The following is a 60,948-nucleotide window of genomic DNA, read 5'->3' as shown; positions in this document are numbered from 1 at the left end:
TATATGACATGATGCCACGGAGCGGAAAGCCTTTAGATCTCTGCAGTGATTCCCTGATAAAAGTATTTCTTAAATTGTGTGGCTTCTAGATTTCCAGCGATATCACCCTCAAACACAAAGGAAATACTGGTTGGGTAAACCTCGGCTGAAAGCATTCCTAAGAATATGTATATAGCACCATCTGTTGACATTATGAGTCTTTGCAGGGGGATGTTTTTAAAAAAATCTGAAGACCTCTGGGTTACAACAGTGCATTTTCCCTAACTGGCACAGGATCGGTCCCTCTTTCTACTTATGGCTCTGTAAACTCAGAATTATGATGATCCTTGCCTCAAGAGTTTAGCAGCTAAAAATGAGGCAAAATAAAACATGGTAGCTGAAAAGAAAAAATGAGGAAAAAATGAGACCAAAAAATGAGTTGCTGGGTGAGTCAGAGCATGTCCTGGAGCAAAAGTGAGGTGGTGTTGATAAAGAGAATAATTTCTCAGGATATCATTTGAGACCCTCAAGAATTCCCCCTCTTCTGGCTTCAAACTCCTGTGTCCATGCAACTCACCTATCAAAACAGTTCTCCCTTCCTTTATCCCATGTAATTTTTCTGCCGTTGAGACAGGTTGACTGGAGTCAGGGCCTGCTGAAGACCAAAGTAGGTATAAAGCAGACAACCAGGTGTGTGGAGGAGGGGAGGAATGTGATGGTACCAGAGGGCTGTCAGTTTGCCTCAGTTACAATGTGTAATTTCATTCTTGCTGGGTTATATTTAGGTCATTGACCTGGTTTATTATTGTTAGTGTAGACATAGAGGAGACTGTGCAAACAGCCAGGATGGAAACTCCTTAGGTGTGGTGAGCTCAGCTGTTGAAGGAAACCGAATGTGATCCTGCAGCCTCAGAGCAGGCTTATTAAACTGAGCCTTGACAGAGGAGCACTAAGAGGCTCTCAGTCCTTTTCTCCCACCTACTAGCTAGGACGTCCCCGTGGCATACATGATCTGTCTCTCAGCTGCTGAAGCAGAAAAAGGGTGCAGCAAGCATTGCTCTGCCAGCGGGGAGGAGCATGGGGACAAAAGTAGGGCAAAACATGGAGCTGGGGGAAGTTGATCAAGGCAGGACGAAAACTTAATGTCATGAATAGCATTGCTGCTTAGCCGTTTTGTTATAATTTGGTACAGAGCACCTTTAGAGTCACAGTACTGCTGCAGTTTTGGAATATGTCCCTCAAAAGCCTCTGTGCCATCCAAAACATGACTGAACGGCTCCCAGAGCCACACTGGAAAGCCAAAGAACCTATTTTTTTTTTTTTGTAGATGCACCTGAGATGGTCATCCTGCCAGATTCATGCCAGTCAGCTGCACTACTTAGCTGTCCTGGAAGAGGGAATAGTCTCTTAATTACTTGTGAAGCCTTTTCTCAACTCTTTAACATGGGTTCTTTGGTCCTTCAAAAATCTATTAATTAACAATAATAATAAAAAAAGCCCTAATTCTGTCACTGATTTTAGTTTTTCCAGAAAAATAGAAGTTTTCTAGGTGGAGTGGTAGAATAGTGCTGAGTCCTGACCGTGCACAGAACAGGATGCTAATGTGTGCAGGTGAACACCCAGAATTCAGTTTCCTGTGACCTTGTCTCTACCCCTTCAGCATGACAAGATTGGTGTTTAAACTGAGGTCACATACTCTTTCTCAGAATCTTGTAAAATATTTTTACTTCTCTTGACCCAAGTAGTAAGACAGTACTTTGGACAATGTTGCATGTGTCTGTAACAAGACAGAAACAGACTGTGTACATGAAAACTGATCAAAGAACAGCTTTTTAAACCATTTACAAAGTACCTATTCAAAAGCCTCTTTCCGTAGCCATACTAAAAACAATTTCCAAGAGACAATTTCCATTTCCAAATTTCAAAGCACACTTTTCAGCAGTACAGAACTCAGAAGGCTTTCTCTTCACTTATCTTGAGGCTGGATGAGTGGCATTTCTCAAGGTGTAGTTTCCTGATCGGCTTAGTCCCATCTAAATCCATGGTGCTACTGTGGCAAGCAGTGGTCCTGTCCTGCTAGTGCTTGTGTAACTGTGGGCTTGGCTGGATTATGGAGCCGACTCAGATAGAAACTAATTGTCGCAGGATTAATTTGCAGCTGGATCAATGCCCTCATCCGCCTGACCGTACGCCCGGGGGGAGCGCTAATGTCCACACGTGCCGCCATTTCTCAGCAACAGCACAGACTTAGGTCGGTTTATGCTGATCATAAAACCCCACCCCGAGGCTGTTTCTTGGCTGTTCTACCTCTGATTCACAGCAAATGCACTCTCAGGCATGGACTCCCTACCCTCCACGCTTATATTCGGTTTAGTCTGTGGATGTTGATGTTTTCCACTGTCATTAGACAAAGGGACATTTAATGGCTCCATTTCTTAGTCTGAATGAAAGGCAGTCATCAATCTTAGTCACGTAACTGCCCATAAATCAAAGACATATTACAAACCACTTAATTTCTAGCACTGTATAATTGCATAGTCTGTTTCACACACATATGCTTGTAAAAACGCATGTGGCAAGGGGCTGGCGCTGTGCAGTCCATCTCTCATGACGGAAGGAGAAGCAGGACAGCCTGCACGCAATTGGTTATGGACGAAGGTCAGGGATGGCAGCAGAGTTCTGCCCGTTTCGCACATTTCCAGAGGTCTTGCACGCTCACTCTCAGTGCGCCACGCGTTTCAGTTCTGTCCGCGTGAACACCGCCGCTCTCCCCTCAGCAAACCGGCCACGGGAAACGTTCGCCACCGAGGCGCGGGTAGACTTTGAGCACCGGTGTCTCGCAGCCCGTCAGTAAGCCCCGGGGTTGCGGGGGTGGGCGGGGAGGCGAAGCTCCCGCTTGCCCTGTCAGGCCTCCCGCGCTCCCGCCCTCCCCTCAACGGCCGCCGAGCGCGCGCTGCGCCCTCCGCTCCCTCGCGAGAGGCGCCGCCGCCGCCCCGCCCCGCCCCGCCCCCGCGCGCCGCAGCCCCGCCCCGCCCCGCCGCTGTGCTCCGGGCGGGCCGGCGGGCGCCGAGCGCTGCCAGCAGCCATGATGGTGGGTGTCGGGGCGGCCGCGGTGTCGGGGCGGGGCGGGCGGTGCGCGGTCGGGTCACTAACCTCTGCGCTTTGTCTTCCCCCCACCCGCCCTGCTGCCGGCTGTGCCCCTCCGCGCCCCCCCGGCTCCCGCCGCCTCCTCCCCTTCGCCCCCAGCAGGAAGGCTCGGACGACGGCCCAGATTTCCTCTCGGAGGAGGACCGAGGGGTGAGTGTAGCGGGGAGGCGTGGGGGCCCCGGGGCATGGGTGGGGGCCGGCCCCTTCCCCCGGCGGCCTCCAGCTGCCGCCTGCCCCGGGCCCCGCCGCGGTGCCGGGAGGGACGCGGGGCGCTGGGGGGCGGCGGGCAGGTGGGGTCCGGGGGCTGTGTTCTGCTGGGGTGGAAATAGTACGGCCTCCCTCAGGAATCAGTCCCTGCGTGCGCGTGTTGTGCCGTGGATTTTTCGTTGTTCTGGCACCCAAGTTTTGGAAGGGCAGGTCTTCCGTGGCTCTGGGAGCGGCTCGCGGGGCGCTGTCTGTGTTGCTGGAGACTCATGTTCTCTCCCTCTGCGCCCTTCCCCGGCGGGTACGTGCCCCTTCCCCTCGCACAGGCCCAGCTGGGGCCGCGGACCTGACCGGGCTGACCGGCCTGTGGGGAGCCCCAGGTTCCATCTTTAATCGCGAGCCGGGGCCTAGGTGAAATAGTCGTGCCCTCTCGCCTCTCTTTAGGCCCCGAAGGTTCTCCCATAGACAACAATGGGACGCTTACATTGCGGGCGCGTGCTGCATAATGAACTCTTTATTGAAAAGAAGTTCTGCTCATGGCTCAGGATGCTGTGAGGACGTTTCTTAGCGAGAAAACCTTTTCCTCTGCCCTGCTGTTTCTGGCCTTCGTTGCTCTTCTAACCGCTGCATTCGTCTTTCTCTAATTTGCCTGCCTCACTTAAGCAACAAATCACCTAACGTAGTGTAACGTCTTCAGACTGATTGCCCCTCTTGGTTAGTATCTTGAGAAAGACTGACTCTAAGCAAGGTAGGAGAGCAGCTTCTGGGTTGCTTAGGTTGCCTTGGCCATTGCTGGTTATCAAAGTGGCTACACCTAGTATATTACTAAAAATACAAAATCTGGAAAACACTGTGTTGGTATACCCTTTTATCATACATGCCGTACTGAAGTGTCAAATGCAATGTTAAGTCCTAAGCAATCTTTGACTGTGCATATTGTAGGAATCCAGTGCATTTTATGTTCTAGTTTATGACCAGAAATTTAAAAAGGAATTCTAGTATTGTATTAGGTGATTCTGGCCATGGTGGAGCTTTTGCCTTTAATTATACAGCTACTTTAATAAGAATACTGGATAAAAGAGAGAAGGTGGAAATTGTTGTCCTTTGAGTGTCTTCGGAACAAGGACTGAAGAACTTGTTAATTATAGAGTTGTATTTTACATAAGTTGTCCCTGGTATTTAGGAACAGACATTAAAGTGCACAGCTAAGTTGTCTTTATCTGAAGGCACAGCTAGAACATAACAATGCAGATCTGATGCAAAACTCATTTGGTTTTTTGTTTGGTTATTAGTTTTCCCTCTAAGGCTACAGGTAGTCCGGAGTTCACAAGGTAATTTCAAAGCCTTAAGAGATCTCTTAGCAGGCTTGTTTGTGCTGTTGGACAACTTACATCATCTCAGTTGGCCAAGTGCAGTCTCTTTCTTTTTTTTTTTTCTCCCCCGCCTTCCCCATCTAGCACTGAGGAATTAAACCAGAACAATGTCCTTCGCCTTTCCCTAATTTTTTTAGGTTTCTTATTTTCAATCACTCTAGGTTTTTAACTTTTCCACTGCTGTGTAAATCCTTGGGGTTAAAACATGATTTTGATTGTAATAAAGAAAATCTAATCAAAAGCAATACTGGCAGTCTGTGCTTTAATCTTCAAAACTGTAACTTTTTTATTATTAGTAGTAGTAGTAAAAATAAACAGCTTTTCATAAAGTGTTTCCCTGGTTCTGATTTGTTGCCTTCCTCTGTCTGCGATTAAAAAATGGGTAGGTCAAGCCTTTATTTGAAAGCATGGACAGCAACTTCTGAGATTTTTAGTTTTGAAAACCAGTACACTTTCTGCTCTAGAATTCAGATATTGCTATGCCAGCTGTACTAATAACTCTTCAGAATCATGTTTGTCAGCTACAGTTGTATTAAGTTTAACATGGGGACGATGGGGTGAAAAGAGGGCTGGAAATGATGCTGCGCATAAACCAGTAATCTTTCAAACAACTGTGTTATACCATATAGAGCCTTTTCCGGAAAATTGTAAAACAAAGCACTAAGAATCATCTTTGAGGAAGTAGCAGTGGGTGGTCTGTAGAAGGAACTTCTTATAAATGGTCTGCGTAAAATGAACTTGTGGCAATTGCTTTTCTAAATCTCACTTAAGGGGATACTATTGAGTTCGCTTGGAGTAACTTGGTTCCTGTTGGAGTTCTTTGTGGTCTCTCTAACATAAACAATACATACTTTGAAAGGTGGCATAGTATTGCTCTACTAGTACTGTCTTGTGTGTTTTATATCTATACAAACTTTAGCCGACTTGGCTTATGGTCTTGTGTATTTATTTAGGGGAAATGAGCTATCCCTTAGAACAGGTCTGCTAGAAACTTAATGCTGTGATGACACTTTGTAATCTTTTGTTGTAAAAGTATTGTTTGTTTCCCTTGCTCTGTGTATTTATCTGCTTGTAAAGAACCTGCTGAAGAGTCCTTTTTCCCTGGTGTTTTTGAAAGAGCATAGAGTATAGAAGTTACTGTTGTTAAAGGATGACATTACCTAGGAAGGTAAGGTTTGGTTGTTTCCCTTGTCTCTACCAGCTTCCTTCCATTGTCGTTTGAAGTATAATTGATCCTTGAGCAAGGGCTTAGGTGCTAAATCTCCTTGCGTTATGTTCTCTTTTAGTACTGTAACATCGTTTAGCCCTCCCTTTGGCTTCTGGTATTTTCTAGACCCTTGGAATAAAACGGGCTTTCTCAGTATAGGATAGGAAACTGTAAAGCAGCTAAATTAAGTTAGCTTTTGTTTTGCAAGTTGTTCACCGTGGGTGTAGAGCATGTATCTAAAGCATAAAGTTATCTAAGCATAAAGATTGAGGGGAGCGGGGCAAGATACAAAAGGACTGTATCCCACCTGCACTTTTTCTGGAATTTAAGGTACTTACAATTCAGTTTTCATCCAAATCAGGTTTAGTTTTAAATTTTCTACTCCCTTTATGACTAGAAAGCCATCTGTTGGTGGTAGTTTTCTTTTGGAAGTAGCGATGAATAGATTGCTTAAGTTTGTTGTGTGATGATGTTGTTTGTGAATTTAATTCCCAGTAATGCAACATGAACCATTGTGCCACATGAATACGTTTAGTCCTTCAACTTTCTGATTGTCTTTGACACCTTTCATAAATGCTTCATTACCGTTGCAGATGAAAATGTTCCGTGTTGGCAGACAGGCTCCTAAGCATAATTTAACATATTATTAAACTCCTCAAAACCGTTACAACCTTAACTCAGTATAAATCAAACAAATAGTCCTTTGCAGTTGTATGTCATGAGTGAAGTTGTGTTTAGGTAGTTCTTAATTTTTTCAGCACAGATAAGCATTTTGTTTCAAAAATTGTGAATAGTGCTTATGGCTGGGGTGTGCTGCACAGTGACAAACTCAAACAGCTGTTATACTGAGTCTTAGAACTTTGTATTGTACCACTTTTATAAAAAGGAGGAGGAAAAGCATTTTAGTAGAAATTTTTGTGACCCCTGAAAGACTACAAAATAGCATTTGGATAATCCAGATTATTTGCCGAGATTACTCTGTTTGTTAATGTATTCTGGGGGACAGTAGGAAAACAAATAGTACCCCAGACAGTGTAAGCACTAGAAACTTTTTTACAGTCTGAAAAATGTGGTGTCATGAAATAAAGCAGACATTGGTATGTCAGATTATATTTTTCTTTCCTAAATTAGATGTTAAACACATTAGAAACTCAGTAGGAGCTAGTTGATTCTGCCTCTGAGAAGTGATCTGCAGTGGATTGTGGCGTGATGATAGGCCTTTGTGTGAGGCAGTGACCCCCTAAACCTTGGGAAAACAAAACAAAAAGCGATGCCCGAATCACGTGTGTGAATGTGTTACCATGCAGTGGTTTTAATGATTTGCAACTGTGCTGTAAGGAAAAGCTAGTACTATTTGTGTTAGAGCTATTGAAGTGTTTTATTTTGCTAGCCTAGCAGAATACAGTAGACTGTGATTTTGGTTTACTTTAATACACTAAGTCTATTAGTCTGGTTGATGCTACATAAGCAGCAGAGTTGTCCATGCATTGAGGTTAGTGAGAAAGCTAGAGTGGGAGCTGACCACTATAATTAAAGAGAAGGATTAAGATAACTGGTGGAAAACAAGATGTGGCAGTTGATGTTTCCTAGTGCTGTTCCAGTGCCTTGCAGCATTGGCTTCAAAATATGCTCATGTAAAACCTTTGTACTGTGTGTTGCTGATACTGAAAGCATTTTTTTTTTCTTGAGTATGGACTTCAAAATTTTTGCAGGAAAAAGTATAACTTTGTATGGCAAAGCATTTTTATACCGTAGAATGTGATATTTCTAAGAAAAAAGCAGCATCAAAGAAAACAGTGTCTCACTAAAAAGTAAGCCTCATGAGCATGACATTGAAATATTTTTTTGACAATGTGATTGGAGGAGGTTTCAGAATTAGTCTTGGTACTTCAAAAATAATCTGCATATCTGTTGATCATGATAATTAAATTGTCATGGGACCAAGTGTGCTAGAACAACAAGGGTGCAAGGCTGAGGAGACTCAGATTTCCAGTTGGGGCCTAAATGAGGTTTTAGTTTCACCACATACTGTTGAAGCCTTTGGACCAGTTACTGCCAAACATTGCAGTGTGCAGATGATATTCAAATTTTTCTATATTTGATCATTATCTCGTTTTCTTTTTGATGTGACTTTGGAATTATTTTGTGAAAGAGTTCAGGTTTCATGTCTTGTGGAAAAAATATGCGCACTTGTGCCATTTCTCATGCTGATTTTTAAGAGATGGAAATCTTGGGTTTGAGTGGGTTTTGTTTGTTTGTGTCCATCGTGTTCCGTCCCATCCTGTGTCGTGTCGTTCCCCCCCCCAATATTCCCAAGGAGACTTAGCTCTGTGAAGTTCAGGATGTTACTTTTTTTAAGCTTTTTCAGTATACCATGGGAAATGTTAAATGAAAGATTAGTGTAAGGCAATGTGAGTAAGCCAGGTCTTTAATAGCTCTTGCTTCTTTGAAATATAGGACCACTTTTCTCCTTAAAAGTACATTTCCAACTGTTAGTACCTTTATAATTACTTTTACAAGTACATTTACTTACAGCAGGTTGTCAATTCAGGGGAGCGGGGGAATAAAGAGAAGAATGAAGAGAAAAACCTACCAAACTTGCCAACTGTAAATGCACTTTGTCTTGACCATCTCAATTACTAGCAGGTTAACAATACAAGAAATGACAATAGTGCGCTAACAAGGAGTATGGTAAAGGAAATAATTTTGTATGGTCATGTGTGCCATAAGGAGTACTACTGGAATTTCTTTTTCCACTGTATATAGTCCTTTAATGTTGGGGTTTTTTGTAATCTGTTTTCAGTGTTTTAAGAGTGTTCAGCATTGCAAGATCAGGGTTCTTCTCAAGGGAACAATAAAGGAAATATAATTAACTTTTTTAAATTTAAGCTAAATAGATTTTTCTTTGTTTAGCTTAGAGCCATAAATGTAGATCTCCAGACTGATGCTGCTCTGCAAGTGGATATCTCAGATGCACTCAGTGAGAGGGACAAAGTGAAATTCACTGTCCATACAAAGGTAAAAGCCTGGGTTTGTGCACAGAACATTTTCTTAATTATAGAGAGAAGAAAGTTTGCTTAAACTGTTTATTGAAACAAGTGTAGTACAATCCAAAGGAAATGAGAAATTAGCATTATCTCATGTTTAGGAGTCTGTGTAGCTGCAGTGCTTAAGAAAAAGGTGGCTAAAAAGTTAAGAAGTTAAAAACTGTTTAGAAAAAAGTGGCATTCAGTTTTTTATACTGATGTTTTGTCATGCCATTCCCATACTTATTAATTGGCCTATGAGCAGGTAGAATCTTTAATATACCTCAGTATTCTTCAGTCTAGTTTTTTATTAGATTAGCCATGGTTTCAGATTCTAAAAATATATTTCATAATGGAATTACATTCAAGAATCAGTTCTAGCTACTGCTTGTTTATGACTTTTTTTTTTTTAATTTGAATCACAGCATCACAGAATAATTGAGGTTGAATAAAATTTCTGGGGATCATTTAGTCTCATCTCTTCCCTCACTCCCACCATTAAATCAGGATGAACCAGAGCACATTGCTCAGGACTTGTCCATTTGGGTTTTGAATATCTCCGAGGGTGGAGACTCCACAACCTCTTTGGGCAACCCATTCCGATTGATTGCTGCACTAATTAAGATGGGTGTGATTATTGCTGTATGAACTTTTTTTGGCCAAATTCTTACTTGGATTATTGGGTGACCTTACACTGATATTTTTTTATTTGTTGTTCCTTGGAGGTGTTTTTCATATAGTAATGAGAAACATTTTTTGGTGGATTTTTTTTCTAGTGTGTGGGTTTGGATTTTTGCTGTGTGGTTTTTCTTTTTTTCCCCATAACTCTTCCTCCTTTTCCCCTTCTAGAGTTCCTTACCAAATTTCAAGCAAAATGAATTTTCTGTTGTCCGGCAACATGAAGAGTTTATTTGGCTTCATGATTCCTTTGTTGAGAATGAGGACTATGCTGGCTATATTGTAAGTATTATGGTTCTTTTGGTTTGTGCGCGCTGTTTTCTGTGGACAGTATCAAAAGTACTTGTGACTGCTTTTAAATGCAGTGGAAACTGCAGATGTTCGTTCCTTCTAAAATCAGATCAGATGCTCTAGTACTTCATTTTATGCAATTAGACAAAGTTAATGGTTGAAGCAAGCTAGGAGGAAAGTTACTGTAGTTGTCATACTGTCTTGCCTTTCACTCCTAAGGAGTGAGTAGTTTAATCTCTTATCCAAGTGTGTTTTTAGTCCACCGTGTTGAAAGTGTGGGAGATCAGTGAACAGTATAACTTGGTGGTATTGTTTTTGCAAGCTAATGTTTAACTTGGTTACAAGTTTCATGTTGCCTTTGTTTTAGCTGGAATGGCCGAGTGCAGTAACTGAGCTCTAGTTATTAGACTTTTCCAGTTTTCATTATGAAAATCAGAATCGTTTTACCATAAATCAGTTGGAGGGGTAAAAACCAATGCAAATAGCATCTAGAACTACAGAGAACCTTAATAAACAACAACTTATGGTTTGAAGTTTATTTCAGGCCTCCAGGGAGCAGGGGTCCCAAAATAGTCACCTTGCGATACTGCCTATTAAAAATGGGTGCTACTGTTCATACTTTAGTGACAAATAGGAACAAATAGGAATATTTGTCATCCTGGTGTGAAAGTTAGGTATTATTTTTTTTGGGGGGGGGGGGGGGGGCTATCTAATGATTCAGAAGGTAAACATGTATTTCTAATTAACTAGTGGGTACATTATGATTAATACAATCTGTGATGTGTCATACCATTCTTGAGCTAGTCTTTTTTTAGTTAGAAAAGCTATCTGAAGCGACTAGGCCTTCAGTGTGGTGGTAATGAGTTTCAGACAATTGACTGCATAGATGCTGATTTTTCTTTTTTGTAATGCATTAATGTGATGGACAATTATCAGTGAACTAAAATTTAAGCATAGTTTAGCTTTGTTCTCTGTCCCTTTACTGGTAGCAATTCAGGATTAGTTTGACAGTAGTGTTTCCTCTTTCAACGTTAATATACTGCATTACAAGATTAACCTAGAGACTTGTTTACTGTGTGCTTTGTTATTTCAACAGATGTATCTTTAATGCTAACAGTGCTGCAAGAAAGAACTAGTGCCTGCAAACAATATGGAATTGGCTTTTTTGTTTAAATTTTGGGGAGTTATAAATGGATGGCATGAAAACAATTGTGGATTTTTTTTTTCTTTGACCAAGTAACAGTCCTTACCAAATAAGCTAAAAGAAAACTAATTATAAAATAATTATTTCAAGTTTAAATTCATTGTATTGGGAAAGCTAGGTATTATTTGGTTTATGTTGTAATTAAACTACTGAAGCCATTAGTTAATTCTTTACTAATTTTCAAGGAGACTTGGTCAAACTTGGGATAGTAATGCAGCATGTCTAACTCATGAATGAGAGAATTTATTCATAAATGCTGTAATGAGCGATGAAAGAGAGAGCCATGTATTAAAAAGCTGCAGGTGGTTTACAGTTCCTGTACTGAATGGATGTTGTCTGAGAAGATATGCAATTAAAAAAAAATTGGATTCAATTTCAGATTCCACCAGCACCACCCAGGCCTGACTTTGATGCCTCAAGGGAGAAACTGCAGAAACTTGGCGAAGGGGAAGGATCAATGACTAAAGAAGAATTCACCAAGATGAAACAAGAACTGGAGGCGTATGTAGACTTGATTACTATTTTTTTTTTATCCCTCAACTTGTAATGCTGTTTGCTGTCCCATGTTACTGACTTCACTGTAATGGGTCTCTGTAAGATACAGGCTTGAGAATCCAGTGCTACATAACCAGGGTTACCTTAGTGATCATGATCAGAGCCATTAGGAAAATTGTAGAAATAATTTCATGGAAGATCTTCTGAAACAGGAAAAAAAAAATCTTGTTTTTGAGGATTCTTTTATAAGGAAAAAACTAGTTAGATCCTTTTCTTCACAGAACACCTGCAAAGGGAGGAGGTAATATCTGTCTTAATGTTAGTTCTGGTGTTCCACATTTTATAAGTGTAATGAAACTTTAAGGTTTATACATGTAGGGTTTGAACTAGGGATTTTTGCATGTGGTTGGTACTGTAAACATAGATGCCAACATTCTGTTCCCCAAGAAATATGGAGATTACTAGGAAATACTTTTTTTTGACACTCCCCTTTTTTTTATGCGCAAGGAGAATATACTTCCTGAAAATAGTACTTTCCCTTACTGTAAATTTAATGTGTATTGAAATATCTGCCCTAAGGCTTTTGGTTCTATCTTGAGTTACACAGTGAAGTTTCTCCTTGCTTCATCCACTTTCCTTATCATGCATTCACTTCTTTGATCTTTTTCCTGTCATTGGTTTCAGTTTTCAAGTGTATATTTACGCTGCTTCTAGACTGCTTCTATCAAGAGCTCTGAATTGGCAAGAAAAGTACATAGAACTCTTAGAACTGCTGCTTTCTCTCCGAACTTCAGCTGCTGTGAGCAAATGTCTTAAAAAGCTCTGTATTAGTGTTACGTGCAACATAATTTATAGCAGAATAGATATACACTTCATATGCAGAAAACTGGAAATTAGCAAAACACTATAGATTTTAAAGAATCTGTGGTTTTCCAGCGGCCCTGATCATGATTCTCTTGTGGTCTGGTTAGGGGTTGGATAACACAGAAAACTTTGGGTTTCTTCTACTGCCACCTCCATCCTCTGCATCCTCCTTTTTTGTCTTCACTGAATGACTACTACTCTCACTGAGATCAAACATCTCCCAACACTGGCCCTGCTGGTTTGCTGGTATGTAAATCTTAACCTCCTTGCACATAGTGGAAGCAAGAGTGTTGGTTATCATGTCACTGTTTGACCTCGGATTGGGGAAAAGAGCCCCTTCCGTATTTCTAGACAAGTTACATCTTATTAATTGAATTTGCAAAGCAAAATGGATTCTAGCAAACTTGTATTGATAAGAATGCCTTCCTCTTAATTAAATCACAAAGGAGTAATTGCTTTAAAGTTGAGTTGGCTGAACTGGGCAACTATGCGATTGCCATGGTTAAACTTGATTTTTTTTCATTGTACCTACCAAGTGCAGCACTTAATTTCACTTTTAGAACCACTATGAAGCAAGACATCCACGTAAGCTTCAGCCCCAAAAGGCTAGGTGCTTTAACATGGAATAAAAGACTGTTACCTAAAGAGCTAACAAAACTACATGAACATTTAAATAAGTAAGGAGGGTGCAAATAGGCAAGGGGATGGAGATGGGGAGGAAGGAATTTGCACATCAGCTACATAGTGCTTAGTGACTGTAGTCTTTGTCTCAATTTCTTGGTTTTTGGGGAGTTGGGGAGAGGACAATTACATGAGGTTACACTTTCAGCAAACCAGTCTGTGTTAGCTAGCCTTAAAAATTAGGATGTATTTGTTGAGTCTTCATTAAAAGTCTCTCTGTAATTTGTTAAGGCTTCAAATTTCCCCCTAGTATTAACATTGTACTATTTATTTATGTATATATCAAAATTGGAGTGATAACCATTACTATATCAGCTTATAATTTTGTATCCTTATTGAGGATCTCTTAAAGCTGCTCATTAGGCTTATATCAAACTTATTTGCTTCATGTGAAATTCTTATATCTGTCTTTTTTCTTGTTTTCAGTGAATATTTGGCAATATTCAAGAAGACAGTTGCAATGCATGAAGTGTTTTTGTGTCGTGTGGCAGCACATCCTATTTTGAGAAAGGATTTAAATTTCCATGTATTCTTGGAATATAATCAGGATGTGAGTATTGAAAACTGAATTGCTGGCAAGAGAAATCAAGATGTACATCTGTGGTAGGATGGAAGGTTGATTAAGAGGGCTTTACCTCCTGGGGCAAATTGCATGAATTCCTTCATACCAGACGTATTTGTGTTGTAAAAGTTAGAAATTCATTTAGTCTGTAGGAGTTAATTTTGCTGCTACCTGGGGAACAAAATGCACTATGTGCTTTAGCCTCAGCATCAAAAATATTAATTGGAATCCAGTATGTTTTGGATTAAAAAGATTAGCTTTTGGTGGTGATTTCATATGACGTTATCCTTGTCCACTCTTTAACTGAATATTTTTTTTTTATTGTGGGGAAGGGTGATGCAACAAAGACAGAATCCTAATTTTTAGGATTTGGAACCATGGTTTAAATTCTGTTGCTAATGAAAATAGAGAGGATTTCTAATGAAATGTTCTGATAAGTAAAACCTTTTCGTTACTAATTTAGGTGAAAATTTTGTTAATTTTTTTCTAGTTACTGGACTACTGTGGCTATCCACATGTTATGACTGAGTTGCTTTCTAATTTGGAGAGGACTTTCTGAATTCATAATAACTCTTTGGTGATAGAGTTAGTGGTTGCTCATATTCTGCAAACAGTTTTGACTTGCTTTTTAAAATTGTAGAAATCAGCATTGAATTTTGAAGAAATCATTACAAATGTTGGCTCAAATGAGTATGTGCTTAGCTTCAAAATATGTTACAGAGGATCCTCTTGCTGCATGACATAGAAACGCTTTCTGGTTCAGGAACTCAGTTTACTTAAATTAGGCAAACTTAGAGGGACAGGAAGAGTGTGAGGAGGCCAAAACAAACATTATCCTCAGTGCAGTGAGGTGTAAAGCTTTTATTGCCTCCAGAAAATGAACTAACTTGATAAATTAATTTGTTTTTCAGTTGAGTGTTCGTGGGAAAAATAAGAAAGAGAAACTTGAAGACTTCTTTAAAAATATGGTTAAATCAGCAGATGGTGTCATTGTTTCAGGAGTAAAGGTGATTACTGCTTAACATATTAAGATTTAAAATGTATTAACATTGTTGTCCCCTTTCTTAATGAAGCAGAGCATGGGAAGGAACCTGTGGCCCTGGATGCAGGATAACTGAGAGCTATCTGATTGCTTCTGTGAACAAGAGCTTTCAGCACTCTTTCCCTTGTCTTATGAAATTAAGCATTTTTAAAATCCATTGATATGTTTCTTTTCGGGCCTGTCATTTTCTCTAGTGGGAAGGTGCCCTAGCTTTGACAACTGCTGCAGCTCAGAACTTACTAACACAGTGTGAATTTTACCACCCTTTTAACATCCTTCTAGTGTTTCAAAGCTAAGAGCAGCAGCAGAGGTGATAGTGTTTTTCCCAGTAGATGCAAGAATGTAACTGAGACCCAAAAAAAAAGAATTTTAATTAAATTTCAATTTCATTTTGACTATTCCAAAACTTGAAAGATTGGTTTTATAAGAAGGACTAATTCTGCAGAAGATGATGTAATCTCCTTCCTTTTAAGTGGTAACTTTCCATTTGCAAGCAAATTAGAGGAGCTAAAGTTCCTAGTTGTAAAAGTCTGGAGTTTCAAAACTGCTGGAAAGTAGATATAACCATGGATTAATTATGACTTGGGGAAAAATATGAAGGCTAAATAACCAGCAGTTTTCATAAGCACGTTGTTCAAAGCCATGTTGTAGGCTACTCCATGGTCTTGAGCACAGTGCTATTTTAAGTTTTTTTAATTTAAATAAATATAAACCAAATCTCTCAAATTGTAATACAGAAGATACTAAATTTACCAACTTGAAAGAAATCTGTCGCCAAGATCAGTGTTTCTGAGCTAAGAGTTCATAATGTTTTTGCTATGACTGCAGCATTTGTGCAACTAGGTGTGTTTCTTTCCACCTCCCCTTTTTCTAGGTGGATATCCTTTTATTAAGTACTTGACATCTATTCTATTTTTCTGTCACCAAAGTGGTAGTTAGTAGTGAAATTATTTCCTTTACTTCAGGTTTATTTATCTAGACCTTTAAGATGGTTGTTACAAATTCTTAATAAAACTTCAGATCATGGTAAAATAAGTGAAGAAATCAGTTTACATAAATGGTGTTTTAGACAAAATAGATTGCATTTCATGTCACAGCAACATATGCAAATTTACTCGGCAGTTGCTCTCTACAGAGTGAGTGAAATCGTGTTTTTTAAATTGTTCCTGTGTTTTGCAGGATGTGGACGACTTCTTTGAACATGAAAGAACATTCCTTGTAGAGTATCACAACCGAGTCAAAGATGCCTCTGCCAAATCTGATAAAATGACAAGATCACATAAAAGTGAGTTCTTTTTCCACGGTGAAAATAGTACTAGTTACAGTGTACAGAAGGGGTTGATGAGGATCAGTAATTTTTAGTTTTCTTTTTGCATGCAAAAGATAAATTTCTCCCAGTGTAGTCTTTGGATAGTCTGAGGAAGTTTACTCTGACCTTCAAAGTTTAGCCTTTGCTGTAATAGACTAGATGGAGTAAGAACAGCCTGATGCGACACTGAAGATATCCTGATTCTTCATGCTGTCCCTTTGACATAATAATTTTTCAAAGTCTGATTCTTAGTCTTTAAAGTGTAAATGTGGGTAATATATCAGTATATGTGATTTTACTCCTAATTAAGTTGCTATTGATTGGATGAGCTTGCATTCACCAGAGTGCAATTTCTTGGCACACTAGGCATTGCATTACCTTGCTGAGCCACAAACTCCTATTTGGGCCATTAGTTCTAGACCGGGACGTCAGGTTTCCATTTTTCAGCCTTTTAGAATGGAAACTGGAATGTGTACGTTCAGTAGTTCGGTTTGTAAGTACCGCTTTTCTTACTGAGGTGAGATTTTTCCACTTAGCTATTGATTTCTCTTCATGAGCTGAGTGCTAGCTAATGTGATTTCTGGAAGCTCTGGATAGTCTTCTAAAGTGCATTTATTTGAGAAAATGGAAAATCTTTGGTTTTGGACTACTGTCTTTGGCTCAGGATTACTGTGTTTTGAGAAGCTCAGAAAAAAGTTGACCTTTATTGCCCTTGATTTTAATTTTTGTGCCTAGATAAATCAAAATTGAACTACTAGATTCTGTATACTTCTGGAAGTTTGTGTCTGATTCACAGATTCTGTCTTTGCTATCTACAGTAACATAGTTCACACAAAACCAGACCACAAACCTTTTATGAATCTCCATTGGTCAGGACTGTAAAGTGGATACTAAACAAGACATTAAGCCAAGAATTTACTGAGCTCTTCACATGCTTCTCTTGCCATTGTATGAAGACTGAGTCTTTTGTAGCTTTGCTATCTATGCTAGGAGATGGGGAGAGTCAGTTACAGCTTAATGAAGTGCTGAGGGCATCTTCATTCAGTTCCCACCTGAAGTGGTTTCTGGTGTTTTGTTTGCTTTCTTAAAACAAAAACTGGATTAGTGGTAGTTAGATGCCAAACTTTAGGTAGTGAGAAAGCTGTTTCATATGGGTTATATTGTTAGAAATGAGGCTGTAGGGTGTCTGATGGGAAAGGATTGATCAAACTTGTGACAAAGCTTCAGTGGTTTTCAGACTCAAATCCTTTAGGATGTTTATTGACACCTGTTATCAAACTGCAAATTGGGACAAATGGCACCATTTGAAATTCTGGATAGAGGTGTAGAGCAATAATCTGGGAAGCCTGGTTTGGAAATGGTCAATCTGCAATTTATGGATAACTTGTGACTGACAGAGAGCTGCAGGGTTTGCAAAGATAGAGACCTCCTATTTCCAGCAGAAAATCTATTTTTACGTTTAAATGGGAGGAATAGAAGGCGAGGTTAATGGCTTTCTAATAACATTCTTCACTGTAACCAACCGCACTGATTCCCTTGGGATGTGTGGAGTAATGAATTGGGTGGAAGGTGATCCGCTCAATCTGTTAAAACAAGATTGTGTTATTTAAAAAATAATAATTCTGCTTAAAGGTATATAAACTTCAAAAATAACAAGCAAATACATTTTCCTGTTAATTGCTTGGATCTGTTAGTGTTTTCATCATCATCCATTGAGTTTATACTAAAAGCTCTTTAAAAAAGCCACCTGTGCAAAGATTTGATTTTTATGATTATTATACAGCCATACCTCACTAGTCAAATCTCTTCTTAACAAGCCCTGCTTCTAATTTCATTGTTTAAAATGGTTTAACACTAAAGCTACTTCAGCCAGTGGTTACTCGTTGACAAGGTAAGGGTTGCCCAAAAATTAGGTGTGCACTAGAAAAGGTGTTGTGCCTATAGCACTGTATTTTGGTAGTTCAGAGTTTGTATTCAGCTTACTGCTCTCAAGCGCGCAGACTTATGCTTCGTTATTGTTAGACTGTGATTTTTTTTCAAATAGCTTTAGCCTTCAGGTTCAGATTTAAATTCAGACTTTAGCCACTGAGTTTGTACCTCTTCCACCAAAATAAAACCTAACAAAGTTGCAGAATAAACTTACCCAGCAGGTGCTAATTGTATTAAATATTCCTAGATAAATTACAGACTTCACAATTTGGTGAGAGCGCCATGGTTATTGTGTGAAGTTATCCTCCATAAGAAGTGACATGATTGAAATTTTATTTCTGCTGTTATATTAAGGCATGTTCCTTTTAGAAAAACACCTACTCTTGAAGAAAGAGAGGAACTTGAAAATTTTCAGAAAGAAGAGGAATGAAATAGTAAAACAAGTGCTTGTTTGTTTTTTCTAGATGTGGCAGACGACTATAATAGAATTGGTTCTTCGTTATATGCATTAGGAACGCAGGACTCCACAGATATATGCAAGTAAGATATTGTTAGTAACTTATGGGGGAATTTGCTAAGTAGCAGTCTTAACAGTGACCTGCTGAGATTGGTGGCTCTCTTGTTATGAGAAAACCAGAATTTATTATAGTTATATCACATTAAGAGATCATCTTCTCTAGTATTTAATTTCTGTAACAGGCTGCTTTAATATTTTTGGTTTAATGTTTGTCTGGGAAAAAATGATGGTTTTGGCAGTTTGTAGAATATTAAACAGATGAGGTGGAAAAGTCCTCACAGAATAAGAAAAAACCCCAACTCTTTCACCAGTTTTTTTTAAAGTGTTTTAAGTGCTTTGACATGTGTAGCGAGAACAGGTCTCAGTCTGAATATTCTGGTTTTTAGGGGTGTTCCCTGTACCATCATCTTGAAAAATAGCTTTGCTGTTCTGGTAATTTTACTGCCTTTAGGAAAACAAAGGAATCTACAGAGATCCCTAAAACTTTGAAAATAGAAGAGGGTCTCTATGTATGGATGTTTGTCCTTTAATTTTTCAGTGATTTGCTTGCATATGAAGTTTGGTGTATCTGAAAGTAAAACTGAGTTAACTAGCTTAAAGATGTTGATGCTTGTGAACGTGTACACTTATTAGTGTGATGACAGGTAGGAGATGGGTATGAAAGGTAACTTATTTTTATTAATTCACCTGAATTAGTGATATACTTCCAAATGCGGTGATAGCTTACATATTGATTACTTTGATTAGAGTATTGAGATTCGATGTAGTCTGTTAGGGTCTGTCAGGAATCATGCCTGTCTTCTGTCAAAATATTATGACTAACTCAGTCTGCTGTTACACTGAACCCTTGTATTGTCTCCTGTGGTAAAGATATGCCACACTGAATTCAGGGAGGCTGAGCAACAAAGTAGGGCATGTGTCATGTTTACTGTGTGAAGGAAAGTACATTCAAATTTAAGGGAGGATGCTTCGTAATAGTGTCGGACTGTTGACCAGGGTGATGGTGTTTGGGGTTTAATTCACAGAAGCATAAAGAATCTCTGAGGAGCTGTGCTATTATTCTTCAATAAAAAACATCTATCCATTATGCTTTATTTGTCCCTTACATTTTCTTAAGTTGTACAATTCCCAGATGTTCGAAGTGCTACATTTTGAAACTATTTGTGAATTAGTTCTAAGCACTGCCTGTACAGTCTTTATTGCCAGACACAGATTATATTTTGAGTTCTAGAAAGTAATTAGACTGTTCTAATTAGTGTTGTAATACAAGCTGTTTCCTTTGTGCAGGTTTTTTCTGAAAGTATCAGAGTTATTTGACAAAACAAGGGTATGTACTACGAAACCTTTTTAGATATATTCTTTGTGTACATCCTGGAGGTGTTGGGACATCTTGTGTCAACTAGACATTAATATGTGGATGTTTTATGGATGCTTCTATACAAAGCATTTAAGCAATGTGTGGTAGGGAATAAAAAAGCATAAGATTTCAGTAATCTATTTTGTAAAATGATTGATCCTTAGGAGTCCTCAGTCTACTAAACATTTCTAGGCAGTCTTCCTGTCTTCTGTGTAAATATACTAATAAAGCTGCTGTTCCTCTAAAATGATTAGAGGCCTTCAATACTTGTTACTGGGTAGTGTAGAACTTGTTATGGAAAAAAGAAATGAAGAAATGTAATCCTTAATCCAAAAAATGGCAGTCATGCTGCTTTTTTTTTTTTCTGGAGCCAAGATCTGTTTCTGCAATTATTTGCCTCAGAAATACTATTGCTGATGCTCCTAACCAGATTTCCAAATAGCTTGTCTCTTTTGCCTTATTTGTTTGACTTGGTGGAGCAGAAGATGCATACCATGTACCAGGAAAACTTTTGAATGAAAAATGTGTGCATTTCCTAAACACAGTTAGTTATATCTGCATAAATACATTCTTTAAAGAAAATTAAGTTAATGGAATTACTTGGTTTTCCTAAAATGTTGCCTTTTAGAACTTCTTTTAAAATCAAGATTTAAAAAAATGCATTTGCAGACTCTGTTTCTAAATTCACAGAAATGTCCGTTTCAAATACAAGCAAATAAGTTCATTGGGCTTTTGGACCATTTAATACATGGAGTTACACAACTAGTTTGCAAAGGTGCCTTAAAAATTTGTTTTCCTTTGATATCAGAAACACCACAAAACTTCTTGTGCAACTCTTTATACTAGAGAAGTTATTGTTTTGCTACTGTTTTCTTAGTGTATGATACATATAATTGAAATTGGGAAGAAAGCATTGTTTAAAATAGAAAGCTAGTTGTCAATTACTGCTCACACAGTAGGTTATTGCTCGCGTTTTAGTACATAATCCTAATACTGCTTCCTCATGATGCATCTTTAAGTATTCTGTCACAAATGCATGATCTTAGTTTTTGAACAAGACAATGTCATGTACGGTTGTATATTTTATGTTGTATTTGCATCATACAAGTGAATACTCCAAGTCTGGATGTTTCTAAATTGATGCTTTTACTTACTGTTTTTCCAGAAAATAGAGGCCCGGGTATCTGCTGATGAAGATCTTAAACTTTCTGATCTCCTGAAATATTACCTAAGGGAATCTCAAGCTGCTAAGGTGAATTTATGTTACTTTGTTCAGTGAAATAGTCTTTCTTAAAAAAAAAAAAAAAAAAAGAGGTAAGGGATCATCTTGAGAAATACACAGTAGGTAGGCTAGAGTATGTGGCAGCATTTTAACCTGCAGTTTGTCCCTCAGCTGTGAAAACCGGATCTCTGTTGTAGATAAGGAGTAACAAAGCAGTTGCTGATTGTGGGACTGACTGTTTGGAACTGTGTGATCACTTATACTGTACAATTTGGCCTCGATAATTAAAAACAGCGGAAGAGCTGTTGGTGAAATGTTCATGTGTTCGCAGCATGTTTGCTGCTTGTAGGCTGCAAGCAATTCTACTTAATAATCAAAATGGATACTCCAGGTGATCTGCAAGTGCTGATACAAAAGCATATGGGCCAAATTTCATGTTCTATTCCTATGGAAAATTTCATTCTTAGTGTTGTTTGATATGTAGGATGATTAAGTAACACGACAGAATGAGGAAGCATTTGACAGAAAACGGCTGTAATTAGAAGATCACAGAAAAATCTGTTGCACAAAAAATGCTACTGCTCTTTCTTGGGGCCTCTGTGTGTGTATTTCAAATACATGATCTAAATATAGTTTGTTTCTAATCTAAGAAGCTGTGAAATTTCTCATCATTGTCCCTGCTTAGGCTTTTTGGAGTATCATCTAAGCCATCTGTTGCTAGCCTCTGCCAGACAAGATGCAGACCAAACAATATTATATTGTGTGTCTGATCCAATATGGACATACCTGCGCCTTGCAGGATGAAGTAAAGTGAATGCAAATAATTTAGTAAGAACAGAAATACAGCAAGAAAGACTAAAATTAACCTGATTTTTTTTTTATTACTTAGTATATACTAAAATCCTTGGGTAGATTCCTGTAAACCCTATACATCCTTTATGTTTTTTTTGTTTTGTTTTTTTTTTTTTTTTAAAGGATCTCCTATATAGAAGATCTAGGTCACTAGTGGATTATGAAAATGCTAATAAGGCATTGGATAAAGCAAGAGCAAAAAATAAAGATGTGCTGCAAGCTGAAACTACTCAGCAAATATGCTGTCAGAAATTTGAGAAAATATCTGAATCGGCAAAACAAGGTATTTAGGTGGTCTTTGATCCTATGTTTCTGCTTGAAAATGAAGATATTTTAGGATATCATTAATGTGAAAAGATGTTTGTTCTGTTTCCTAAGCTGAACTGTTATCTTTTAATCAGTGTTTACTTATTTTAGAAAGTTCAAATTATGTTTTCCTTTGGCTTTTCATAGCTCCGTTAGGCAAAGTCTTAAGTGCTCATTATTTGTTAACCACTTTTTTACATGAATAGGATAGGATACAAAATGATAGTTGCTAGCAGTAAAGGTAAACCTAATCTTTTAAACTGTTGTTGAAATTCCCCTTTTGTTTTTATGTGTTCTACTGTGAAGGCAGCAGTCTGTTGCAGAGACAATACTACATTAGAAAAGGGAGAGATCATGAAATGAGATTTCACTGAAGTTGCAGTGTTACAGTAGCTCTAGAGAAAAGGAACCTTAATTACATGTTGCGTTTCTCCTGGAAACTTCTTTTTTTTAAAGCTAAGATTGTTGTGAGTTAGTAGTCATCTGACTCATTATTTGGGGCAGAATTGTTCAAGGTTTGAAGACCATGCTCTTCTGTTTTTATCACCTAAGAGTTGTTTGACCCTGTAAATCTGGCTAATGATTCTGTAAATGAGACAGTGGAGAATGAGCGATCCTATTAGCCACAAAGCTATATCCATAAAGCATACTTGCTTCCTCTGATCTTGATGCTGGTGCTGGTTTTAGCTTAGTATCTTCCCTAGACACTTTTATATATCAGCCTTGAAAGAACAGTGCACATGGAATAAGAGAATTAAATGTTTAAAAGCATCCACATTTCAGTCTTTTTTCGAAAGAGCTTTGTTCACAAAAAGTTAGCTAGAGATGAGGAACTGCAATGACGGTTTGCCTTCATCCAACAGTGTAGCAGTATCTTTGAGCCTGGAACGTGCTGAGATTAAACTTCAGTTCTTTTGTGTTGCCTTCTCTTACCCTTTACCTCTTCCATCTTGAAGGAAAATCTGTTGACAGTTGAGGGCACTAGCAATAATACTATTAAATGAATCTATTTTTATTTTCTATAGAACTGATAGATTTTAAGACACGAAGAGTTGCAGCATTCAGAAAAAATCTTGTGGAACTAGCAGAACTGGAATTAAAGCATGCTAAGGTAATTGTGATCCTTTTTTGCTTGTATTTCAACTGATTTTAAATATTACATGCTTGAATAGCCAAAATGGCTACACTTCTCGTGTGATACGCACTTCACATTCAGGAAGGGGAATTTGAAGGTAAGCATCATCCAGAAAGGTGAACTTTCTTGGATAATAAAGAGGAAAAAAAAGTACAGGCGAAATATCTCCAAGGGACTGGTATGCTTGAGGTGCCTTCTGAAAACTCATCTCCTTGAAGACAATTTGGCTTCAGTTTTATGTTTCTCTAACTGTTTGATATCTATAGCTGCAGAATTTGAATACCTGCCTATTTTTAAAACCTCATCTCACCATTTTACTGTGAGATAGGAAGTGGTTTCTCCTGTTATCCAGATGTCGGGGATTTGATGTATAGGATAGGCTAACTATTAGGCGTGAGATCACACAGGCCTGTCTGAAGTCAGAACAGTGTTACTTTGAGTATGCTTTTTGAACCTCTTTGCCTTTAAAGTGCTAACAAAAGAGGAATGTTGCAGATAGCCTTTTCAGTAAAAAAATTTTTTGCAGGGAAAAAAAAACTTTAAGGGGCCTTTAGTGTCCTTAAATTTCACAATGTATTTGATTCTTTTAATCTGTATGGAAATAATGTTGTTTATTCAATCAGGTTAGCTTCTCTGGTTTCATAGACAAGTGCAATATCCTCTAACAGTCCTATAGCAGGAGGTAGCTTTCTTTTAAAAGTCAGCTCTAGCATTTCTCATTCAACTCTGAAAGTGTGTCAACTACCAAGCTTTGAATTAACTCGGAATATATTTGTTGAAAGGGCTAGTTAAGACATGTAAGGTGTTGCTGAGTTAACTCGTTGCCGCTTTATGCTCTTTTTAGTAGCATTGATGGTGTCGTTCTTCATTCTGCCAAACCCACTGTTTGTAAAGCTAACTTACTGTAAAAAGGATTGTTTGGGGGACTCCTGGTTTTTTAATCTTTGTAGGTATAAGTTCAGCTTGATGGGATATTTAGCGGGTAAAGTAATCAGTAAGGTCCAGAATACCTGATTCCTTTTTCAGATGAACAGTGTTTGCTTTAATGTGCTATATCAGAAATGCAGCTGTATTTCCCCTGAAGTCTTAAAACTTCTCATAATACTTGGCACTGTTCAGCCTTCCTACTTCTCTGTGTGTAACAGCTGTCTATATCCAGCCCTGAGTCTCCCAGCAATCCCTGTGTTTGGTCATGAAGTACTGGTTATGGGTTTTAGTGAAATTAATAGTCCTAGCAGTCATACCTGCATCAGATTTTACTGATTTGCCATACCATGCTTTAATAAGGGAGTGCATTCACAGCGGTTGCGTCCTGCTTCAGTCATTGACTCTTCATCATCTCTTGTAACTGACTCTTGCTGAAGTCCCTGCATGCCTTGGAATGGAGTGCTTAACAAATTTCACTATCTTCTAAAGTATTCTTAAAGAATCACTGGTAGTAATATTCTCTTGAATTTTGACAGCTAATAACTGCAGAAGGCGGGGGGAGAATGCTTAATTTCTGTAGCTTTCACTTGATATGTGCTTCTTTTGATATGTGCTTCTTGGTGTCCTCAGTTTACCTGGAAGAGCTTGAACGTTTTTTAGCTGTTGTTCATTTGGCACCACAGCTTGTGTTTAAGATGTAGTTCTTCCAAAAGTCTGTCTCAGTCTGTGACTTACCTTGTCTGAGTAGATTTACTAACAGGGAGTATACAAGGCTGTTATAGAAGCTTTGAACTGTAGTCCTGTTTTGAAGGTGAACTTTTTTCTGCTGAGCCTTTTCACCTACTTTATCATGGAGCGCTGTAAGATTCACTAGACTGTTTTGAATATTTAAAGCTTTACAATATAAAAGGTCATTTTGACTAAGGGTGACAGTTCTTGAAATGTTAACAAATGTTGTGACTTGCTCATTGAAAGGGTATTTTCTTTCTCACCAGATTTGAAAGCTCTGTTTTTTTCAAAGCTCTGTTTTTTCAAAGTCTATGTTTTATATTTATTCAAAACAAGTTACTACAGAGGGATCAGTTTGGTTGCTGTGCTTTTATTTCTACAGATTCTGAGTTGGATTATTACAGAATTTACAAGTGCAATATGTCATATTTTTCAATTTTTTATAATGGGAAATTTTCTTATTAATGCTACAACGAGCGTATTTAAAGATAGTCTTATGGATAGGGTTTTATTAGTCTGTACAGAGTATTGAAGGATGAAATAGTTTGGATGCTTTCTGAGATAGTTCCATAAAAGGAAGAAAGAAGGTATGAAAAGGCTGTGGGAGGTGTGTTGAGATAGCATTGTGCCCTGATGTGTGAAGAGCAACGTTAGGGGAATATGAAGGTTTCTTCTTGGAAATGTCCTGGAGAGGACATTTTTATACTTGTTGCAATGCAAACCATGAACAAAGCTTCCATTTCAGGGAGGCTAAGCAGCCGTGGTTTTAGCTGGGCTAAACTGGGGTGTTCATAGGCACCTAATTCCTCTTGCAGTAGAGCAAAAAGAGGACTGGTAGAAGCAAAAAGAAAGCTACTTTTTCACGTAGGTAACAAATTAATGAAGTCAGATCAAAAGCCCCCTGCATTAAGGCTCTGGACAAAATACTTTGATGCTGCAGCAGTCCCAGTCTTTGTGCTTTTGCAGCTACTTCAGGCAGAAGAAGTTTTAGCAGCCACAAACTGGAAATTGCTTGGCTTGTCAACGGCACGTGGAGTACAGTGCTCCCAAGCTTTGCAACATGCCCCATTATTCAGGTCTAAGTGCTCTTTCCAGAAAAAAAGCTAACTGGGGAGTGGAGGCTTGGGGCAGCAGATAACGCTGCTGCAGGCTTTTGCAAGTCTTCTGTTGTGTTCTTTTTGCTGGAACGAGTACCTCCTGGCTAGGTGTCATGCAGGTGCATCTGTCTCTGAGCTGGTCTAGCCATGTGTCTTCTGTACTTGGAGTTGCCTGGCATAGGAAGCATAGGGGTGAAATCTGATGCAGCAATGGGTGCCGGAATTCACCTGAAAGGCTGTCTTTGGGAGGAATTCAGCAACAATGAAGGCTGCTACATGACTTACTGTTACAAGTTATTTGCTCGGGGGGGGGAGAGGAGGGGGGAAGAAAGAAGGCACAAATCCCAAAACAGAGAGATCACTGCACTGAAGAAGTCAGGATGACCAAAGTATCGAGAGAAGGTTCTGAGAGACAGCTCGCAGAACTGCCTGCTGAGCTATATCGGGCTGTGTGGCTCTAGAAGAGTGGAGGGTGATGGGGAAATGAAGCTTTTAGTGAACAAGGCCACTGTGTGTACAATAACTCTGCCCAGTTATGTTTGTTCTACTTCCTTATAAAATACTTGTGTTAATCTGCTAATATCTTCTTATCCTTTTCTGGTTGCAGCTCAAGACTTTTGAAAAAGCTAAAAATCAGACTGTGGGTTGAGATTGCTTTAAGTTGATGCAAGTGCAGAGTACTGCCAGGAAGGATGATGATGTGTGACTCTTCCTTTCCCCTATGTTGGCACTGATAGGTGTGCAGCTGCATAGTAAGATGGAGGTAGAAGTTGCCCTGGGTTTTACGTTCAGTCTTGTTTTCACAGCATCACTTGTGTCAAAACCCACAGTTTTGGCTGGGAGGGTCTGAGATTGAGAGAGCTGCCTTCTTATCAGCAGCATGTAGCCTAGATTTACTTAAAACAGCAGCCAAACTGCAGCTTTATATTCTGCTTGGTCTCTGACCTGTACTAAACAGATCAATGTTTCTTTGGCTTTCTATGGCTGTTCTGTCTGACTATCCCTCTAGGTAGTGTTTAGCTTCTGTTTTGCTAGCTCTGTGTCTCTTCATGGCTTTGTGCAGCTGTAGCTAATGTGAGATCTGATTAAGTGTTTGGGCATTAGTGCAAAAGCTGCATTTAAACCTATTCAGTATTTTAGGCAGTGGGGCTTTGAGGTGTTCCTGTGTTGGACTTCAAGAAGGGAGGTTTGATAGCTGGTGAAACTGCTATGGTTATAATCATATACTTAAAGCATTTATAGCCTTGGTTGTACTTTTAGTCTCTTTTGACTCTGAGTAACTGAGTAAGCCACTTCCTTCAAATAAAAAAATCTAAACATCTCTTTCCATACATACTAATATATATGCTTTTGCCCCTATGGGCTTTTGTGGAAAAAGAATTTGTTGCATTACTAGCAACAGATGTCTGTTTGGAACTGACAGAAGAAGGGAGCAAAATCCAATGCTAAGGGATTTGGTTAAATGCTTTGTCAGTAATTCTTTCTCTCCTGAAAAGGATATGTCTGTCACCATGGGTCTGCCAATAACTAATATCTAGAGCTTAGGAGCCTGAGTTGGCAAGAAACACTTCTCAGAATCTGAATTTATGGGACTTTATCGGGCTATGCTGATATAAGTCAATTATGTCAGATGTTGCGGCCAGAAAGAGTAATGGCTCACAGCCTCTTTTGTCCTTCATTTATTGTAATTTAAATAAGGTTGTTCTTGTGAACTTTGTAAATTTGATCTAATGAAAATGAACAATTTGCCTATTTGGAAGATTTCAGTAGACTGGCTGGCTGGATCTGGAAATGACTGATGTATAAAGGAGGTTTTGGTACTGTCGGTTTCTTTAGAGTGCTACATGGCAGCCTGTGAATTGCAAGCAAATACGTGCAGTCCACAATTTTACTTTAGACTGTATACCGTATTGCAGTATTCCGTTTGCAGACTGAAGACTTCAGGTTGAAATACTCCTTTTCATTCATTGCTTCATTACAGCCAATAATCAGCTGTTCAGTAACAGAGACCCTAAGGTCTTTTTTTTTTTTAATGAATCCTGAACACTGCAAAGGTGGGCCACCAAGTCCCTGCCCCGTGCATCTCATGTATATTGAACTTGTTAAAATCACAGAATTGCAAGCGTTTTAGATAGTGACTGTCCTCTGCAGGACAAAAAGCTGCTGAAGCTGTAACTGAAATTGCTGTCTTCTGGAGAAGACAGTAAACACAGTTCAGTAAACACGACTGGGAATATTCTACTTTGAAGCCTTGAATCTAGTTAATTGCTTAAGCAGGATTATAAGAACCCTAATGGGGGATAGAATTATGATTTCTTACCTTTTTGGCCTGAGGGGCAAGTGTCCTGCCTATCTACCACAGGTCCCTTGGAATGCTTTCAACTGAAAAAGTGAGAACTGCAAATTCTTCAGTACTTGTGTGGACTGGTTATCAAGGACATGCAAGTCACAGCTACTGATATTGTTTAATTACATACTTGTTTGACGTTTTCCTTACAGGTTCCTTTTTACATTCAAAATTTTTTTAGAAGGAAACAGTTTCTTCCATGTTTATAACTGGGCATTCAGACTGTTTCGTTCTTGCATTTTATCTGAACCTGATAGGAGTTACTCTTAACACTGTCAACAACCTAACATTGTTTCTTACACAGAGATTTCAGATTTGGGAACAAATCTCGTACAGCTATTTAATAGTGAATAGCCAGTAGTTTAAAGTGATCTAAGCATAAATGAACACACAAAGCAATGTGGATAACAGGTTGGGGTTGTTTTTTTCTGGAAAGTAAATCCTGGCTTACTTGTCGCTCACATTTGCTTAATTCACACGGGTATCTTTTTAAGTGTTGGTTCTGTAAATTCATTCAGAAATCGGAAAGTCAACCTGTAGGCTTTTATGGTAGAGTCAGGATGCTTTAAATGGGATTAAAAACTGACCTACAGGTGTTTGAAGAGAAGGGAAGAACTTGGCTTAGAGATAAAGCTTAGTTAATGTTCGGGATAATCACTTCTGTAGCTCTAATGGCTAAACTCAACTTTGATGGCTAAATCACCTGGCTAAGCATGTAAATCAGTCTCTTGTCTTTCAAACAAGGCCTGTCCTTGAACAGAGCTACTAGCTTAGATGGCTGCTATAGCGAGGAGATATTGAGTGCTGTGACTTGGTTAACTCTTCTTGCTGAATTCAGTATAGTATATGAATACTTCTGCTTTGGGAATAATATTCCAGTGACACAGTAGTGGCAAAACTATATAAGAAATGAAAAATTTGTAACTTTGAGCTTCATTGCTAAGAGAGTGCTTTGCAGTGAATAGTGTTTGTGGCCAGACTAGATCTTTAGTCAGAAACTTGTGAGGAAACATGGAAAGGGTAGTAACGCTAAGTTTTGAATCTCAAGTTGGCTCCATTTAGTTCCATGACGCAATGCTCCTACATTCAAAGGAGTCCTTAAGATAAAAGTTTCCTACAGAAATATTTCTACATCAGCTTAATACCTGTCTGTTCCCCTTCAGTGGTGTCATTGCTATTTGAAAACCACCTTTTTGCCACGAGTGTAAAAGAAAGTAGGGAAATCTGGTCATATTTTTCTTCATTTTTACAGGGTAACTTACAGCTGCTGCAGAGCTGCCTGGCAGTGTTAAACGGTGACACATAAGCTTCGCTCCGTCCTCCCACTAACAAGGGCTGCCCTCCTCTGGATTTTGTTTTCATGACTTTAAATAGGCATTTATGGTTCCCTGGAGAACACACTTGACAAAGTGCGCATAAGCAAGCTCCTTCTTTCAAAAGAATTAAACACCTGGAAGAGCTCCAGACTATATGAAACAACAGCATACTTGTTATACATACATATTCACGTTTATTTAATCATTATATGCTTTCATTGTTCAGAAACCAAATGCTCTGTTTTTGTGAAAATAGCCAATATAATTATGTTCATGTTATGAATACTATGATACGGCTGCCAATCTTATTTACCTTTGTAAGTAATTTCTGAAGTTCACCATTTGAAGCACACCATTCAAATGGCCTAAATATTACCATTAGATATTTGAATATTGTTACTATAATGGCATTGTATACACTTAGGTTTTTTTTTCCCATGTACTGATATCAAGAAACTTAATCTTTTTTTCACTTGTGAACATTTCTTAGAAATTTTGGAGAACTTTGTGTAACCTTTATAACTATGATTTAAAAAGAAAAGCAAATGCATCAGTATGTTTGCCTTAACTTGTAGACTAATCCAATTATTGTAAAATAAACCATGAAATTGATGATTTTTCTAAAATTATGCAGACATTGTATCATCTGTAAGCTTAATATTTTGTAGTAAATCAGATTAATTTAATCAGCTTTTTCTCTATTCATCCTGTCAAACCATTGGATTGGTCTGACACTAAATACCCAGTAATTTTTCACTTGCATTCTCAGGTTTAGCCGTCTGCCTGTCTGTTTGTCTGTGACTTTCCTATCCAGTGTGCTTAAATTGTTTTGAGCTTGGTGGCTGACTCTGCAATTTCTTTGGCAGAAATGCTTTTCAGAGAACTTGTTGGGTTTCTTTCCAGAAAGGGGAAATAAAGTAGCAGAAGGGAGTTCAGAAAGTGCATAAAATATCAATGAAAGGTAGTACTGCCCCACTTTGATGCAGATAAGAAGCTTTGCTTCAGAATATAAAGAGTACAGGTACACCCAATAAAGAAATGCCTGAAAAGGATCTCATTCTGCTAAGTGGACTTAAAACTTAGAGCTATGAATCTGGTTTTATTTGTTGTATTGCTTTGTCTCTCTTACTCGAACGATGAAACTTTTCCAAGAGGTGCTGTTCTTTTGCGTAATTTCAGGATGTCACAAAATTAGGCTTTACTTGATGAATTGCTCTTCACAGTGGGATTGCTGCTTTATATAGGTACGTAGAGCTTCAACGGAGCAGCAGAATTTTGGGTGAACGGGGTGTTTGGAGGTGCAGATCAATGTAAGTCAATGTCTCTGTGACTGCAGCTTCCCTGTGCAGCCGCACAGCTGTGTGCGGTTTGTTTGGGTGGTTGGGGTTTTTTTTAATTTTCTCAAATAGGGTGAATTGCACAGTGTAGTGTACTTATCCTGCTGCCTTGCACATCGGAACGTTTCAAAGGCAGAGAAGTTTTAGCTGAACATGCTGTGTGTGTCGAATTGCATACGCATAGCCTCAGACTTGGATGGCCAGTGCCCAATGGCTATTAGCAACTCCTCTAGTATATATAATATTTTCCAGCCATGGCTACTACAATAATACAGTGCTGTTCATCTTCCAGATATAACAGGTATAATTCCTAAGGAACCAATCTATAAATAGACTATACGGGACAAAGATTACACTGTATATACCGTTAACAAAATTGTAAATATTTTAAGTAGGATGTGGGAACAGTTTTTAGATTAGTCCTCGTTGTTCGGTGTTACTAGCTCATTAAATTTTTTCCAAGCCTCTTGGTACTGGGTGTGTCTCTCGAAGCTCTAACCCTGCCTCTCTAACCGTGGAGAAAAATACCCAAAAGCTGCCCCGAGGATTTGCAGCTCCAACGGGGGAGGGCAGGGCCGGGCGGTATCGGTACCAGCTCGGGAGGAGGCGGGGGCGGCGGGGCCGGGCTCCGGGACGGGGCGGCGGGGGCCTGGGGCGGGGCGGAGGGACCGGGCGGGGGCGGCGGCGGCAGCAGCCCAGGGCCCGGGGCGGGGCGGAGGGGCCGGGCCGGGCCGCCGGAAGGCGGCGGGGCGCCGGAAGCGGCGGGGCGGGTCCCGGGCTGGCGGCGGTGGGCGGGCAGCCGGGCGCCGCCATGAGCTGCCTGCGGGAGGAGGACGACCCGTACGTGGTGGAGGAGCCCAGCGACGAGGAGCGAGCGCTCAGCAGGTGCCGGGGAGCCCCCGCCGCGGGCGGGCCCAGGGCGGGCGGGACGGGGGTGCTTCGTCCGGCGGCAGCGGGCCCGCCGCTCCCCGCCGCTGTCGCCTGGCCCTCTCCTGGCCGGAGTCCGGGAAGGCTCCGCGGGGCCTGGCGGGAGGGAGCGCAGCCTCGGCTCCGGTGCTGGGCTCGCTCACGGCCCGGGCCTGGGCAGGGCGGCCGGGCCGCCAGGGGCGGTTGGAGGATCGCTTCCCCACAGCCGCCGCGATCTTCTTCCTTGAAACCGGAGCGTTCACATGTCTGACCGTACCAGTGCCCGTGTGCAAGCAGGCCCTGCGCCGAGCCCCGCTGACCGGAGCTGCGGGGGCGTCGCGGCCGGCCGCAGCCAGCCAGCTGAAGCTCCTTTGCAATAAAACCACAGTTTTAACAGCAGCAAGCTAATAAAACGTTTTAATAAATACATTTCCTGTAAACACACGAATAAGTGCTTCCCAGTGCACCCCCACAATTCACATGTTCATCCTCCGAATGACTTGGTCGATGTTTTAAGCTGGTTATCATAATTAGGCGTGTAACACGTAAACATTTGTAGCTCGGAAGATGAGGTGGACGTGCTCTTACACGGCACTCCTGACCAGAAGCGGAAGCTGATACGGGAGTGCCTGACCGGAGAGAGCGAGTCTTCCAGTGACGATGAGTTCCAAAAGGAGATGGAAGCGGAACTGAACACCACCATGAGGACTATGGAAGGCAAATGGAAATCACCAGAAATGGGTAAATCCCACTTAACATCTGCTTGCATATGAAATCGTGAGTTCAGTGGTGTCCAGTTAAGATGTGAAATTAATGTATTATTCTTGTGGCTAGAGGTGCGTGTGGTGACAGCCAAGTGCTTCTGGAAGCCTACAGAATATCTTAAAATGGCCAATTGCTTCTACAGAAATGGTCACCAGGCGGCACTTCAGTGAATGCCTCTGTTTCATTTTTATAAGACTTTGATTTTGGTGTTTCTGAACTTCTGATTTCCTGCTTTAATACGATTTCTCTTTGTTGGATCAGTGTGCTTTTTTCCCCAGTATCTCTATAACCTCTGTCTAAGTTGTTCTGTCACATGTATTTAGAATTCTCTTGAGCAGGTTGCGGTCTCTTACTTTGTCTGGTGCTCCAGATGCTATCAATATTTGGAGCCCTTTCTTGAAGAAAGGAGTAGCGTATGGTAGATTGAGATCCCAAGTCAGTTGGGGGAAAAAGTCAAGATATTAATCTCTTGCTCTGTTACTTGCTTATAATTACATGTTACATCAAGTAGTAAAACTGTACTAATGGTATATGTGTTGTGGTGTTTGTGTACTATGGGTGCAAGAGATGGATTGCTTTGGTATTTGAAGAGCATATGTTCTTTTTACCTATTACAAAACACCTAGTGAAGTGTTCTTAATTTCCTGGAGAATCAGCGTAGTATCTGTACACCTGTGTCTTTTGCATGACTGAAGATCTATGGAGGGTCTGAGATTGTGTAGATTATATAAGGCAGAGGCAAGCATATTTGATGTGGCGTCCTCTGTGCCTAAAGGCAGTGTACCTTGGGAGGAACCTTCCTTTGAACTGTTCCTGAGGTTAATCTCAGAGGGAGTGGGAAGCCTTGCTCTGAGAGAGCATCTGTAAATGAAATAACTCAAGCGACGTGGATGATCAGTATGTGGGAATAAACTGGGAGAGCTGTTACTTCACACACCCAGGTAAAGCAGGGCACTTCTGGATGGAGTAACTTGAAACCGAATGTTTGTTCTGGGCTGTATACTTGCTGTCCTTTTGGTGGGGTGTTCTTACCACTTCTCTCTCTTTAATTTCACATATAGGTACCTCCTCAAGTACTGGGCAGACTGGACCTGCCACCACTTCAAAATACTATGATGACATTTACTTTGATTCTGATTCAGAGGATGAAGATAAAATAGGTAAATGTCTGAGGAGAGAGGACATCTTTACAGTAGCACTCTCTCTCTTGGATCCTGTAGAATCCTGAGGGGGCGGGGGGCAGCAAGGGGCTGTTCCTGAGTGCAGCCTTCTGGGGGGAATTACCAGCCTGTATCACCTCAGTGTAGTTCCCGCAACTTTGTGATGCATCCCAACATATGCAAGGTGCGCTAATGCTTTGGGGTGGTGCATTTGGAGGAGAGATGAGCTAGATCTTTGTTCTAGTTTAGATTTATTGTGAGTATGGAAAATGAAAACTGAAAAACTGGTATTTTTATTATTTAAGCAGAGAATCATCATGTGTCTGATGGATGTAACGTGCTTGCACAAATCTTTCTAGTTACACAGGATGTCCGGGGAAACAGAAAACATCAGCAGCGTCGGATTCTTTCCAATGACGAACTGCTATATGACCCAGAAGAAGACAGTCGAGACCAAGAATGGGTAGACTCACAGAGGAGGGGGTAAGAGACCATAAATATTTGAATTGTAGGTTGCTTAACATAAAATGAAAAATTTAAATGAAAGTGGTGAATAGAGAGAAAAAGCATGTGCTGTCAAATCTATGTAATTAAATTTTTTTTTTTTTTTTTTAAGAATTTACAGCATAGAAATTTAAAAGCCTGTAAATTTTTTATGTGTACATAATGGACATTGAGTCTTCAAAATGACACAATTCTAAAACTTGCCATTTTTTAAAATCAAAACTTCCTAGTTCAGTATGCCAGTTTTGCCTGTAGATCTCATCTAAATGACCATATTGTGAATGAAAAGATTGTAAGATTTGCTAATTTAAATTTTTAATGCCCTATGATACTTCGATCACAAAATTAATATCCTTTCCTGCTAAATATTGTATTTATGGTTTTGGAAAACTTTAAATTCAGCAACCCACAAAATGTTCAGGTAAAATAGGAACAGCACAAAGCTGCTTTTCTGAGTTTTTTGATGGGTGAAGTAGAGGTTGCTGCAGAAGTAAAATTCTCCATGTAAATCTGTGGAAAAGGATAATGTTAATGTATGTTGGCTGCAGAGACTGCACTTGAGACAACTGCCTCGTCAGAGGAGAGGGTTATTAGGCACAGATTCTCACGCTATGTATATTTGTTTCACCAAATAAGAATCTTCTGTACAAAGTAAATGAAGATACTGGTATGCGTTTTTCCCCCAGTCAATTTATTTATGTGCTTTGAGTTAGTGAAAAAGCTGTCCAGAAGGAGCCAAATATTTATTGGTGTATTTTAATATTAAAAAGGTTTGGAGGTTGAATTGATATATCGACAACAAGGGCACGTAATTTCAGTCTCTCCTTCCTCCTTTCTTGAATTGGTAGGTACCGTAATCAAAGAAGAGTGCCGCTGCAGCAGCAGACAAAACCTTCAGCTGCACCGAACAGCGATGCTGTTTTGAATTGCCCAGCTTGCATGACAACGTTATGCCTGGACTGTCAGAGGTAACTGGCGACAAGAAAGGCGTCTTTTTGGAATGTCTTTTTTTTTTTTTTTTTGGTCAGTTGTATTTTTAGCATATTCAATTTGATCAGTTGATTTGATCAAGTTTGTCTTGCGAGGCGGAGCTAATAAAAGAGGAGGCAGGTGTATGTGAATCAGATTTTGGGGTGGATGCTCATTTGTAGGAAAGATGATCAGCTTAACCTGCAGCATGGAGGTGAGGAAGAACAGGGTAGACCTTTCGCACAGTGGAGAAGGTAAACTATAAACAAACATTTCATGGAGGCTAAACAAGAAGTTCACAGTGAGTTGTGGGTGGTGTGTTTTTGGGGTTTTTTTAATATGTTGCCTTGATGTTTAGAGGCATAGAATTATTCCAGGTTAACTACTATTTTTGTGTGAAAGTGCCTTGTTTGGGGGAGGATTAAGCAAAATCAAGATAGTGTATTCTTACTTGGTTTGAGTCTTAGTGATGGTGATTTTGAGTAATAGTTATATTAAAAAGGGCCTGGAAAGCATTTAGGTGAGAATCCGTAGTGTGTTTTGCAGGTCTCCAGTATCTGACTGCACTGCAAACCTAGTTAGTACTGCTGACCCCTGCTAAGGAGAGGACTCTTGAACTGGGAATAAAGGAGAAATAAAACTTGTGAATTGAGGAATAAACTACCTCTTGTTTATTGAGTACTTTTGATGCTTGCGGATGAAATTACACAGCAGCCTAAAATCATTGAAGTACTGGGTGCCGTTTCTCACTCTCTTCCCTTTGCTGGCTGTGGTATTGCTTGACCCTGTTCTATAGTAAAGTATTTCAGTTTGCTAAGCTGGTGGAAAACTGTCCATTTTTATTGTTGGACTGGTCTTTTGTGGTTTTAATAAACTGAAATAGCTCAGCACAGAATTATACAAGGAGTAAAGCCAGCAGAAGTTGAGACAGGACTTCTGCAGCCACCTGTTAGGTTGGCTGCAGCTGCTGTAAAACTGCAGCCTGAGGGACACTGTTGAATTGAACTGCAGCCTTGAATTTTGCTACGTACTCCAGCTACGCAGTTGTTACACTGAGGACAGCTGAAAATACATTTTATGTTTTATTATAGAAATGCTTTTTCAGGTGTAATGTGTCAATGTTTGTTATTTATAAGTAAGGCATTTCAGGCTTGCAAGACATTTTAGGATATAAATGCCAGTATTTTAGTCATTTGCACTTGCAACTTCATGAACTTTTGCCCGTCATCAGCTATACATTGTAATGCATAATTCTGTAGTACCAGTGCTATTGCAGCCTAGGGCATTTATTTCAGCAACAACCACCGTGTTTTTAAAAACACCTTAAGAACAAGACAGATGGTTACAGTTCCACTTTTTTATGATTTTTGTAGTTGTGACTTCTGTTTATAAAACTTCATATTTATTTGGCTTTCAGCCCTTTGGCATGGTACTTCCTGTCTTTAATCCCATTTCCAGTGATGATAAGCAATTTCTTGGAAGCAGAATTTTACCAATGGTATGACTTGCATTTTCTATCCTTCTCCATAGACATGAGTCCTACAAAACACAGTACAGAGCAATGTTTGTGATGAACTGTGTTGTTAACAAAGAGGAAATTCTGAAATACAGAAAAAAGCTAAAGAAAAGAAGTAAGAAAATGAAGCCCAGCAAAGAAACTACCTCTGTACAGTCAAATCAAGAAGAGGAGGAAGTGTATCATCCAGTATTATGTAACGAGTGCTCAACTGAAGTGGCAGTAATGGATAAAGATGAAGTTTTTCACTTCTTCAATGTTCTAGCCAGCCACTGCTAGTGTACGAACGCAGGGGAAAAAAATCCTGCACTGTTAAAGACTGTGTGAAGTATCAGAAGTGCAGGCATGTTCGCCTTTTTAAAATACGGTCTTTTAAATGTACATTTTCATCAGAGAACTTCATAATGGATGTGTTTTTGCAAAGTGTACGAAAGGCAGAGAGTTAACTGCATGTATTTGAGAGCAATATTCTTTCACACTGTCAGGTGGTTGCATTATGGAGGATTTAAAATTTTGTAAATATAATGTAAGATCTGTGTATTATGATCATTCCTTGTATATATACTATCCATTATCTCAATATGTATTACAACTGCTGCTTAGAATAAATACTTTATAGTAATTGGTTCTCCATAGCTGCATTGGTCATTTCTACGGCACATGGTAAACAACTGTCAGCTAGAGTGTTGGGCTTCTTCAGGCTGGTATTCTTGGAAGATTTGCACACAGGTAAGTTTGATAAAGAAGGAATTATCATTGTATTTGGATTTTTGGCCCATTAAGATCTCAAAAATGGCGATTTTTATTTATACAGAGTGGAGGATTGGCTTATATTGAGTTTGCTGGCATGGATCACTTAAATCAACATATCAACACTTAGTAATACAGCTAAGAGTTTTTAACGTATATATGAGGAAAATACTGGACTTGTTTTCTGTTGTCCTTTTTCCTCAACGATGACACATTTTAAGAAGAAATTTACAGTCAGATCTATGACCATAGAGCCAGTTGCTATGCTTTTTCTGTTTCTTTAGTAAGTCTACAGCTTCTTTATGGAAGCATAAGGAGCTGCTGCTACCTGATACTTAGACTTCTTGCTTAGTCTATGAAGCCACTGCAATGTTAACAGTGGATCCTTCCCTCTTCCTCCAGATGTGCTCCCAAGAGGTGAACTCTTGGGTTTTATTAGTAACGCCTCCTCTTTATAGCCTGATATTTTTTAATGCTTCACTTTGAACAAGGGTCTATCTGAGAAAAAATCTCCATGCTTTTTCTTTTAATTGTACTGGGAATAATTTGTTATGTGTGCTTTGAGGAACGGTCAGAAATATTTAAACTTGGCAGGTAAGAACTTGAAGAACATACTTCTTTTGTGCCTTAGATTATAATAAAATCTTGTGTCTCTTTGGTTACCTTTTGTAGTCCCTGGTGCTGTATTTTACTAATCTACCCACACTCATTCTATGCGGTGTTACGTGAAATTAGGAAGAAAATACATCAGTGGTTCTGTCAGGATTACGTGAGGAGAATACCAACTTCCTTTTCTTAAGTCAGCAGAAACCTGACCTCTGAAGTGGGGAACTGTTGAGGCAGCGGCTGAACGCTTGGTTGGCTAGTACGGCATATCTCTGCACGTGCAACCCAGCATCAAAATTAAGCCACACTCATTTTGAGGCTTGGGATCAGCCTGAGGTAAGACCTCAATCTCATCTTTGCTACCTGCAGTCAGACTGCCTGTGGAGTGTCTGGCTTGCACTTTGATAGCTATGGGATCACCTAAAGCGGGGTGAATTGTTACTGTGTGCTGCAGGCCAGGAGTGTATATGGAAAATTCTGAATGTATGAAGAACTTTCTTCTTAGTAGAAGTGTGCAGGAACAGGTGCAGTAGAGGATATAGTCTGTGCTGTAGGGCACGCTGGCCTCGATGTAGCTGTCTTCACATTCCAGGTGAAGCATGAAGGCTCTGTGTAGCTCCAGGTTAAGGTCTTTGCACTGAGCTGCTGGAAACATGAGCATGCGGGAATGCAGTTCAAGGGCTCAAGTGTCGATGATGCAGGTGGTGGCAGGAGGAGCAATAGGTGATGGAAGTCCCTAAGCAGGGGTCGAATGGAGCTGGTGAAGGAGGGAAACTACAGAGGAATATTGTCAATTTTCTTAAGGGACTAAATAGCTAAAAAACTGTCGCATGAGTATGCACTGTACTGAAAAAGGTGTAGGAGGCCCAGGCACCGCCTGGCGGATTAGGGCAGATGCAGCAGGAGATTTTGTAGCTGGCATGCCTCAACATTACCTTTCCTCTCATCTCAGGTACTTCCTTGCTGCTGCTTCCGGCTTGCCTTATTGCTAGAATTGCAGAGCTGCTTAAGAAGCATTGGAGCAGGCAGGACTGGGACTTGTTTGCCCCAGATTGGTAATGTTCTTGCAGCTTTGAATGGGAGTAATGCTTTAGTTGTGCTGAATACCCAACTTGTCCTGGAACTTTGTATGTGTTTATATAGAAAGGTAGCTTTCATGATTACCACCTCTTTTCAAGCAGCAACACCAATGCAAGAGTCCTCCAGCATCAATTGCAACAAGCAACGGTGGTCTTGGATAGGGACAACAGCTCCTGTAGCCAATTGTGTGGGGCTATTGATCATGTGAATGCTCCCATTTTCTCTTGTGCTGAAATAAATCTGCATAGACAAAGTGCGTCTAAATGTCTTCTGGTTGAATTAAATCCCTTTTCAGATTCTACCACACAAACCAGTACGGTATTTGGTGTTCTCTGCCAGCTGGTTTTCTTTTTCACAGTTATCTCCTGGTATTGTAGTTGTATTTTGCAGCCACGTAAATAACTCATATGTGCATCCTTTTCTATTTCCTTGTTTTTCTTTGTACTGATAGCACAGGTAAAGGTAGGGACGGGGTGGCTGCAAGAACAGAATCACACTGCTCAGTGGTGTAATTGCAAACTGATTTACTAAGCAGGGTGAGTGTAGCAGGTCGATAGCAGTTTCTGATCTGTGGCGTGCACACTTGGCACAAAAGGTCCTGGCTGGTGGCCTGGCCCTGGGGCCTAGAGGTTGCACCTCATGCTCTGCTTAGTCATGGTGCCTGATTACCACCTATGTCCCCTTCCAGCAGGCTTTTGACTAGTGCCTTCTGAACTAGACTGCCAGTATGAACTGCCAGTGCCCTTTTCTAATCACGCAGTCCCAGACCCATTTCTAGGAATTTCTCCGTATCTGAGGCCAGTCAGCACTCAGGGCAGGGGGTTCCCGCACCTTCGGGTTTCTGGCCCCAAGTGCCTCAGGGAAGTGTGAAGTTAGCAACAGTTAGAGTAAGCATTCATTCATAGAGGGTTCATCTATCCTGAGTTGGCTGATGTTAGGGTCTCATTTATCTGAGCCGTGACTCTGCGTGGGCTTTACCCACCGCCAACTGGACACTGAAGACTCCTGCGGAGGCTTTTCACCACCCCTCCCTCGCAGTCTTCGGGCCTCCACTAATTCCCAGAACGTCAATTTAGATTAAATAGGATGACAGCAAATAGGCCGCGGCACCGTCTCCTGGGTGTGACTCAGCCCGGCAGTTTGCCCCGAGTTCACGGTCAGCCGTGTAATGCGACGAGGCCGGCCGCGCACTGGCGCACGCTGGCGGGACTTCCACGTCCCGCAGGTACGGCGGCCCGGGAGCGCTGCTGCCGCCTCCAGCGTGCCCGGAGCTTCGCGGGCTCCGCGCCCGGCAGCCTCCCTCCCCGCCGCCATCTCGGGGGGCAGCGGCAGCAGGGCGGGGCCCGCGCCGGGCCCGGCGGCGGGAGGGCGGGCCCCGGGCTGCTACCGCCCCCCGGGCTGCCACCGCCCCCCGCCTCCGCTCGGCCTGGCCCGGGCGCAGGGCCGCTGGCGGGCGGGGAGCAGCGCGGGGCGCGCCATGGCGCTGGGCTCGGCCTGGAAGCAGATGTCGTGGCTGTACTACCAGTACCTGCTGGTCACCGCGCTCTACATGCTGGAGCCCTGGGAGCGCACCGTCTTCAGTATCCTTCTGCCGGCTGCAGCCGGCCCGCGGGGCCCGGCGGGGCGGGCCCCGGTGTGCGCGGCGCAGGGGGCCGGCGGCCGCCCTCCATCCGCCGCGTCGTGCCGGGCGGCGGCTGCGGGGCCGCCCCGAGGCCGCCGGGCGGGTGCGGCGCGGCCCCGCCGGCCCTGCCGCCGCCTCTCCGGCGGGTGTGGTGCCGGGCGGGGGGCCCGGTGCCCGTGAGACGCCTGGGCCGTGGCCGGGCTGCGGGCGGCTGGCGCCCGTGGGGCTTTCTGGGGGGCGAGGGGCGGCGGGTGGGGAGCCGGGCCGGGCGGCGGAGGAGAGCGGGGCGGCCGGGCGGCGGGGGGCCGCGCCGTGGTGGGGGCCGCCGGCCTGGGGCGCCCAGCTTGGCCGGTGGCCGCGGCGGGAGGGGCGGCAGCCCCCGCCCCGGGCCGGGGCTTGTCCCTTCCTGGCCGGCAGGGCTAGTGCCCACCGCCGCCAGCTGACGTGCCGCCCGCGCTGGGGGAGAATCCTCGCGCGGGGGTCGGCAGCCCGTCACTGGGCGCCTGGCAGTCTAGTCCCTTTCTCCTCGGGCATAAGTTTATATCTCGAAGTTATTTCTCTTCTAATTTTCCTTCCGTAGAGTTATGGTAGTTCTTACGTCTTTTGCACTGAAACCTCAAGGTTTGTGTTATGGACGGGTGTGTTTCAGGAATTCTTTTGCATTTTTCCCTGGTGGAAAGTAAACGCACACACTGCAAAACCTTGCAAGCTTACGTTTGCGTGGTGCTTTGTCACATGATTTTTTATTAGATGAGTATTTAAATCTCGAGCTCCTAAGTTTGCTTGGCTCTTTTGGACTGGAAGAACTCGATAGGTGCAAAGTGAAGGCATCTGTATAAAGACTATTTATAGGTTTGCTTCTTTACTCAGCCCTTTCATACGGGCAGTATGTTCTCTCAAGTGTTGTTATGGCATCACAAGTATTTTTCTCCTAAGTGTGGCTGTTTTTGTCTTGACTTAAAATGATGTCTCATCTGAATGTCCGTGAGCCATCTCAGTTAATGGTGAGAGACAGAGAGAGAAATTACCAAAACGTTAAAAAAGCGAAGGGTGTAAGTAGTACTGAGAAGCTGCTTTCTTGAGATACTGGTCAATTTTGTAAAGGAACTCACTTCTGTTATATAAAAGTCATTGCCCAAGTTACAGCTCTGCGATCTGACATTTTTTTTCTGTGTAAAGTCATTCAAAGCGGAGGTAACCTACTATTTCTCTTTTCTAGTATTTATAGACTGTGCAGAGTTGTTTAGGCAGGGATTCTTTAAAGATACTGTGTCCTTGCTAACGTACCACCTTCTTTTTATGACATGTCTGTGTCACTGAGGAAACTTCCTCTTTGCTTTTGTTGCAGTTATATTAGTCATGAGTATTTTTTTCTTTTGTGTTAACTTTGCAGCTTTTTAACTTGCACAAAGTATTTAAGGAAATTAAAGTGTGTATGTTCACATATAAAATATTTACATTGCAGCGAAGTAATTGCCACTGAACTTAAAAATGTAAGTGGCACAAGTATCGCTTGCTGTCGTGGGTCAGCAAAGCTGTTTTTTGTCCTCAAACTGGACGCCTTCGCTGTAGGTGGGCCAGACCTGCCGGGTGCTGGGCAGATGCAGCACAGACGCAGTGGCTTGGGAGTTAACGGTGTGTGGCTCTGCTGCGTGTCTCGCTGGTGCTCTAGAATCAGACAGGAGTGCTGATACAGAAATGTGGATTTATGAGTTGACCTTCATTTTAGGATCTCATACTGTATAATCTTCTGTGACTAAAAATACACCAAGAAGCTAGTATGCTCTAATAAGCACAGCTAATACCTCTGCTCTGCCACAGGGAAGTCTGTCATAGAGCACTTGTTAACACACAGGCTGTGGTGGATTTGATTTCTCCAAGGCACTGAGCCTGCGCAGCTCCTCTGGTTTCACCTGTGGAAACAGAGTCCAGTGTTATCATGCTTGTTAATCTCCAGTGCTTTTTATAGTGTTTCTGTCTTAGCTTACTGAATCTCTGCAGGTAGTTGTATGAAGTCAACTGGTTATTCATTTAGTGTACTTTTGAATTTCTGAAACGCTAAACTTTGAACGGCATGATCTTTCAGTAAGCTGATGCCATAATTTCTGTAGATAAAGCTTTGTGAACCCTAGAGCTCAACAAAGGTCCCGTTACACATTATAAGGTGTCATCTCACTTCTCTATATAAGTTTTACAAAAGGTCCATGTTAGAAGTTCAACTAATAAAGTGGCAGTCTTAAGTTTGTTTAGCAGATAGCTTCACATGAAGTTTGTTTTGCGGTGTGATCTGCTATAGTAAAGTTCTAATGAGTATCTGTTTAAATGCACAAGTTGACTCCAAGCCATGCTGATGCCCTGAGGCTTTGTGAGTGAAATAGCTTAGAAAGGTGCATGTCACAACATTACTCGCAATTTTCATCCCTCCTGCAGTTTATCTTTCTGAAGTACTGTCAAACAACAGATAAACTGAGCTGCTGCCCGTGAGGAAGGGTCTGAGCGTCATATGCAGACAGAGGAATGAACCAAATAATGTAGTGACTTAAGGCATAGAGGACACTGGCAGGTAGAAATGGATTTGAGGTTTCCTGACTTTATCACACTAACAGGACAACTTTCACACTGGATGTATTTTGTGCATCATAAATTAAATCTATTAGGTCATACTATTCCAGAATTTGAGGTCAGCAGCTAATGCTGTCAGCTTAAAAATGAGTTGTTCATCCAGAAATAAGAACTTTTGTTCAGTAAAGGTACTTATATTATTGTGGGTTTTTGTTTTGATGGTAGTTGACTTTTTTCTTCTTGGCTGAATGGGGCTGGGCTCTGCAAGACTTCCTTAACACCTAGGAAGACGCATGTAAGAACTTGCACGTTCTCAGTGCCCGTTTTCTATTCCTCCATCATCCTTCCCGTGCTTTGACCTGTCCTCTTGTGTCCATGACAAGGCAGTGGATAACTTGCAGGGCATCCTTCCATAATTCAGCTAATAGCTCTTACCAGTGCTCTGGTTTTCAGTGTTTATTTGGTTCTTTCTGCAGTTGTAAATTGTGGAACGCTGTCTGATTTAAAAATGTAACGTTATAGGATAGTTGCCAGGAAAGTTTTAATGCTATAGTTATGTGATGTCTAATGCACTTTTCTATTTTAAATGCTTTTTTTCCTCAACTGTAATTCAGATTCCATGCTAGTTTCCATTGTTGGAATGGCACTGTACACAGGCTATGTGTTCATGCCTCAGCATATCATGGCAATATTGCACTACTTTGAAATTGTACAGTGATGAAGAACATATTTTCAAGAAGTAATCGGGCTCTGAAATCCGGTCTACAAAGAAGAATGAACCTCTTAGTTTTAACAAGACTTCTACTGATGTCAGAAAGACACAATTACGACTGTGAAGACTAGGAGGCTAGATGTGTGGAGCAGGGACGTGAGATGTCCCCTATGTTGTGTTCATTCCTTTTAATTTTACAAGATTCACCCTTGTATAGTAGTTTTGTCTACTTTAACATTGTGATTGTACTTTGATATCAGTATTTTCTTAACTTTGTGACAGTTTCAATATTGCACTGTGAAAGCTTTTCTTAATTGTAATTTTGAGTAAATCTTAATTGCCTTCTATTTTTAATCGGAAAGTCATCTTATTAAATGGGGCTTAAAGCTTTTGCTATTGTATGGTATGTATTTGCCTGGGTATTTCTATTAACGCGTTTTGTAAGAAAATACATCTAGATTCATATTAGAGACATGGATATATTCATCTAAGGCTCTTTACAGAAGTTAGTTTGTATGACTGAACTCAGGTGTACTGTTTGCTGTCCAAACTTTGTTCAACAGTATATTTGTGCATATCACCTAAATTTGGAACTGGCAAGTATTTCAAGTTTCTATATTCCACCTGCAGGAGGAGGGTGGGGGGGATACGGCATTGAGAGTGAAGAGTGTATTCGTTATGTTTGGAGTAGTGCTGTGGTTCTGGGCTTTATCTGGGGCGGGGTGGTGGGAAAGGACTTTTCTTTACTGACATAGGCCCACATGAGGCTTTGGGAAAGCACTTTAAATCAACCCTGTTTTTCTAGCTGCCAATTCAATTGTAATTTTACAATTACGTGTTATGTTCCAATGGTTATGGTTTCTGCTAATTTTCACTCAACACTGTAACTGTATCTAGGTTTTAAAGGGGTTTTCTATTGCTGCTAGTGTTCCAAACATGTTCTTGCTACAAATGACCAAAACATAGGGGTTTAAATGGACTTGAGTTACAACTACAGCAATAAGTAGCTGACTACTTGGCTGAAGTCCTGTCTTTTTTTTTAATAGGGATTTTTTTCAGTTTTGTATTTTGAAATGTAAGATGGTAACAACTTTCCTAAATGGAGGATTTTTTTGTTGTTTAAAAAATAAAAGTTTAAAAGCAGAGCTTTGATGCAAAACTTTGAGAAGTTCATGTGTTTCTGAATGGTACTTGGGTCGTCTTTTTTTCAGAACTTTCCAAAAGGTGAAAAATTATACTTGACCAAAGAATTGTGATTTTTAATGGCCCAGTAATAATACATAGATATATCTTTTATGTAACTTCTACTGAAATCAGGAACTATACCTAAGTTGTACAACTAAATTGTTGTCTTTCCGGTTTATTTGATGTTTCTCAAATGCATGGTCATGAAAGGAGAGGTTTTTTCCCCCACATAGATTTAAGAACTTAAGGTGCATCTGATTAAAAACTCCATTCTTGTCTTGGAGCTATAAAGAGTGGGAATTAAACTTCTTGGGTGAACCCTAGCTTTACTGAAGTTGGTAGGAGTCTCCCACTAAATTAGTGCCTTCGCTTAGTAAAAACATGGGTAGGCTTTGGGGTGGTGTTTTTGGGTTTGTTTTTTTTCTTTAGTGTATCCAGAGTTGTACGTGAGTATTTTTTTAATATATATGAAGGTAATGACAGGTTAACATACTCTTTTTGAATTTATGTGATATAAATTCCTGCTGTCCATGAATCAAATTGGTACTGTGACGTTTCTTTGTGAACTACTACCGTAATTGATATGCATCTACTGTTGAGAAAGGGTTCTAGTTGTATGAGGGGGAAGCAAGCCCTCCTGTGCGGTGGCATTAGGAACATTAAAGATGAATTTTAATTGTCGCGGGTTTTATAAAAGGGCTTTGATATATTGACTTCTATTAGCTCTCTGCTTTTTGTTGAGGAAAAAAAAGAGTAGCCGTAATCTCTAATCACTCACTGTATGTTGGGTCGATATCATACGTGAATTTAATCTGCTAATTTGAGTACAGTCTTTTTCAGCATTTCTGTTTTTAATTATAAATCAAGAATCTGATAGTCTTGGACTCTTCTTTTAGATTCCAGATATTTTGTTAAAGATGGAATAGTTTCATTAATAAAATACTATATGTTACTAGAGTTTGAATTTCTAGAAGAAAGTTTCTGCAACGTGTCCTTTCCATAAAGTTGGTCTAGTGAAGAGATGGTTCAAAGGGTGACAATTATGAAGAAGAGTGAGTTTTCTTTTTTAAAGTAACGGTATTGGTAAGGATTAAATTAATCATTACACTTGAATAACCAAATTAGTCATAAGGCTATCAAGCTGTTTTCCCACTGCAGCCTGCTTTATTGCTATGTTTGGGGGATCATATCCTTATGATATAGCTAAGCTTTTTCTGTCTAAGCTGGAGGACGAAAGCAACTTATGTTTGGAGGCATCTGGTCAATCATACATCTGTTTAAAAAGGGTGATAGTAATTGAGCCATCAATGCTTTAACTAAAGTTGGAAAAAATAATTGTGAGAAATGAGGAAAAAAAAGCTGAAAGTGGCTTTGTTAGTCTTTTAATAGTAATAGCTCTTGGGGTTTAGATTGAGTAATCAGAAATAAGTGTTTAAAAATGCATTAGCTGTGTTGTAGCACAACTGATAATACCGGCTCCATCGGCCAGCCCCTGCCTGCGGCTGGCAAAAGGTGTGGCCAGGGCATCCTGCCGGGGTGGGATGACTTGCTGTGCTGGTTGCCCTGGCAGGAGCCCGCGTAGCCTGCGGCTGTAGTGGCTTCCAGAGCTGGCTCTGCAGAGGCACTGTGGCTGACACGAGGGCTGCGTGCTCTAGAAATAATAATTAAAAACTTTTGCAGTAGGAGCTGCCATAACCAGAAGAGGAAACTGAGGCATAGTGTTGCAGAAAAGTCAGTCTGGAGCCAGAAATTGATCCAGGATGTGTGTGTATGTATGTCCTGGATCAGTTACATTTATGTGTGTATATATACTGTTTATTTCTTTTATGTATATACATATAACCTGTTTATTTCTTGTCAGAAATTGTTACTTAGCAATTAGTTTGGAGACAGAGGCAGTGGGTTGTTGGGTTTCTTTCTGTGAGGAAAACACCAGAGAATCCTAAATCAATACTTTCTTGGCAAAATTTACTAAGAAAATAGTTTGTTTTGGGTTTGTTTAAAATTCAATATTAGAAAGAAGCAGGTGTGAAAGGAGCACAGCACTGTGAAGTTCAGTCCTGTGTGATAGCTGTGCATTGTATTACTGCCAGTTGGTGCAGCTGGTACGATGTGAAGCGTTGCCCTGTTTCATTCAGGTGCAGTAATGAAGTGTGCATTATAAATGCTGAAGAAGGGGTACCTGCTGTTCGCTAACAACGAATAAAGGTTATATTCAGGTGAAGAGAGACAACTTGGAAAGATCTGGTACCATGGGATTAGTTGGCTATGCACAAAGCTGTGGAGACAGCAGACATCCTCTGAAATACCAGAGCACCATGCTCCACAGTTGGAGCCCCAATAAAGGTTTTCAGTGCCAGAAGTTCCTTTCACCTGCTAATTTGCTCATGTTTTCTACAACTGCTATTGTAGGAAAACAGTTTCTTCCCCTCTTACTGACATGTCATCCTGAACCAGTGCGGGATTTTCTTTTTTAAAGACAAAAGCACGAAGCTCTCCCTGTGGTTTGCGCTGTTTCTCTGATCTGCTAGGTCAGCCGTGAACAGTAGTCATCACTGAGCACAACAGCTGCTGTCTCTTCTGCCTTTTGTTAGTGTAATGATGGTTTAAGGCAAAAATCTGGCATCATAGTCCAGAGCTGGGTAGAGCTGGATCAAATTTTCTTTCCCTGTAATGAGGAGAGATTAAATTCTAGATCAGAAATAACCCAGCATGGGATTTCAGCAGAAACCCCTCTGCTTTTCTTAACCTTCATGTTCATTGAAAGATCATCAGACCATCTAAAGTGTCATAGCATGATTGAAGACTAAGATATTATGACCATCCGCTTTCCCTGAGAGTTTGGCTGGATAAGAGCTGAACAGGCCTTAATGTAAACGTGATACAAATGCTGATCCGATTGCTAACATATCATTAAAGTCGAACTGGGTGGGGTTTTTCTTGTTTGGGTTTTTTTGGTGGATTTTTTAAAAATGGCAACAGGTGTCTGTCTCATGTTACAGGTACTTACAGTTAAATAAAATGGGGAGTTACGTAATGCAATACCTTATCACTAAATGTTTAACACAGCGTACAAAAGCTGGGAGGCAGCCTTGGCTGAAAGTCAGACTGTGCAGAGCATGTGTTGCTGGTGCACCTCCCCACAGTGCTGTGTGGGTTCAGTGAGCCATCCAGCATGTATGCTTCTCAGAATTTGGCTGATTTGTGGGTGGAGTTTTTGTGGTATTAAAAAAAAAAACCAACCCAAAACCAAACTAACCTTAAGGCACCTTGTTCTGTGGGTAGTACTGCTTATTTTAGTAGTGAATAAGAAGATGATATACATGTACAGCTTATAAGCTGCATCTGTTTGTGGATCAGGTATTTAGACCTTATGGATGTACAGAAGTACGCTTTATTTTGGAAGGAGCCTTGTCAAATATCAAAGAGAGCCTTAGTTTACGCTTACAACAGTTCCCTGTGTTTTGCTGTTGCTAAGACATATGGTGCCAGAAGCATAAAACTCCTTGGCATTTTGGAATCTTAAAGAGATTCTACTTTCCTGTGTGGAGAAGACCCTGTGTTAATGGTATTCCTCATTCCAGGTTTCACCTAGGTTGGAGCTACTTCATGCCAAAACGGCACCTGCTAGCGCTGGTAGGATGTCACAGTGATTTATTTATTTATTTAAAGGTTTGGAGTGATAGTGCCTGGGATTAGAGACTGAATAATCATCCTAAAGGATTTACTGTTATATCTTACGTTACGTAAACGGATGTTTTGACGAAATAAACTGATGGAAAACCCTGCGGCCTTGACACCTGTCTTAAGCTAGACAGATAATCGTGGAGAAGTAATCACTAAATTGGATATAGGATGTGCCAGTTGCAGACAGATAACCATGGAGCAGTAATCACTAAATTGGATATAGGATGTGCCAGTTGAAGCTACAAACCAAACGTAAGAATCTCAGAAAAGACGGTGTGTCTGTGCAAGGAACAGCCATCCTTGTGCTGGAGATGATGGCGGTGATTTTCTGTCTCAGCCTGTTACTGGCTGAAATGTGCTTTTATAGGTTAACAGAAGACTTTTTTTTTTTCTTTTGTTGCTCTTTCTTAACCTTGAAGGGTGTGCACTGTGTACAGTACCAATCTTGTCACAATAATAAATTTCATTAGGCTGGATTACACTGAGGGTGTTTTAATGGTGAAAAGTTGTCTGCTTTTGTAGGTGGCTCTCCTAGCCCTCATTGCTTGAGTTTTGGAAATTATTAATAAACAACTTACTACTATATTCCCATGAAAAAATGAATCATAGTATTCCTTTTGTTTAATCCTCTTAAAGAGGTTATCCAGGTAATGTTTGAGGAAGAAGCCCAAGATTCAATTTATAGTTGTAGCTGTTTGCTTTCTCATTTTAACTGGCAGTTCTTGGATGTGAATCTTCATAAACCTGAATGTTCCTGTACAAGCTGCCTGCTCTAAGATCTATCTGGTAGTTGGAACTAACAGCTGATCAATACTTCACTAATATTCATACGGTTATAACATTGTGTCTGACGTCTCTGGTTTTTATTCATGGTCGTATCTGGACCCGTCTTGGCATATCTTGCATTTTGTGCTCCCTGCAATTTGAGATGGACAGCATATCTCGGGGCCATATTGGGTCTAAGATGACGTACTACATAGCTCCTGAAAGAATTTTTTTCGCAAAAAAATTATCTTGGCAATGATTGATCTTATTTGTCTTTGCTGTGAAGTTTGTCTCCTTGTTTCGGGTCTACCTAGGGAGAGAAACTAAGTATTTATGATCGTGTAAGAATTTAAACAAAAAAACCTCTGGCTAAGGTTTTTCTTCCTCTCCTGCTTCTGTAATGATTAGCTGTTGTCCTCTCTTCCATTTGGATTGTTTTTTCTTCAAGCTATTCTTGCTTCATATACTTCAAAAAGCAAGAAATTCATGCCTCAGAATACATTTTTCAGTGTTGCTATTTAATAAATACTGGTAAGGTTATGAAATTCTGGAAGACCTATTTACACAATATGCTTGCTGGCATAATAGGATTGTGCTATCAGATCATCTGAGGAGTTATCCAAAGGCACGTTTGGTCTGAATTTGAGTATGTAATTCTAGGTGCCAGTCTCATGACAGGTTATTCTTTTGCTTATGTTATGTTACCGGCTCAAAGTTAACATTTTGGAGAGAAAGCTCCCTGTATTGCGTCCCAGGACCCAAGAAGTTTATATGCTTGGGTAATACTTGCTGAATTTTATGCAGAATTAGCAGATAGTTCCCAAACTCAGGATTGAATTAGTGGGTGATTATATGACATTATTTCTTGGTTGTTAGCCTTGTTTTTTTTTTTTAAAAAAAACCTTCAAAATCCCTCCTGTGTGGTTGTGGAGTATTCCAGTAGGCTAGACAAAACAGTAGGGCTCAGATCAAAGTGACTGAGGATAAAATGTGCAGCCTGTCTGCCTTAGACCACGGAAACAGGGACCATATTTAGACGATCTGCTGAACTCCTGGTATCTAATCAAATGGAAAGGTGGACTCCATTGGAAAGTGATCAAGGGTCTGTCTATACCCAGGGAGTAGGAGACAACTTCTGTGGAAGTGAGGCTTTCCGGGTCCGGACGCGGCTGCACAATGTGATGGTGTCTAATGCGGAGATCCAGAAGTACCCTGCAGATGGGCGTCTGCAACTTCTCTGCATTTCCTTGAAAAGAGAGTAATGTTAAGCCATGATTACATCGAAAAGATTGAAAGTGTTTGTGAGGAATCCTGAACAAGCCGAAGCACACAGAGGTGCAAGCTCTGGTCTCTGTGCTGTGCTGCATAGTGTGAGGTGGAGAGCGTTTAGACGTCTGCATGACATATTGGTTTTCAGTACAAATTCTGCTAAATGTGGTATGCACGTGTGTGCACAAACATTGCATTGTCTTGCGCCTTTTGAAAATCATAAGGCTTGTTCAGATGAGTTGCAGGCGTAGTTCAAGCTTTCATTCCTTCCTCTTTGACTGGTGAGTGCAATCTGGGCAGCAGATACTATGCTGATTGGTGGTCTCTGAGCTGATTGATGATGGTAACACTTATTCCTTTTAAAGCCAACATATATGCATCCCACGACATACCAGTGTCATGGATGTCTTTACCTGCTGCAAGAAGCAGTCCCCTTGGGAAAACCTCTTTTGCCTGATGTTTCAGCAACAACTGAACTCTTCATACAGCTACTGATAAACCCTTTGCATTATGCATTAGAGCGGTTTCTACTACTATACACTTTCTCAGATAGTTTCAGGCCTAGATGAGAAGGTTGACAGACACAAGAGGGAACATGGGTAGGAGAAACAAAAATTGATCCATGTCCATTTTGGCTCACCTGGTGAGTTACCACCTGCATTTTGATAGTTGGAGACTGGAGTTACCAAGGGTAAAGCACTGCATTACAATAACAAAGGAAAACAAAACATGGAAGGTAACACTGATGATGCTGTGGTGAGGGTCTGCTGTGATGTCCTGCCTATGAGGGTGAAGACGGTGAAATTTTTTTGCAAAAGCCTTACTTATATAAGCAAGGTGCTTGTTAGTGAACTAGAAGGCCAAAAAAGAGCACACAAGAAGTGGGAAGAAGTAAGGACATGCTACAAAGGAGATGTGTAAAAGCATTGCTTAGACAAACAGGTTGCCATGTATGATTAAATCACTTGTTATGTGGATGAAGGCAGTGGTGGATGTTCTTGTACCTTGAATTTAGAATGGCTTTTGACACAATCTCCCACAGCATTTTCATCTGGACCAGGGGAAGTATAAGTAAAGTGAATGGACTGTTTGGTGGTTTGAACTGGCTGGATCACTGGACTCAAATCAGTTGCTCAATATTCATTTGTAAAGTGGTTAAAAGTACTCTGTAAGGTGATACCGGGGCTGAAGTTCAGTGTCTTCACAGATGACCCTGATAATTAGACGATATTGCTCTATGAACGAGGGAGTTAACATGCTAAAAGATTGAGCCTTGGTTCAGGATTTGGTTGACAGAACCTCATGCAGTTTGAGAAGTGCCAAGTTCTGCGCCTGGTGTAGAATAACCCCCTGCAGCTTTGCTGAGAGAACACCTGGGAGTTAGAGGCATGTGCTGAACAGGAGCCAGCAGTGAGTTCGCAACATAAGTCAGCCTGTATGCTAGGCTACAGTAGGAGAAGATGGCCACCAGACCAAGGGAGATGATTATCCTCTTCATGCTGTTGAGGCTGCAGCTGTGATACTGTGTCTGGTTTGGGGCTTTTCGGTTCAGAAGGATGGTAAGAAACTAGACAGGGTACAGAAGAGGCTACAAAGATGGAGTTAGGAGCAGGTTTCCTAGAGAGGTTGTGAAACCTCTGTCCTTGAAGGTTTTTGAGACTTGGCGGGACAAAGCCATGACTAACCTGACTGGAACTAGTGCTGGCAGTAGTCCTGCTTTCAGTGGGAGGTTGGGCTAGGTGATCTCCAGAAGTCCTGTTGAATTACCTTTTCTGTTTTTCTTTAAAGACTAAGGAAAAAGTCAGGTGAAGGAGCGATACCAAAAAAAATGCATTGGTCATACAGCAACTGAAGCAGTAGGCGTTAGGACAATCGGACAGAACCCAAAATGTTAGAAATTCATAGGATGACAGAATGAAAGTACACGGAAGGTGCTGAGATGACAGTGATGACGTGGTCCCAAGATGATCTTTACAGCAACATTGCATTTCCCTCAATATTATTAGTCAATAAAAAATTTATAGTTAATGAGACTGAAAACAACAGAATGGAAAGCGCTATCATCTGAGCTTGAAATGAGAAAAAGAATTAGGGGAGGTATGCACGGCAATATTTTGGAAGCCTATTTCCTATAAAACTGAGCTGTGTGTGAGCTGAACAAAATTATTTACCTTCTCGTGAGCTCTGTTTTCAGAATGGGTGTCTCATGGACTTGCCTCATAATTTGTTGTTATTGGTACAACATTAAAGTGACTGTGACTTTTTTTTTTTGCACCTTGGAATGCATGTCCTTATTTGTCTGCTGGGCTCAAAGGTTGATTCATCTTTATCCACATCCGGGGACTTTTGTACTTGAGACTAGTCATGAATGGCTCTGCTGTTAAGAAATCAAAATGTCTCATCTCCATTTTCTGTAAAGTATTGGTTCTGGAAGAGAACAGAAAGAAGAATCTAATTTCCACTAATTCAGTTTGAGGCTGTTCCCTGTGGAACTTGAAAGTAGCTTATTTATGAGAGCTGATTGTTCATGTGAAAAGCTTGAAATTGTAAACCAGAGAAAACAAGCCTGTTTTTGCTGTCAGTATTTATGGAGTAGGTTTTTTTTCTTTCCTTTTGGTTATAGAATTGCTGTTGGTGTTCTTTTGTGAATTCCTGAACAATGTGCGGTTAAGAAAATTTGTTGAAAAGGAATGCTTTCTTGTCTCCCAGTCCTGGATTGTTATCAACAAGAAAAAAAGCAGTTCGGAAAGATCTTTTTTTTTTGTAGATGTGAGAACACTTAAAAAGTGCCACTTAGGAGCCTTCAGTCAGAGCCTAGACCTCTATTTTGTGTCTTTTCCAGAAGTTGGAAAGTGTGGAAGGGAGCTTCTACCCTTGCTAGAGTTGATTTTTAGCTTCTTTGGACTATAAGGTCTCTGAGATATCAGCAAAAATGAGGATCCATGTAACTTGCATTTCTCGTCACTATGTCCAGCTTAAAGGGTAGGGGATGTGGTTACCCTTGCCAGCTTTACTTATGTAGCTGAAATGCAGTCATAGGGTCGCTCATCTGGGGGAACCCAGCTTCCAGTCCCAGCTTTCACATCCAAATGAATTTAGTATTAAGGAGACTGTAGCTTTCCTTATTCGCACAGGTCCACACTATGCGCTTGGCCGCAAGTGCATTAGCGTCCAGCTTTTCTTTACACCTGATTGAAAATTTCACTCTGGGAATGAGACAGCTTTCCCACTGACAACTCAATTGATATGTCAGAGTAACTACACCTGATCCCTGCAACCCCCAGGCCCCCTGGCAACGACTCTAAATGCAATGACTTACGTTTTGAGTGACAGCACTCAAGGAATTAGAGCTCACCTCTATGGTGTGGGTGAAGCTTGTGAAAATAGTCCTGGCTCTCCATTTAATTAGCCTGGTTGTCATACCAGCTTGATGTACTGGTATAACAAGCCAGAATGTCAAGTGAATTACAAACATCAAACAACAACTGCTGTGGTTTTAAATGAGCTGTAAGTTTAAGGCTTTTAGTCAAATCGACCTTCTCACAAAGCCATCAGCCAACAACATTCTCCCAGACCCTGCCCCTCAAAGAATTACACTTTAACAAGAGAAGGAGAGTTTGCACTAGTGAAAATGAGACAGCATCTGTCTGGAAGTTGCTGATTCCCAGCTGTGTGCTTTTGCAGAGCTCTGTTCCAATTAGAGATTCGTTTTGGGGACAGCTAGCACAGCAAAAAACAGTACACGATTTTGAAGAGAAGGGTGTCTATTTCCATGGTCAATGGGGTCATCTACAGTTTTGGGTCTTCTGACTGTTCTTGACCATACGTGTCTTTTCAAGATGCTTTTTGTATGCACCATATGCTTATACAAATAAAGGAACAAACTAGATAATCTGTTGTGGGGTGTGGCTGTTTCCGACTATGAAGATTTTCCTCATTTCACAGAATTACAGAATCCCAGGTTGGAAGGGACCTCTGGGGTCATCTAGTCCAACCTTTCTAGGAAGAGCAGAGTCTAAACAAGTTGGCCCAGCACCCTGTCCAGACGACTCTTGAAGGTGTCCAACATGGCCAAGTCAACCACTTCCCCAGGGAGATTATTCCAATGGTGACTGCCCTCAGTGTGAAAAAATTTTCCTCTGGTGTCCAGTCGGAATCTCCCCAAGAGCAACTTGTGTCCATCCCCCCTTGTCCTCTCCATGGGACTCCTTGTAAAAAGGGAGTCTCCATCTTCTTTGTAGCTGCCCCTTAAGTACTGGTACATGGTGATGAGATCCCCTCTAAGCCTCCTTTTCTCAAGGCTGAACAAACCCAGCTCTCCCAGCCTACCCTCGTATGGCAGCTTCCCAGTCCTTTGATCATCTTGGTGGCCCTTCTCTGGACCCCTTCCAGCCTGTTCACATCCTTTTTGTACAGCGGGGACCAGAACCGTACACAGTACTCCGGGTGTGGCCTGACAAGTGCTGAGTAGAGCAGGATAATTACTTCTTTCTCTCTGCTGGCGATGACCTTTTTGATGCAACCCAGCACCCTGTTGGCCACCTTGGCCGCAGCAGCACACTGTTCGCTCATGTTGAGCTTCCTGCCCACCAGGACCCCCAGGTCCCTTTCCACAGGGCTGCTCTCCAGCCAGGTGGGTCCCAGTCTGGGCTGCACTCCCGGATTATGTTTTCCCAGGTGCATGACCATAATCCTGCTTCCATCTAAGCCTATTGCTACCTATCCTGTCCCCCAAGATGACTGTTTCTTTTCTCTTTGCAACAGTTTTTACATGCTTGAAGGCTGGAGGGGTGAGGCGGGGAATTAACAATCCTCTATAAACTAAACTGCCTCAAATCTTTTCTGAAACATAATGTTATCTCATCTGAGGCCTTATAAGCATCAACTAAAGTGGAAAAATGGTATCCTGAAAGACACATGAAATAATCCTGTTCGAACATCCCTGTCGGATGTTTGCCTTTTCACAGTGGCATTGTGTTGACTTATTTTCTGCTTGATATCTGTTGCCTTCCCATCCTCTTGAGAGGTGTTACCTCACCAGCCATTTCCTCACAAAGTCATTCCCTTGGGTGTTACTATGAAAATCCAATATTTGACATAAGTTCCTGCTCACTTTGTATCATTTTCCAGATTGCTTTTCTAGTTTTTTTTTTAATTCTGCCTGCCATCCAGTATACTTACAGTTCTCCCTACTTCCTCATATGCAGATTTAATAAGGTTGTTTATTCCATTGTCCAAATTATTAGTGAAAGCACTGAATAAAGTTGGAAGTGGTGCAGTTACCCATGAAATATTGAGCTCAATGCATCTTTTCGTTTTGACAGGGAACTGTGGATAATTAGGCCTTACAAATAATGTCTGGTGACTTTTGCAGCCATCCTATGGTGGTTTGATCTTATTGTTGTTCTGCAGCTTACTTATGAGATTGTCATGTTAGGTGACATCAAAGGCCTTCACTGAAATCGAGTTTTGACATTGATTGTGTCTTCCCTGTCCACAAGGCCTCTTAGTTTGTTGTGGAAGGCAATTAGATTGGTTTGGTATGATTTGTGCCCTACCATTCACCTGCTTTAGTACCTTCAGTGGGTTTACAGATGGCATGATTTTTTTTCTGGTAATTGAACATGACAAGTTTTTAATTTCCAACTGCTCTTTTTCCTCCCCTTGTTAGGAGTAGACTTTCAGTAGACTTTCTGGTGGCCAGAAATGGCTTATGTTCTGAGAGTTCTCCAGGATGACCATCAAAACTTCTGCGATTAATTCCTCTGGTTTTTGTGAATTATCCTAGGACAAACAACATCATGCCCAACCAGCATGAAGAAGATGGCCAATTTATCATAACCTATTCTTCTTATGGGGGCTTTTGGGTTAAAAATTCAAGCCATCTCTGAATCTCTGCTTTTATTTAATGACTTTACTTTTTAAATATTTTTCTTAGAAATACTTGAGTAACTGTGCTGTATGTAATCGTACCCTTTTTGTTGTTGGTATTAATTGTATTAACCATCTGTATGCTGCTGACATTTCTAGTGAAGACTCCTATATGATGTCATTAAATGTTTCGGGCTTGTACCATATTTTTGTAACTTTTATTCTTGTCTAAATTCATATTCCTATTCTAAATTTCCTATTCCTCTAGCTGCTGAAGTATTCTTGTTGATGTCCCTTCCTAGTTACATCTCACTTTGTCTTGCCATTCCTTATTTTGTCCCCAGGCAGTCCTGCTATTCTTTTATACTCAACTTTCGTAGTATGACCTAGATTGTTTTCTGTACACTTCGCCCTTTTTATCTGACGTCAATAAAGAGGTCATGATCTACCTAAATTACTTTCTTGCTATACACCACCTTCTCTGCTTTAGGACTGTTTGCTCAGGTTTTCAGTATAATTTCGTTGAGGCAACCTAATCCTCTTTTCTTTTTTTCCTTAGTTCAGAGTAAGAGTTCATGACAGGCCAGTGTCTTTGAGTTTACCTTGTCTTGAAGGCAATTTTCTTACTATGTTTTAGTCAGCCTTCCAAAGGATTACACAGTCTACAATTTCTTGGTTCCTGTCACCTTTACTTCCCCAGCTGATTCCTCCCTACATTTTAGCACCAAATCCAGCAGGCCTTCCTTGTGTTCCTGTTCTCCCTCTGTGTCAGAAAGCACTTCTATTATTGCTATCCTATGTCTGGACACAGCAAACCTATGTCTAGCTGTGCTCCCCTCCCAAGAGCAGCCTGGGCAGGTAATTCCCTGCCATTACTGCTTTCTGGGTGGCGTTGCCCAGTGAGGGGTGTGTGTGCTCACAGGAAGCCTCATCCACACAACTTTAATTAATTCTTGGTATGACATCTTCATGTTTGTTTTCCTCTTCAGTCATCACTGTTATCATAGGGCAGGTTTAACTCCTGAAGTGGTCCAGGCCTCAAAGCATTCTCAAAATAAAAGACAGCAACTTCTCTTCTTTTTCACTTACCATTCCAGAAGAAACTCTGCCCATTCACTTGTGCATGAAAACCATATGGCCTGTGGATCAGTACCTCTCCCTAGATGTTGTACAGTCCACTCCGTGCTCCTGTGGAGCCATGTACAGCTCTTCTATGCAGTGTTGACCCACCAGATGATGGGAGGAGTAGAAGATGGGGAAGAGATGCATATTGGTTATTAAGGAGGGGAGGACATGTGTCATAAGGCCACTGAATATGTACAAAATACATTTTGTGGCCTAATCAGTTATAGAGCTTGATCATTTTGGCTCTCAGCACTGCAGCCACTGAGGTATGAAATATTGATTGGCACCCTTCTTCCCAACCCAGGATGCTACTTAGGCATCCTAGCAAACACCTTGTATACAATGTCTGAAGAAAAATAAAGCAACTTATTAATTTTGCAAACCACATCCAGAGCTCGTAAAGCATTTGTGTTGTTTACAGAAATGGAGGAGAGCTGCTGATCAGATATATGATGCTTCCCATGCCACTTTACTCTCCTTTTAAAGGGGAGATCGCAGTCATGAGAGAAAGGATGACAGGAGCCCTGAATTAAACCAGGACTTTTCAAAATGCAAATATAAGTGACAATGCTGTATCTTTGGGAAGAGATAATAAGACTCCCTGCATGTGCCTGCCTACCCCCTCACCCCCCAAAAAAATCTTGTCCTTCCTGGCAGCCATAAGAAGTGTGGCACTTACTTTGGGCTGGTGAAGCTGAGAGAGGGCAGAGCCAAGGCTGAGATCTCCGGAGGTTGCACTTGTTCTTTGTGGAGCAGGGAAAACCTGGAGATGGGAAGTGGTGGTGGGAGATAAGGAGGGCTGGCTGCAGGGCGAGCAGCAGGGAGTGCTGATGAGAAACTCTGAGCTAAACACATTCTCTGTAGGGCTCATCTTGACCTGAATAGCCCGTCAGTTCAGTGTTACTTAACTCAAAGGAATGCAAAGGTATCTATCCAAGGCTACCTGATACAAGTAATGAAGCTGAAGGGATATGAGGCACGCAGAATATTGACAGGGCTGGTCTCTGAAGTGGAGAGCAGAGCTTTGCATACTGAGGCTGGGAAAATTGTCAATTATCATCAAAATTTGAAAAGCCAACAAATTCTATTGAAACCCAGCGTGGTTTGCTGATACTCACTGGTAAAAGCCCCCTTTTTGGTGACTAAAAGGAAGCTGAGTAGGGAGAGAGAAGCAGTAGTGTAGGATGTGCAGATTATAGCAGCAGATAATTTTGTGACACTTCTTTTTATTTAGAAGATTTTGTTCAGATTCTTGCTGGGGAAAATATGTTGTAGCTCATTTTGAAACTTTGCTGAAGGAGGAGGTGTACAGCCTATCACTTCAGGTGTTTCTAAGAAATGGTGAAGCCTGCTGCCTCCCCTCAGCTCGTTTCTTTTCCCACTTGGTGTGCCCTTGCAGCAGGTCCAGCACCGTGGCTGAAAGCTCAGCTGTGCTGCGTTGAGGGACCTAATGGTTTGGACTTCGCAAGCCCCATGCTGTAATGGCGATGGCATAGCAATAAGCTGCGAGTAGAGGACAGGTCTCTGCTTGTCTTGAGCCAGTGATCTTATTTCCTTTTCTTCTCAGTTTCCTAGTTGTTTTCAGATAGCACAGGGATTAGGTACTCTGGTGTTAGAGTAGTAATCAGCCTGGCCAAAATGTTGAGGGATCCCAGCCTCATTCAAGTCAGTGGGATCAGTGTCACTGATGCGCCAGGTGTCAGGATTTCACTTCAGTGCATCTGAACTGCTTGGAGAGATCATGCTACCTGGCTGTATTGTCTTCTGAGTGCAGCATATTTGCCACTTGTTTATTCTCCCTCCATAAGTGGTACTTAAAATTCAAACCTTAAGCCAACTAAATCCACTGAAGTGGAGCTGCATATTTTTGAAAAACAAGTAAAAGTCTCTTCTCAAAGCATAAACACTTATATTTTCCTTGCACTCAGTGTAAATGCTGTAAATGTAAAGTGAACTTAGTGCTAATGAAGTGTGCCCATTTGAAGGCTCTGAAGCTGGAAATCTCTTACCACAGGCAAATCAACAAGGAACTGCTGATGCAAATCCCATGGCTGAACAGTTTTGCTCTGCACAGGACCAAGAATTGCAGATAGCCTGAGCTGCCGACGGTATGGGATAGAGCTCAGTCTGTGGCAGCACAGAGCAGCTCAATGTGAGATTTTTTTTTTACCTTACTCCTTTAGGGCAGTTTGGTACATTGAACCTATGCAAAAAATAAAATTAAAATACATTTTCTGCTGAAAGTCTATCTGCTGTACTTTGCAATGAGTATATCAGTGGCAAACTGCCTAAAAAGCTTCTTACAGTTTAGACTGCACTTTACCCTGTGCTTAGGGAGTTGGGTAGAAAAGGCACTTTGCCTTCCCTTGAGAGATGTTCAAGTAGGACTTCCATTAGCTTTGTGATACTGTCTCACAGTATCACAGACCTCATAAAGCCATATGAAATTCCACCTTGTCCTTACTCAGCTTGGGTGTTTATTGCACCACCTGCTCCGTGCTCCACCAGTGGTGATGGTGCTGTCCCACTGGCACTGTGCAACGCAATAAGAACATGATGGGTGAGACCGGGGCATGCCCTAGAAATTTAGGGAGAAAGGTTTCTGCTGCTTACCATCTTCTGCAGATTGATTCCCACTAATTTAATGGGGAGTTTGGCAACAGATGAGGAACCGGAAGGTAACCAGGGATAACTGTGAAGAAAAGGCATCAGAGATTTTTAATTCCTACAGACCTATACTGGTTCTAAACACACTCTCTTTT

The 60,948-nt window shown here is 41.0% G+C and overlaps 3 protein-coding genes across 4 annotated transcripts; all 3 read left to right on the top strand.

Moving 5' to 3' along the window:
• The first annotated feature begins 3,011 nt into the window (after positions 1 to 3,011).
• On the top strand, positions 3,012 to 31,602 carry SNX6 (sorting nexin 6). Of its 2 annotated transcripts, none has more exons than XM_075103340.1 (14): positions 3,012 to 3,070; positions 3,229 to 3,276; positions 8,824 to 8,928; positions 9,786 to 9,896; positions 11,489 to 11,610; positions 13,576 to 13,699; positions 14,623 to 14,718; positions 15,933 to 16,038; positions 18,456 to 18,531; positions 19,796 to 19,835; positions 21,031 to 21,117; positions 22,063 to 22,222; positions 23,271 to 23,356; positions 29,733 to 31,602. In XM_075103340.1, the coding sequence occupies exons 1-14, from the start codon at positions 3,065 to 3,067 to the stop codon at positions 29,784 to 29,786; spliced, it is 1,221 nt and encodes a 406-aa protein (XP_074959441.1). In that variant the 5' UTR covers positions 3,012 to 3,064; the 3' UTR covers positions 29,787 to 31,602. The 2 variants fall into 2 exon arrangements, with proteins under 2 accessions (XP_074959441.1, XP_074959440.1); XM_075103339.1 differs by having other exon boundaries at positions 3,035 to 3,070; positions 3,226 to 3,276.
• Positions 31,603 to 31,863: 261 nt separating this feature from the next.
• Positions 31,864 to 37,575, top strand: EAPP (E2F associated phosphoprotein). Its single transcript, XM_075103337.1, has 6 exons — positions 31,864 to 32,018; positions 32,599 to 32,780; positions 33,866 to 33,964; positions 34,324 to 34,447; positions 35,317 to 35,436; positions 36,968 to 37,575. Exons 1-6 carry the CDS (start codon positions 31,945 to 31,947, stop codon positions 37,230 to 37,232), a joined length of 864 nt encoding a protein of 287 aa, XP_074959438.1. The 5' UTR covers positions 31,864 to 31,944; the 3' UTR covers positions 37,233 to 37,575.
• A 3,198-nt stretch (positions 37,576 to 40,773) lies between these two features.
• SPTSSA (serine palmitoyltransferase small subunit A) lies at positions 40,774 to 44,690 on the top strand. The gene is made up of 2 exons (XM_075103338.1): positions 40,774 to 40,969; positions 44,187 to 44,690. Exons 1-2 carry the CDS (start codon positions 40,867 to 40,869, stop codon positions 44,288 to 44,290), a joined length of 207 nt encoding a protein of 68 aa, XP_074959439.1. The 5' UTR covers positions 40,774 to 40,866; the 3' UTR covers positions 44,291 to 44,690.
• Positions 44,691 to 60,948: the final 16,258 nt, after the last annotated feature.

Source organism: Phalacrocorax aristotelis, chromosome 9 (genome assembly GCF_949628215.1).
Source record: "Phalacrocorax aristotelis chromosome 9, bGulAri2.1, whole genome shotgun sequence".
NCBI lineage: Eukaryota > Metazoa > Chordata > Aves > Suliformes > Phalacrocoracidae > Phalacrocorax > Phalacrocorax aristotelis.
This window is presented reverse-complemented; position numbering and strand designations above follow the sequence as displayed.

Bases quoted from the DNA above. Each gene is read 5' to 3' on its own strand.
- SPTSSA (XM_075103338.1), top strand. From the start codon at position 40,867: ATGGCGCTGGGCTCGGCCTGGAAGCAGATGTCGTGGCTGTACTACCAG. The intron at 40,970-44,186 runs GTATCCTTCTGC...ACTGTAATTCAG, and splicing joins CTGGGAGCGCACCGTCTTCA to ATTCCATGCTAGTTTCCATT.
- EAPP (XM_075103337.1), top strand. From the start codon at position 31,945: ATGAGCTGCCTGCGGGAGGAGGACGACCCGTACGTGGTGGAGGAGCCC. The intron at 32,781-33,865 runs GTAAATCCCACT...TTTCACATATAG, and splicing joins ATGGAAATCACCAGAAATGG to GTACCTCCTCAAGTACTGGG. The intron at 35,437-36,967 runs GTAACTGGCGAC...CCTTCTCCATAG, and splicing joins TTATGCCTGGACTGTCAGAG to ACATGAGTCCTACAAAACAC.
- SNX6 (XM_075103339.1), top strand. The intron at 11,611-13,575 runs GTATGTAGACTT...TCTTGTTTTCAG, and splicing joins ATGAAACAAGAACTGGAGGC to TGAATATTTGGCAATATTCA. The intron at 19,836-21,030 runs GTATGTACTACG...CTGTTTTTCCAG, and splicing joins AGTTATTTGACAAAACAAGG to AAAATAGAGGCCCGGGTATC.